Here is a 72,089-nt window from a genome sequence, read left to right on the forward strand (position 1 = left end):
CCCACCAGAGAGCATGCCACCTATGATGAATGGGAGTTAGGAAACCACCTCGTCATGTCGTGGCTCCTAAACTCCATGGAGCCAAGACTGGCCGAAGGCTTCTTGTTTCATGAGATGGCCCAGGAACTATGGGAATCCCTAGCCGAGGTCTATGGACAACAGAACAACATGGTCCGAGTGTACCAGCTGCAATAGCATATTTCAAAACTCTAAATGGACGATAGGCCCTTCCACAAATACGTCGACAAACTGCGCAGAATGATCGACGAGCTAAATCAATATCGGCCCATCACCACCGACATAACCTGCTCAAATGTTGTGTAGAGGAAGACAAGGTCTTCAAGCTCCTCGCATGTCTGCATGAAAGCTACAACAACCTACAGAGCCAAGTCTTAATGTCAAACACATCGGTGTCCTTCAACAACATATGCGTCATCATACAACACGAGGAGACCAGGAGACAGGTAATGGGGACCAAAAGCAAAACCAACTGTGACAGCGCCCACGAGAAGTTTGCATTCACCATTCAAATCACCACAGAACCCAACTACAATCCGGGCAAAAGCCCCAACGACAAAAGCCATAGCAGAGAATGTGCTCGGCTTAAATTCACACACAGCAACAAGCCTGGGCACTCCAAAGACCGGTGTTGGGAAATCATCGATAAACCAGATCGCCCAAACAACCAGAGAAACAAAAGGCCACCAACCTCTGAGATCAACATGGACGACCTTGCCAAGATCATCAAACAACTCAACAAGGCCAACCTAGCTGTAAGAACCAAGACGGACGGTAAAATTGAATCCTCAGGTAAGACTCCCATTGCCCTCATTGTTAGTTCTCTCCAAGACAGATGGCTCATGGATTTCGGCGCCATGGACCACATGACCGGGCACCGCGACTAGTTTGAATCAGTCAATGAAGCACTGCTCAGCTCGGTGTGCATAGCCAATGGTACCCTTGTACCTATTCTAGGCAAGGGAATCCGAAACTTCTTAAAAAACGTGATAACCTTCGATGTCTTTTACATACCTAAGTTCCCAGCGAACCTCATATCCGTCAGTAAAATCACCAAATCCCATGGATGCAACGTGATATTTTTGGCTAAGGAGGTGATTTTTCAGGATACCAAGATGACAAAAATGATTGGTAGAGGAATGGAAGTCAATGGCATCTACGTCTTGAACAAAGAAACCAAGGCCATGTTGGCGAATAAAAGGACCGATTAAAGAAAATTATGGCACTGCAGACTCCATCACCCCTCTGATCGGGTCCTAAAGGACCTCCTCACTAATTCAGCAGCAGACACTCATGCGCCTTGCGATGCATGACAATACGCAAAGCAAGCAAGACTCCCATTTGAATCTTCTGAAGATTGGTGCAAGAGTGTTTTTTAGCAGGTCCACTCCAATGTTTGGGGACCAGCCCCATCTATTTCATATTCTGGTTTTAAGTACTTTGTTACCTTTATTGATGATTGTTCAAGAGCTACATGGATTTATTTCTTACAAAAAAAGGATGAGGTTCTTAACGCATTTAAAGACTTTTGAAACATGGTAAATAGACAGTTCGATGCCCATGTCAAGACCCTCTGATCCGACAATGAAGAATACACCAACAAAGAACTCAAAGAATACCTCAGTCAACAAGGCACTCTACCCCAGAACACATGCGCCGGCACACCACAATAGAACGACATCGCCGAGCATAAAAATTGGCACCTATTGAACATCGTGAGATCCCTCATGTTCCAAACCAATGTTCCCAAATGATTCTGGTCGGACGCCTTGGCAGTCGCCAACTACACCATAAACAGACTACCGAGCAAAAATATTGTAGGCACGAGTCCTATGCACATATTGCATGGAAAGCACCTCTCCATTGCTTATCTGAGAGTCTTCGGATGCACCTGCTACATACACTTACAAAACAAAGATAGGGACAAGTTGGACAGGCGAGCCATCAAATGCATATTCTTGGGCTACTCCATCAAAAAGAGGTACAAATGCTTCAATCCGCAACAGAACAAGCTCTATATTTCTCAGGATGTGCAATTCTTCAAACACGAACCTTTCTTTCATAGCATAAACTCGGACAAGTTGGAGCACGCACCTGAAGGGGAGTCCACCAATACCCAGCTGTCCTTAAAAAACTCATCCTACCCAACATACACAACACTGAACCTCACCCATGCACCCACACTCATCAACATCAATCGTCAGATGTCACCTCTACACCTCCACCCAGTCCTAGTACTCAAGCATCACAGCCCACGGTCGAAACCGAACCCATCAGAATATCAACCCAAACCACCCACACCCCAGTACACCTATGAGACTACTACACGTACCTCACATCCAACGCCACCCTCAAATCCACCAATCACCTCATCGAAAAATACAAATCCTTCCAAAATATGTCCAACCAGTACTTAATGTTCCTGGCCGCTACCTACTCCCAGACAGAACCAAAATCCTTCTAATAAGCCGACTCTGAGCCACATTGAAAGAAGGCCATGCAAGGTGAAATCTCGGCCCTAAAAAAAAACATGCTTGGGATATCGTTCCTCTCCCGGCAGATAAGAAACTGGTTGGATACAGATGGACATACAAAACAAAATACAACAGCAATGAAAGCATAGAACGCTTTATAGCCCAACTAGTGGCAAAGGGCTACACTCAGATAGATGGCATCGACTTCAACGAGACCTTTGCACTGGTCTCCAAGATGAACTCCATCAGAATTCTTCTTTCCGTCGCCTCAAACAAAAGATGGAATGTGTACCAACTTGATGTTAAGAACATCTTCTTCCACGGAGACCTGGAAGAAGAGGTGTACATAGAACTACCCTCGGGCCTCAAAGAAGCCCATAACCGGGACAGTGTATACAGACTGAAGAAAGCATTGTATGGCCTGAAGCAATCGTCAAGGGCCTGGTTTGCAAATTTGAGTGAAGCACTACTCGATCAAGGATTCAAAAGGAGTAGCGCCGATCACTCCATGTTCGCCTCCAAGCACACCTCTGACACTGTCATCGTCCTCGTTTACGTAGATGATATCATCGTGATAGGAGACAACAAGGAAGGCATGGAAGAGGTAAAAAAAAAACATCACAAAAAATTCAAAATCAAGGATCTCGAAAAGCTGAGATATTTTTTAGGCATAGAGGTCACCCACTCCAACCAAGGAATATTCATATGCCAACGCAAGTACACATTAGACCTCCTGAAAGAGACTGAAACCCTCGGGACAAAGCCAATAGAGTCACCCATGGAAATGAACCACAAGATCCTCAAAGACGGTGGAGAACTCATTGCAGACGTTGGGAGCTTCCAACGCTTGATCAGGAGACTGATATACCTGACTGTGACCAGACCCGACATTTCCTATGCTGTAATCCTAATAAGCCAGTTCATGCACTCCCACAGAGTCCCTCACCTCGAAGCAGCTCACAGAGTATTGAGATACCTCAAGGCCACCACGGCCAAAGGCATACTAATAAAGAGACACGGCCACACCGACATAGTAGGATACTCAGATGTCGACTGAGTAGGCGACCCAAATGATCGGAGGTCGACCACAGGTACTGCATATTTGTGGGAGGAAATCTCACTTCATGGAGAAGTAAGAAACAAAATGTGGTGGCCCGCTCCAGCATCGAAGCCGAATACAAGGCCATGGCTTCGTCCACATGTGAGCTCATATGGGTAAAGTCCCTCTTTGAAGACATAGGAATAGCTACACCTGCACCAATACAATTGAGATGTGACAACAAGGCGACCATCCACATTGTCGCGAACCCAGTCTTTCACGAAAGGACCAAACACATAAAATCTGATTGCCACTTCATACACGAGAAAGTCCAAGGGAAGCTTATCAGCACTCCATTCGTCAAGAGTGAGCAACAACTTGCAGACATTCTCACCAAAGCCCTAAGTCAGAATCGTTTTGAAGATCTATGAGGCAAGCTGAGGCTGATCGACATCAGCCTGCCAGCTTGAGGGGGCGTATTAGATTTACCGTGCCCGGGGGGCTCTACCCTTTACCCCCCGCATTTGGGGATCGAGCAGTTGACGCAGAATTCGGGTGACATCCCCGCTACGCGATTTCCCTCTGTATCGCTATCCTCTCCTCGCAAAGGCGCTGGGCCTTATCCTCTATGACCGGGCAACGTGTATATAAACCCGTGTCGGGCTGTAACCTTTTTTTGATTATGGATAATAAAAGTCTGTACGCTTGGCACCATGGACGTAGGCTAACCCAGCTGAATCACATAATCCCTTCTCTTCTGTGCTCTCTGCCTCACTCCTTAACAGAGACTGTCTGATTGAAGAGCATGGCGTTTGATCAATACAGTTTTAGTTGGTCGAGTGCTCATGTTCCCAAAGCTGCTCTTGCCTTGTGTTACACAATTAGCAATAGATTGCTAACCATGGAGCGTCTTCAGAGAATGGGTATGTTGCTACCAAGTCATTGTCTAATGTTTGAACATGCAGAAGAAACAATTGAGCGTCTGATGATTCATTGCAAGGCAGATTTGGTGCAGGGTGCGGGTTAAACATTTTGGAAAAAGGAAGATTCCTAACTCAGCCATATTGTTGATTATGGGATACCCAATATTTCAAAGATAAAATGGTTAGGAGAGCATGGTTGAAAGGTTTCCAAATTGTAATCCGGAAGGTGTGAGAGTTGAGGAAGTACAATTCTCTTTGAAGGTACAAAAATGACTACAGAATGCATCATGCACAGTGTCTTGAACGAGGTTAGTATGCATGCTGTCCTTCGAATATGTGTGGATATGACAAGTGTAGCTGCTAGAAAATGGTTACATGCAGACCGATGGATTGCTCCTGTTGAAGGATAGTTGAAGATAAATGTTTATAGTGTTTATACCGTCCTCCAAATCATGGCAGGTGGGATTCTCAGTCAAGAACCATGTTCGTCAGAACTTGTACAGCGGTTGGATGAATCATAGAGTAGAAATATGGAGATGTGAATGGATTGTCTGGAAAGAAATTCTGGGCATGATCTCTCAATGCAGTGATATTATAGAATCATCTATAAAATATATTTTTGCAGCCACTAATAGATTGTTGGAGGGAAGAGGCCATCCCTGCATCATGGACCTGGAAATGGCAGATATAGGTCTACAGTTCAAATCATACTACTTTCAGTTTTCAAATAATGTGACTTTTTTGTAAACGAGCCATCTCACTCTCCGGTCATTTAACTTGAGCTCAAGCTCGCCTCAACATGCTGCGAAAATGGTGCGAGCTTGAACACTTCAAGGCCCGTTAATTTGTTCTGCTCGTTCCAGTTACATGCAGACTCCATTTTTAAAGTCCAGGATGCTCATTGCTACATGTCAATATCAAGAAGCAAATTAAATTTTGCACTCTTATGCCCATTAATCTTTTGAGCAACATAGTCACAGGTCTCATGCTCGAGAAAATCCTTGTAATATGTTCAAAAACATGGTTTTTCTCAAAAAAAAAAAACAGGAAAAACATAAGCATATAAAACGTATAAAATATGTACAAGTTAAAATACAATGAGGCTACAAACATATAAATAATCTAAAAGTTTTGCAAAAAGGACTTATAAACTTAGTGACAACTTTTTTTTTCGGCAAAATCTCATTTTTTAAAAACTTGGGAGAAATTGAAAAAATTTCATAAATCTTGTGTTCTTTTCGGCTAAATCTTGTTTTTCAAAAACTCATGAGAAATTGAAAAATTTTCATAAATCTTGTGTTTTTTTGGCAAAATCTCGGCAATAAAAAATATTAATAAAATTATTTAAAAATAAAAGTACATGGTTTTTTCATGATAAATAGCCGTTTAAAACATAATATCGCATTTAAATCATGGTATTTTTTGTTTTTTCATAAATCTCACGATATTTTGAAAATCTTGCAAGAAATTACCGTTTTAAACTTACAGGCAATTTCTTGGGATATTATCGCGAGATTTTCATAAATCTGGCGATATTTGTCACTATGGTTATAAATATATTTTTTGAAAACCCCACGCTTTTAATGTCAAGATGGTGGCTATTTAGAATATTGTGCTAAACTTGCGATATTTTGAAATATCAGTCATGACTGATCTACAAATGAAGGGTTTATAACGCGTCTGCTCTAACCAGCAAAACCCCACAAACAAAATATCATAGAATACATGGTTGAACGTCGATTTGAGCAAGACAGGAACTGCATGTGGAAACAACACAACCCAAACAATCTTGAAGAAACTCATTCTCTACAAAGGGACACACCAAGCAATCAAGACTCCTACACATCATAATGCATGAAATAAAACGCAAGGAAGAAAATGCACAGATACATAATTAATTGATGCTGGCCCATTGAGATCTTCTAGTAGGAGAGATAGACCAGGAACTGTAGGATGGTCTGCACACCGTCGGTCTCGTGGGTGTCTATCGGGTGGAGGGTACTCCGGATTACCGCGTACCCCTTCGCGTTCTCGTAATTCCCTGTGCCACCAATGACGGCGACGTGCGACTCGGAGCCGGCGGTCCGGTGGACGCCGAAGAAGCTGATGGTGTCGACGAATCCGCCGGACTCCAGCAAGGCGGTGAAGACCAGGGACTGGCTGCTGCCATCCTGGGAGGTGGCTACGTAGAAGCCCTGGGCCTTGCCCACCACGGGCGAGCCCAGCTCCTGCCCCTCGGTCAGCTGGTCGTCTATGACCGTTATGGTGCCGAACTCCAGCTTCTCCAGCGTGGCCCCGACGGGCAGCTGCCCGGCGGTCACGAAGGGCAGGTTCCCGCCCACTGTGGTGCTTTCTGCCTGCAGCGCGGTGGTCCCACCCAGCCCGGTTAAGAAGGGCTGGATGTTGCCCCCGTTGGCGTGGACGGTGCTGATGCCATTGGAGTCGGGGAGTGGGACCCCACCGTTGGGAGGGAAGACGTCGTTGGGCTTGGCAAAGGCCAGCTGCCCGTCGGCCGCGACGTTGTTGACTACGCCGGTGACCACCCGGGCGGTGGGGTGGGTCCCACCGAGGATGTCATGCATGAAGAAGGTGAGGGTGTGGTCCCCACCTGTTGTCGTTGTTGGTGGTGGGACCAGCGTGGGAGCTGGTATGGTTGGTGGGTCCAGTGGGCTAGCCACGGGAGCCTGTGGGCTCGGGATGGTCGGGCTCGGGGAGAGAGGCGCGGTCGGCGTCCCGGTCTGCTCGTCCAGGGTTCGAGCAGCGAGCGCACAGCCGATGATGGCTAAGCAGAGGAGGAAGGAAGCACCTGCTCTTTCGTTGCTAGCGAGGGAGCCCATGATCGCCAATGTTATCTATTGCTGCTTGATTGATTGATGGAATGGCCTGTGGCTAAATTGGATCGTGTAGAATGCTATGGAACTTGGGGGATGAGTGTGGGTGTATAAATAAGGGGCGTTAGAGAGAGAGAGAGAGAGAGGGCTATGCATTGTTGGGGTGGGTTAAATGGAGTTGTTTCATATATTCCCTCAACTTGATGCTTTATGGTTTAGTTGATAACTTTTGTTGTTAGGCTAAGCCACACTAAATAGCAATCTTCTACTTGATATAATAATCTTTGCCAGAGAGAGAGAGAGAGAGCGAGAGAGAGAGAGAGTTTTAGTAGTTAGTCAGTTTTGGAGCTGCATCCAAAATGTAAACGAGGTCCAGTTCCAACTGAGACTCATCTTACCAAACTGACCTTATAAGCTTATTGTGATCAGACCCTGAAGAGACTACTTTGGCTTGGTTTGGGAATTTGGGTGAAGCTGGATCAGGTGCAATCACATTTCACAAAAAAAGGTGCTGCTGTCCCAAACCAGGCAACACCTGTCAGACAAGTCTCTGGTCCCACACTTTCTGATGGTTCATGGACTTTTCTGTGGGTGCCTTCCAACAAACACACTTTGTCTAGTCAGGTGCAGCAGCACATTCTTTTTGTGCAACGTGATTGCACCTGAATCGGACAGGAGAGTATATATATATATATCCGAGGCACCTTGGACCCAATCAGCTGCTAGCACTACAGTTTGCGGTAGATTTTGGCACATCTTTTGTCCAACAAATTCTAATAAAATGCATGCATTCAAACGGTTTGTTCAAGTCTTAAGCCACAACTAAAGGCTTCGTTTGAAGCAGAAAAAAATTGTGAAAGATCATTTTACATTTACATATAATCGGATCAGATCATTTTAGACTTTCAGTCGGATTCGGATGTAAAATTGGTAAAACCAAATCCGAGTCCCATTGTCACTCATGTCTGGTTTTGCGTACCGAATCAAACTAAACAGACTCAGTTTCTGTCAGGTATCCAACCCAAACCCGAAATCATCTACATCCCTACCATCAACAGGAAATTACCACCCCTCCTCCAATAATACATCCATATCACAAAGTTCAGTGGTGCATGGGGTTGCAATACACAGAAAATTACTGAACCAAGAAAGTTACAATATGTGATCACAATGCCACAAGCATAGAGCTGCACCAACTATACCATCAACAGCAAGGGTTCAAAGAGGGAGTAGTGGGGTGCACAGGAGAGGGTGCCTTCCCATTGTGGCTGCGAGAAGGGCCTGATGGAGGCACAGGGAAATGAGGGAGCATATGATAGTAAGGGATGCCTCCTTCTCCTTTCATTTCCTTTCTTCCAAACACTGCTTTACCCTTTCCAAGCTCCATGATTGAATGAGAAACCTTTTCAGATGCAGAGATGCCGAAGGTGGTGATCAGCAGAAAGAGGGTGAAACAAAGAACAGGCTTCCAATCACTAGCCATTTTTGCATCTCTTGTTTGCCCACTCCTCTGGTAGCATTTATAGACCTTTCTCAACTCTTATTAGCTGTCCTCAGCCGTTAAAGTGAGCACATTAGGATTCAAAACGTGATGCCTCATGTATGTAGCAATTATGTGTAACGGCTATATATCTTCATTCATTCATTAGGCTTGGTAATGAAATATTTGGTGTCTTGTACATGTAGCACTAATGTGGAGTTAATGTAGGGCACAAGCATAACCTTCGGTTCTGAGGATACCTCATCCTCACGCATTGTACAATAGTATTTTTCTTTAATATTTTTTTTCTTATTATTCCTCAAAAAAATGTGGAGTTAATGTAGGAATTAAATTTAATTAGAGAAAAAAGAATATTACAAGAGAAAAAGTTATACTATATAAAAGCTGTGGGTAGGGGTGTCAACGTGTCGGATCTGGTTCGGACCCAGGTGAGGTTGAACCTGGATCTGACCGAGTTGTGGGTACCGGATCCGATCGTGTCCACCATAAGAAAAATCATACCCGGATCCTATAAAGATTACATGAACCAAACCCGGTCCATACCCAGTAAAATAATATTTTTTATCTTTTTATATTGAAAATTCACGGGTCTGGTATGGGTCAGGTCCGAGTCAAACCTGACCCTTTGACACTCCTAGCTGTGGGGCATATTAAAATGTCATGCAACTAAGGGGCTCTGTTTGGGAGAAGGTAGAAGAACCGATGGAAATGAGTTAGATGGAAATGCAGGAAATGGGTTTTAAAGGAACTGAATGATATTCATCTCGTTTGGCAACACCTTGGCATTTCTCCAAGGATTCTGGCTACCGATTCTTTCCATATTTCTTTTTTCTTAAAGGCAATTCTTTACTTAAATAACAAAATTAAATTGGATCATACAAAAACTTTTTACTAACTTTGACAAACTAGTGATACCCACACAAAAATTTTGATATCTATGTGCGGACTTTACAAATTATAACCTCATCCCTGCAAAAATGTAACACATGAAATAAAAATGAAAGCACTTCACATGTAGCATAAATCTGGTTCTGCTTTTTTTGGTAAAAGTTTTGGTTTGAAGTAGGAACCTTAGGTCCAAAATAATTTGGAACTTATTCTATTTTGATTATGAACCCATATGTGATACCTAATATAGTGTCCAACCAGAAACAAGTAAGAATAAACATATACATAGCAAGCAAGGTAGCTAGGGAGAGTTGTTAAATAGCAGGATTACCATCTTTATTACTGGCCAGAAGTTCCCCATTTCTTCTGGAATCCTTCATGAACAAGGATTTGGCAACTTGAATGAAAGATTGAGTTCGGATCACGTCCATGAGGGTTCACTCAGTGGTTCCTCATTTTATACTAGCCGTTGTTATTCACCTCTCTTAATGCAAGGCACCACAATGCTTTTTCTCAATGAGTAATGCTGGGGTTAGGCAGACCCCTACCTGTATATTAACACAGAGATATTTACAGAATTACAGCAAGATTAACTTGACTGGTGGGATGGCTGCCAATCAGGTGGCTTATCCTTCTAGATCCAGTCCAAATATGCGTGAGCTAAATGAGCTAAGGTACAAGGCAATTCGTTACAAAATTTTGAACAAAATTGAATCTAGCAGCAGTCAAAAGAGAAGAGGCTGGATAGGATGTCTGGGGGCACTTGGTTATGGTACCCACGCCCTTCCAAGTAGTTGTGGCAATCGGGTCGGGTTGGCAGATTGGCGTGTCAGCATACCTCAACCCGAACCTGACCCGTTTATTAAATGGGTCAGCTGTGGCAAACACTAACCCGACCCATTTAATAAACGGGTAACCCGACATGACCCTCCAACCCGTTTAATAAATGGGTTGGGTCAGCGGGCGGGTTGGCGGGTCGGGTTGGTGGGCGGGTTGGCGGGTCGGGTTGGCGGGTTGGCATACCCCCAACCCGAACCCGACACGTTTAATAAACGGGTTAGGTGAGTCAACCCGTTTATTAAACGGGTTGGCTTAAGCCCAACCCGAACCCACCTAAGAGGCGAGTTGGCGGGTCCGGTTGGCGGGTCGTGTCAGGTTTTGCCAACCCTACTTCCAAGTGAGGATTGAGCAGGCTAACCTGCTGGTGTCTACGTGAAGATTCAATTACTAGAAGAGAAGTTGATTGCAGCAAGTTGAGGATTTTGGTCCAACAACACCACTCTTATTTGAAGTTACTGAGTTACGGTTGGAAGTTTTGGTTATACATTTCCATTTGTTTTCTATTACATTTGTTTTGTAACTATAAAATGTAAATCGAGAAAGCTAATTGGATAAGCTACTTCCCTGATAGGTCATACGTGTGATCATGAACCGATTTAGCTCGAATCAAGGAACTAGGGAGAGAGAATGATAAAGGCGTTATCAGGTTGAATGTCATTGTATGTCTTATATTTTAGAGTTTCCATTCTTCTGAGGTGAAGTGAATTTATGTCTTTTTCATCTCACTTACCTTCTCACATGGTATCAGAGCCCCAAAGCTGAAAACTCTCGTCCATGGCCTCCAACAACAGCAACAAGCAACAGCTGCACCATAGTTGATCCAATGGCTAACCCAGAGTCAACAGGATACCTGTTCTTTCTCCATCATTTGGACAATTCGAGGAATTTACTCTTTTATCAGCCACTCACCAAAGACAATTACTCCATGTAGTGTCGAACGATGTCCAAGACTTTAAACCCCCAAAATAAATTAGGCTTCGTCGATGGGACATTCGTCAAGCATAGTTCGCATGCATCAAATGTTGTTATATGGGAGATATGCAATAAAACGGTCTTGTCATGGATTCTCAATTCCTTAATAAGGACCTTGCATAAGTGTCATTTATGCCAATCAACTGCCGATGAGTTTTGGCAAAACTTCATGAACGGTTTTCGCAATTGAATGCTCCAAAGATCTATCAGATCCAACAAGGAATCGTCAATCTAAAGTAAGCGCAGTCCTATGTAATAGCGTCGGATTAGAGACGGATTTAGGTCATCGCTAATCTACAGGTTTCTTGTAGTGTGAGTGTATATCTCATGATCATTATTCTATTTGCCATATGGCTAAATAAACAAGTTTATTGTTTCCTAATAGCTCTATCTTTCAAGCAATTTGAATTGATTCACTGTGACGTATGGGTGAATCACATCGATGTCAGGTGCACGATACTTCTTGACCATAATCGATGATTATAGTTGATGCATGTGGGTGTACCTCTTGCAACATAAGTATGGGTCTTATGATATCATTAACAATTTCATTGTGATGATTCGAACTCAATTTAGTACCAACATTTTAAATATTCGCTCTGATAATAGTTTTGAATTTTTCTCTAACAATATGACAACATATCTTTGAGAAAAATGAATTAATCATCAACATAGTTGTGTTGTGACCCCTCATCAAAACGGGGTCATCGAACGTATACTTATTAAATGTCACTCATGCTCTTCGTTTTCAATCTAACTTATCCATGGTTGTCGAGTATATGATCTTGACACTCATAAAAAATTTGTTAGTAGAGATGTCAAATTCTATGAGTTTGATTTTTCATTTTAAGATCATAGTGCCCCTGACATTGACGCTGGTAATATATTACCCATGCTAATACTTGAGCCTCAAAAAATAGATATGCCAAATTCAAATTGCCAACCCTTGTTGGTCGATCACAATGTCACTCATATCCAAAATCCTATTTTGCAGTCTAGTCCTTCCACTCCTGATGTTGTCAATTCAGCACTTGTATCTATTGCAACTCATATCCAAAATGCCCAACACACTAGAAAATCAAGTACTATGCCTATGTCAAAGCTGTGTTTGAAAGACTTAATGTTCACAGGCCTCTTTGTTGCTCGAAGCAAAAGGATCATCAAGAACAAACCATGGTTGCTCGTTTTCTTACAGGTCTTTCTTCAGATTTTTCTGTTGCAAAAATTCAAATGTTGACTGGATCAGATGTTCCCACTCTTGTTGATGCTTACAATCATCTGAGTAGACTTGTGATCTCTCTGCCACAATCTCAGCCTGTGACTCAGTCATCTGCTCTTGTTGTCCCATCTAGTTATGGGCGTGAAAATATTCAGAATATCAGAGGACGAGGACGTGGACGAGGACGAGGACGAGGACGTGGACGTGGACGTGATATGGGAGGCAGAGGAAAGCTTCAATGTACATTCTGTAGAAAATCTGGACATTTAGAAGATCGTTGTTGGGATAAGCATGGTCGGCCAACCTCTTCTTCAATTGGACCATTCACATGATGTGGTTCTCAGCACTCATCACTTTCTTAGTAAGTACCTAGCATATGATAAATTTTCTCATAACCATCGAGTTTTTCTAGCTGCCATCACTCAAAAAACAAAACCAAGGATATTTACCAAAGCCATAAACACCCTCATTGGTGTGATGCCATGATCGTAGAAATTTGAGCACTTGAAGAGAATAATGCTTGGTCAGTCATGGATTTACCTTAAGGGAAACTTGTTAGATGTAAGTGGATCTATAAAATCAAATATAGATATGATGGCTCAATGGAACGGTACAAATAATAGTTGGTTGCCATGGGGTGAACTCATATTGAAGGTCTTGATTACAACGAGACTTATGCCCTCGTAGCTAGCTTATGATAGTTTGTTGTTTGCTTATTATTGCTATCATGCATAATTGGCATATCTTTCAAATTGATGTTAACAATGCCTTCTTTCATAGAGAGTTAGATGATGAGGTCTACATGAAAATGTCTCTTGGATTTTGTAGTGAAGGCGTGAAATGTGTTTGTCAAATATACAAGTCTTTCTATGAACTTAAGCAATCTTTAAGAAATTGGTTTGCAAAACTATCTTGTTTGAAGCAAGTTGATTTTGTATAATCGACGGCAAACTATTTTCTATTTTCTCAAATTAAAAAACAAAATCAGATGTCATATTGGTATATGTCAATGACATCATCATCGTTGGAGATAATAAGTCTTGTATCAAAGAATTCCTGTGAATCGAGGTGGCTAGTGCCAAACGAGGCATATTTGTATCTCAAAGAAAGTATGCTCTCAATATTATGAAAGACATGGGTTACCTAGGAGCCAAACCGTGTAACTTTTCTATGAAACAATACTTGAAACTTACCAATGAGAATGATGTTCCTTTCGAAGATCCTAACAAATATGGGTGTTTGATTGGGCAGCTTGTTTACCTAACCATCACAAGGCACGATGACTATTTGGCGTCCACATCTTGAGCCAATTCTTGAGTCAACCACGTAAACCACATATGGAGGCAGCACCACAGAAACTAACTCCGATATCTAAAAAGAACCCCTGGACAAGGAGTATTAATGTCGTCGACCAGTACATTAGACTTTATGGGATATTGTGATTCAAATTGGGTAGCTTGCTCCATGACCCAAAGATCCACTTCAGGATATTACGTCATGATCCACAACAGTCCCATGTCTTGGAAATCGAAGAAGCAATCTACCATATCTTGCTTGTCCGCAGAGGTTGAGTATTGTTTGGTTATACATTTCCATTTGTTTTCTGTTAAATTTGTTTTGTAACTATAAAATCTGATTTAGCTAGAATCAAAGGACTAGCTAAATCGTAAATCGAAGAGAAAGAGAAAGAAATGGGGCTGTTGACACCCCTATATATATATCATCTGCATCGCATAACATAAAATAGGTTTGCCAAGCTCGAACGTGAACAAGCAGGGTTCGATCGGCTTAGCTCGTCTTGGTTGGGCTCGTTAATTAATAATAAAATATATTTTACAAATGTTATAGAGTGAAGATGTTTGAAGTGTCTGGTTTGCAAGCAATTAGTTTAGAGTTCAAGTACTATTGCTTACAAGTTTAAAACAATTATTTATTTTATAAATGAGCCAGTTTAAACTTGACTAATTAGTATGTATAAGGTCCACCTATTATTTTCTACTCCGAAAAAATAGGAAGCAGATCAGGTCATTCTGAGCATGAGCTTTTTTGCTCATGCCAACATCGTGGCCGTCCATTTTGTATTTTGAAAAGTTAAAAAGTCAACAGAACAATTATATGCTACGTGGCATTCATCCAAAATGCAAACCGACGGCCACGATGTTGGCATGAGCAAAAAGCTCATGTTCAGCATGATCTGATCTGCTTCCGAAAAAAATATACTGTTTTTTTTTTTTTGTAAATGAGCTAGCTCTGGCTCGACTCGTTTAGTTTGTGCCTTTCATGAGCTCAAGCTCAAGCTCAGCTCCATTTGACACAAGAAATGAGCGTGCCTGAACACCCTCTGTTCGGTTTGTTTGGCTCGTGTACCAGCTGAATTGAACCAAATATAGGCTGTTTGGGGTCGACTCATTTACAGTCAAACACTGCTGTGTCCCAGCTCGTCTGGATCATGCGAGCTCAGGCCGACTCTTTTCGATAAAAAATAAAAAATAAAGTTAAAGAAAAAAACCTTTTTTATTTAAAAAGTCCACAGTCAGAATGGAATCCCAAACGCTTTTGCTTACATGCAGACAAATCCAACCAATTGAGTCGAGTCGTATCAGAATGTAAATACCATATAAACTGTTCTAAACAAGCCATTTTTCATGCTCTTGTAGCTCGGCTTGCTGAGCTCATTTAACGAGTCCGAACAAACTTTATGTGAACCAAACCATCGTGCTGGAGCAGCTAGGTTCATTTATCATCCCAGACCAAGTGAAGCTAACATGCATGAATATTTAAGTAATCAGCTTAGCTAGTATCTAGGGCTGGACAATGTGTGGGCCAGACAGGTCCGGCCTGTTTAGTTGACGGGCTTGACCTGGCTGTTGATGGGCCAGGCCTGGTCAAGCCTGACCCATTGACCAACTGAGTCCGGCCTAGGCCCTGGTCAGGCCAGGCCCGGATCTAATACAAAACCCACGGCCTGCCTGTTAGGCCCATGGGCCTAATTCAGACCAGGTCATGGTGGGTTGCAAGTCATAATTTATTAACAACATTTCTCATTAGTTTTCTTTAATTAATAGGTTCTTTTAACAAAAATTTAAAAAATACAAAAGAATATATAGGATCTAAGATGGAACCATTTTTTGAATAACATACCTGGCTATATATATATATATATATATATATATATATATATATATATAGAGAGAGAGAGAGAGAGAGAGAGAGAGAGAGAGAGAGAGGCCATGGGAAAGGGGAAGACGCAGGGATTTGAGGGTTTAAATCTAGGGTATCTTGGCCGTTGGATCTAAATGAGATCCAACAGCCAAGAAAAGTGTGTTTTGAGAAAGCAACTAGCTCTCTCTCTCTCTCTCTCTCTCTCTCTCTCTCTCTCTCTCTCTCTATATATATATATATATATATATATATATATATATATATATATATATAATTTATTTATCCCACCGGCCCCAACCCAAGATTTGTTTGGTTGAGTTTTTGCCTAGTTCAGGTCAGATTTTCTTGGGAAAACTATGCCCAAGCCGAACTCAATTGGGCCGGGCCATGGGCCGCCCAGCCCGTCGTCCAGCCATAGTCATATCTTTGAAACTGGATAGTGCCCGTTAACTGAGCTAGCCCAGCACCACCTGTTCCTGCCAGAAGCACACTCATGAACTAGTTTGCTTACATGGTGAGCTAATTTTCTCAGTGGTCTTAAGTCCCTAGCGGTATCTCTGTGGGTGCACGGTAAAAATGGATCAGATGTCATATTGACTGGATTTCATATCCAGATCCAAATCAGAGTCAGGTCAAAAATACATTTCGCTATCTGCATCTTCTCTGGACACGTTATCTGGAATTACAAACTTGACATGTTTGGATCTGTGTTGAGTCCCATGAACGCAAGTTGAACTTGAGCTTACAAGGATCCCACAGTCCAAAACGAAACAACATGAATAAAAATGATCCTAGTTTGGATCTGTGTCTAATAACACGAATGTGATATGGGTCTGCCCACTGTGTGCATTTTATGAGCTGATCATGGATCCACAGGTCATATAATGATTTTGTTATCCTGATGGTCATTATGGGATAAAAATAATGACCCAAATGTTAGTTGGCTTTTTGTAAATTACCCAAATGGGTATTGAAACGTAAGTTCTCACATTGATGAGAACATTAAGAGAGAGAGAGAGAGAGCGATAGACAGACGAAACCGGATTTCAACATAGCCACAGAAAGGGTCAGCTCCGCCACATCGCGCGAGATGGCTGACACCCGGTCATCGGTCATGAAGTCCTCTTCAGCAAGAACCATACTGCTTGAAGGAGTCATGGCAATCTTCTTTGGCGCCATTGTCACTCCCAATGTCGACCTGGCTCTGATACCAACTTGTCACGGGCTGGGAAGCGAAGGCCCCCGTGACGTAGCTTCGGGCAATCACACACCGAAGGCAGGCCTTTTAAGCGCACAAGCAACGCACAACACACGCGCACGAGCGAAAGCAAGAGTACGCGTATGCACAAGCACAAGAGAGAGAGAGAGATGCAAAAAGCTTCTTTATAGATACTTGAAAGCAAAGTACATCAAGAGGGGAAGAGAGGGTCCGAATACACAGGGTGCTTAGGTCGTAAGGCCTTGTGGGGCACTCTAGAGTGCCAAAGAGGTATATACATCAGAGCAAAAGGTGAAAAACATGGCGGTCCGGAACACGGAACCCAAAGATAACAAAAGCACAACAACAAAAACAATCATAAACAAGCATGAGCAAAACAAACAAAAACCATGTGGTTCGCGCAGGAGCCGCAAAACCAATAATGTTCGGAGGAAACGGAGCACCAGCAAGAGGAAACGTAAGATCGGAAAAATAAATACACAGAATCGCATAAACATCCACTAGGATTTTTTGCGCAAAAAGACTAATGTGAACCGGAGATTCCCGAAAAACAGCATCATTGTGTGCCATCCAAACGAACCACCAAGTGGTAAACAACCACGACCTCCATATTAACCGCCACCGCTTATTGCACCGAAGGCAGACCGGACCCAAGATAAGGTCGAGCGCAAAGGACTCCTCCATAACCAGGACCTCCGAGTGCCTCCAAGTCCTATGAAAGAAATCCACAAGGTAGGGCAAGACCAGAAGAGATGGAACGAAGATTCTTCAGCAGCATGACAATGCACATAGCAGCTCGAAAGATGAAAATCCCACTTCTTTAACATAGAGTGAGTTTGAATCTTATTGTGCAAGATTAACCAAGCCAGGACCTGAGAACAAGGAAAAGGGCCCTTCGCCCATAGCGTAGATTCGGGCAACCCAGCCGCTCCCGGGAGAAGCAACGATCTATAAACTTTGTTGGTCAGGAACTTTCCGGTATGAGCAATAGCCCAATGCACCCAGTTACCATTATCGGCAGGATCATCAAAATAATCGTTGAAGATAGCTAAAGTCGATAACCATGACTTACGTAGATGGAAAAATGCTCCAGGCCACGAACGGAGGAAAACCAAAAGGAGAGAAAGAGGCTCATACTTAGAGAGAAGAAAACTAGCGCAAGAATTATCTGGTTGATGAGCAAGCCAACATTGCTTAGAGACCAGGGCAATACTTCTGAGTCTAGGTGCAGGAACACCTAAACCGGCCATAGAACGCGGCAAAACCACCGAACGTCAGCCAACCAGGTGGTGCTTACCTTTGAGATGACACTTAGACCAAAGGAAGCCTGCGAGCAGACACGTCAGCTACTTCTCCACACCACAGGCATCAGAAACATGGACATGAAGAATTCTGGAATGATTGAGAGAACGTGCTTCACTAAAGTTAGGTGGCCAACGTACGAGAGATAAGAAGCTTGCCACGAGAATAATATGCGCTTAACTTTAAGAAGCATCGGAGCCCAAGCCACAAAGGAAAGGCGCTTAACTTGTAACGGCAAACCCAAGTACAATATAGGCAGCTCAGATGTAACACAATTAAAAATCTTTATCCCAGCAGCTAACATAGAGGGTTGAACATGGAACATAGAAAGAAAACACTTTTGCTCATTGAGAGAAAGGTCGAAAATAGAAAAAAAGAGAAGAATAAGCTTGAACTGAAGCATCTGTTGAATACTAGCGCAGTCGAAAATGATCATATCATCAGCATAAATAAGAGCATGAAAATAGAAGTCTTACACCGGTAAGAGATCAATGAAATTGTAGGCAGCGGCCCACTTAAGCATCACAATAAGACCATCGACGATCGCATTGAACAATAAAGGTGAAAGAGGGCAACCTTGACGCAGACCCCACACCAGCTTGAACCGTTCCTCAAAAGTGTCGTTGATATTCAACATAGCCTAGGCATTCAAGACTAGGTCCCTAACCCAGCCAGAGAACCGATGACCAAACCCGAAGTTTGATAACATTTGAAATAAGCAGGGCCATTGCATCGAATCAAAGGCCTTATGAAAATCTAATTTAAGAACAAAAGAAGGCTGACCACAAAGATGCAAAGAGTGCATCGATTGCCATGATAAAAGAATAATGAACCCTCTTATTATGGATGAAGGTGAACTGAGAGTCCGAAAATACCTGTTGAGCCACCAATTTTAGTCTATTTGCCAAAACCTTGGCAATCATACGATAAAGAGCACTCATCACCGAGATCGGGCAAAACTGAGAGATATCTGAATCGTCGACATCTTTAGGAATAAGCAAAATAATGGCTAAATGAAAAGGGTAGGGTAGCCTAGAATTGCAATAAAACTCATCAAAGAGGCTAACCACATCTGGTTTGACAGAATCTCAAAAAATTTTGAAAAAATCAATATGAAACCCATCAAAGCCAGGCGCTTTCCAACCAGACAGATCCTTGATAGCACGAAGGATCTCAACATCCAAGAATCTTCTTTGTAAAGCACAGGCTTGGTCATGAGAGACTACTTGTAGCATGACAAACCTAATTTTTTCCTCCGCGACCACCGAAGAGGAATAAATAAACTTGAAATAGCGCATGACGACCGAGTTGACAAGCTAATCAGAGAAAGAGACACCCCCAATGGACATGGAAGGGATGGCCTTCTTTCGATGATGATGGGACGCATAGGAGTGAAAAAATATAGTGTTGCCATCACCTGCTTTGAGCCAATTCACTCTAGATCGCTACTTCCACGAATTTCATCCCTAACTCTCCAGTTATTCAAAAGCATAGATAGCTCAATGGACCTGGCCTGAAAACTCAAAAGTTGAGGTTCAGAAAAAGCGTTAGAAAAAGACATAGACTGGTACAATTCAGAAAGCTCACACTCCCAGACATCTAAATGTTAAAATTTTACAACGTTGCAATTATGGATCCAGACCCTGATATGCTTAGCAAGACGCGAAAGCTTATTGGTAAGCCAAAGAGCAGCCCAATGCTCGATAGAAGGTTTAGACAAAGAGGCAGAAATAACCGAATTAAAATTCGGCTCTTGAAGCCACCATTGCTCAAAAACAAAGTGCATGTTGAAGGAAAAGTCATCCCCTTAAAGAGTGATGAGCTGACCATGGTCAGAGATAGAGGGCGCAAGCAAGATACATTTAACATCAGGGATGAGGTCCAACAAAGAAGGGGTGACAAATACCATGTCAAGAACCTGATAGCACAGACGTGATCCCCTATTTGACCAAGAGAAGTTCTCGTCAGTAAAAGGAAGAGGATAAAGTAGATGCCGGTGAATAAAGTCTTGGAAGCCTCGAATGGAGGGATTAGGAATGATGATATAATTGGAATCATGAGGAGAAAGCAAACAATTGAAATCGCACATAATAAAGTGGCATTGATCATTAGAAGTAACCACCCTATCAAGGTCGCTCTAAAACGCTGGTCTCCTCGCAACGAGGTTGGGTCCATAAACCACGGACACCACTGCTCTTCAACCAACTGACTACAAGCTGAAGGCAACAGATAAAGAGTAGAGACCCATGTCCAGCTGCGATAAATTTAAAGACTTCTTACCCAATAGGAGAATACCACCGGCAAGGTTGACCGCGGGCTTAAAGAAAAAATCCGCACCCCGCCAAATGGAAGAAGTGACCGCAAGCGGAATGCCCTCAAATTTAGTTTCACAAATGGCAAACAAGTTTGGATTAGCTTGTCTGATCTAACTCGCCAAAAACAAGTTCTTGGGGGCAAAATCGAGGCCACTAATATTCCAACAAATGAGCTTCATGGCATAAAATATGAAAAGACCTGTGATTGTCGCGACTTGGGCGATCTACGAGGAGACCAACCAAGAGAAACTGAGGCAGGAAAGATAGCACTCCTCCATCTGTGGTTACTAGTGGGGGAACGCTAAACATTCCCGATGGGAGAGTCATCCTGTAAAGCACCGAACAAAGCAGGAGGGGGGGCAAAGGATATCCTCAAAAATAGAGTGGAGATCAGAAATAGTCAAATCCATGATAGCCGATAGCACTAGTAATTGAGATGCAGAGAGAGAGATATCCAACAGCCAAGTAGCATCGCCGATCTCAATACCCAGGAGGAACTGAGAGGAAGGCAAGTGGGTCAACACACACCTCGGCAAACCGTCATCAGTGGCAATGATAGGTGGAGAAACCGAACATGGAGAAGATGAGATAACCTCAGGGGCACGAGGGGAAAAGGGTCGAGGATGCGAAACCGAGAAGCCAATCACCATGCAGTTGAAGGCCTGGTTGGAGATAGCATGAATCGCCATAATATGGATAACAGGGTAAGCAGAACTTCGAGATGAAAAGAGAATGAAGGAAGATATTGAATTAAGGCCACCATGAGCAAGATTGTTCACCCACGCCACCGAGCAATAGCTGGAAAGGAAGAAGGTCAAAGAAAATGTTGGGTCCCAAGAAAGCGAAGAAATGACCGACTGAACTGGAGGATGGAAATGAGAGCAGGCCTTGGTGTGGGACTGCAAGGCCAAACCTGGCAGCACGAGCTGCGAAAAAGAAGGCAGAAGCACGTCAAGCCCACCTCGAGCAAGCAAACCTGAAGGTGACACGAACGAGACTTGGGAAGGTGCGCAAGAATAGGTAGGCTGAGGTCCCCGTCCAGGAGGAGAAAAAAGCGCCAGGTCCCAAGAAGAGAAATCATTGAAAGGGATAGACAGCATGGGGCCTTCTCCATACGGAATGGCCGAAGTCCTGGAGATGGATGAAAAAGGTGCTAGGTCCCAAAAAGGAGACAAAATAACTGTATGAGCTGCATTAGAGAAGTCAATGCAGGCTTGGGCATAGGCATGCGAGCCCATACTAGGTAGCAAGAGCGACGGCGGTGAAGGATGAAGGTCTGATTCTCTACTTCATTCAAGCATACCTAGAGGAGTCGCCAAAGAGACTTGGAAAAGAGCGCCAGAAAAACCACACCCATGCGAAACAGCGGATGGCTTGGATACACGTTCCTCAAGGAGCCAGGCCGAAACAAGGATATCCTTCACTGGAGAAGAGGCAGGGGAAACTGGATATGAGCACTGAGAAACCTTAGCAATGAGTGGCAATCAGACGGGGACCCAGATAGAACCAATCTTGACCGCAAGGAAGGAATTTGTCGGCTGCTGAAGATCACTGATTTGCACCCACGGGGAGAAGAATAGATGTATGTGCCGAGGATTACTCCGGCGAGCATGATAACGCCCCAACCCAGCAGGGACTTGGGATGGAAGAGACGGGCCCATCAAGAACAGTGGAGAGAAGGCAGAACGCCTGCGCATCCAGACTGGGTGACATCGAGAGGAAAAGAAGGAATCACGTTGTGGCAATGATGGCACTTATGAAAATTCAGGGAGAAACAAGTTGCACACCATCAATTCCCTGGCCTAGCAAGGCTTAACTGAGATCTAGAGTGAAGGGCATGGAAGGAACGCTGCCAGAAAGAGAAAACCTACTGCCATGGCTTATTTGCCGCCTGATTTGACAGCACACAGAAGAAGAATGGCAGAACCAGTGTTGCCTGAGCAGAGCACGCGGTGAGAGGCTCCAGCCTTACCCCACACAGGAAATGTTGAATGTCTGATATGAGAAGCGAGCCCACGGCAAGCCAGGAGCACAGCGACGCCGAAAGCAAAGAGAAAAACCTATATTTGAGCCTGAAAGGGAAGACAACATCGATACTGCACCGACAGAGAGCAAAGGAAGCCCTCCAATCATTGATCGCAACCTTGATGAAATTAAGGGCTCGCTAGTTCGAGTCCAACGAGCGATATGGAGCGAGGCCCCAGAAACGCGCCACCGGGGGGCACATACCGACAGAGGAAACAAGGTAGAGGGAAACAGGAGATGCCAACCAATGGCAAGCTGGGGCTGACAGATGGCAAGTAGTTTGTTGTGGACCTTCCTTCTTCAATCTATCATAATTGTTGGTTTCTTCGACCACATGTCGGTCAGCCACCACCGGAGGATGGTCGCTCGACTCTAAACACCGGTCGCCCTCCTTCCTTGGCTAAGGTAGAGAGTCGGGCTCTGATGAAGGAGTGAAAAAGAGAGAGAGAGAGAGAGAGAGAGAGAGAGAGATTTGACCTCCTTTGTACAGAGTTGTTCCAATTTTGAAGCGCAGATTCCTTGTGGAAGAAGACGGAGAGCAGAGGAGGGAGAAAACCTACGCCCGACGAAACCAAAAAACTACTGGAGGCAAACGGCGGTTGCAGTTGGGCTCAGTATGGCAGCAGCGGCATTCCCTTCGGCACCGGAGAAAGGAGACGAAACCATAAACCAGGCTGCAAGGGGGGTCGCATGGGAGATGTCGGTGCAGGTGGTCTCGCGAACCGAGGAAGAAGGGGGCGAGGGAGATCACAGGGTTACAGAGCTTTTCTAAGGTTGATTGTGCAGCAATGACGCCACTCTGCACAAAGAGTATTAGATAGGGCTGGTAAATATGTAGAACAAACTGAACTTTGTTTACCATTGGACCCAGTTCAGCCTCAAGCCCAGGCTTGTGTGAAGGCAAGTCAAGCTGGCTCGTGCAGAGTCAGAGCAATGGGATTTTTTTTTTATGACGAGGAATCCTCACTGAGAACCGAGTCACTTAATAGGTCCGCCTTCCTGTAAGGTAAATCCTAGGTGGGATCAAAGACACCCAAATCCTTATGGAGCCCACCAGTTATAGGCACACCCACTTCCGCACACCTAGTTGGAGTCGAACCTTGGACGAAGGTGTCAGCATCTTATCCCCGGGCCCGCTGCCACTCAGGCAAAGAGCAATGGCATTTGAACAATCAACTGTGGAATGTTGTTTTTATAACATATATCACAATCGTATCATATACATTATATCCACACGAGCTCATACAAGCCAATCTAGCTGAGCCAAACATCTTCTGTTTGTGTTGATCAAACTCATTTATGTTGAACGAGCTACTTGAAGCTCAGCTCACTGATCTCATTTGATGAACATCAACAAGCTTCGTGTGAGCCAAATAAGACAGTCGTTGCCTATTTTTTAGGGTGATTGACCCAGAGTAATGTTTTCTTTCCAGGACATAAAGAAATCACAAAAGAACTGCACCACGGCGATCCGCGAATAACTCTAAGGGGCATCCTTTAGTCACCTTGATGTCCACTGTCGCAAACTTGGCTCGGAGGTGACAACCGGTAATTCAATTCCTCTTTATTCCCATGCAGTACCCTTCGTCCAAAAATCTAGTTACATGTTGAATCAGCGTCCACATCATCCCCCTCCCTTCCCCGACACTCTTAAGAGAAATATCATTTGATTCATCAATCCTCAAAAAACATATAAGCAAAGTTTCATCGTTGAGCAAAAAATGAAAAATTCATAGAAAATTATAATCCCCACCGTGTAATAGTGCACATATACATCTTCATCGATGTTGTTTTTTAACCGAAAGACCTAGAGCTAACTATCGAGACTTTGGGCTATCCGGCCAATATTTCCAAGCAATACGGTTTGTTCTTGCATATTTCTACCGGTTCTCCAAATTAACCCTGCAGGGGGGCACCACAGCTTCTATCTTCTCAAGAACCCATACATTCCTTATCAGTGTATGGACAGCTATCTCTCGAGCACAGGTTTAGGTTCGGGCTAGATGAAGAAAATGGAGCACCTATGAATGAAATGGGAAAATCAAAGATTATTCTTGTTCTTGTATAATTCTCATATATATGAATGTGAATGTGTATTAGTTTTCCTTCCTAAACAATTCATCCATTTACGGTCAATATCTTTTCTAGCCTTTCACGAGAGAACACATTTTTAGGAGCAGCGAGTTGCTCGGTCTCCACCCCCGCCCCGCCTCAAGATTTTATCCTCCACCCCCGCCTTCATCCCCGTTTCATGTCCTCCATCCCCGGTTCAAACAGAGATGAGGTGGGGCGGGCGGGGATATTGCGGGGAAAAGTGGTCGGGGCGGGGATGAGGCAGGGATCGTGGTAGGGACGGGGTGGGGCGGGGAAAAGTGCACGTCCATCCCCGCCTCCACCCCCGGACGGGGATGGATTTTAACCTTCGTCCCCGCCTCCATCCCCGTTTCATACCCTTCATCCCCGGTCCAAACAGGGCGAGGCGGGGCGGGGCCCCACTTTCCCCCGGTCCACTGCCATCCTACACTCTGTGCATGCATCTTTTTAAGTTTCTTTATAGTTTTTTATAAAAGAACTCCATACATCCGATATCTAGGGGTGGGCATCAGGCCAGGTACGGTATAGGATTCTGGGTACCAGCAATTCAAGTCAATCCCAGACCAGTCCGTCAGCAATAGCTTGGGTTTTGGTTTAGACCAAAGTGAGACCAAACTCAGATCTGATTTGAGATGCTGGTATCAGGTCTACACCTGGATCGGGTTGAACCCACCATAAGAGAAACCATACCTAGATCCTACAAGGATTACATGAACTGGATTCGGTCCATACCCGATAAAATAATATTTTTTATCTTTTGCATTGAAAATAATTTGTGGGTCTTAGTCGGAACTTGGGTCGGGGACCTGGGTCTGGTATGAAATTTCACAAATTATACCAAGCCCCATATATTAATCAGGCCTTTTGAGTCTGACCAGGATTCTATTCAGACCTCCTTGTTTATCACCAAACCCTGACCCTATAGGTTTGGTACAGGTCAAACCCGACCCATTGACACCCCTAAGCTAAACAGGCCCAAATCGGGTTGTTCCAATATAAAAGTGCATGCGCCTAACAAGGTCTAACCTGATTAGATGAACAGGCGCAAAGGGTCCTGCCCAAGCCCGACCAAACTTGATTATAACTGGGCTGGGCTGGGCTCATGTTAGGCCCCAGGTTTGGGTCAGGAATGTTGAGCCCTCTTCGGCCCAATGTTTACCCCTACCTTTAGTTTTTCCTTCCTGGACTCTCTCTCTCTCTCTCTCTCTCTCTCTCTCTCTCTCTCTCTCTCTTCGGCCCAATGTTTACAACTACCTTTATTTTTTCCTTCCTGGACTCTCTCTCTCTCTCTCTCTCTCTCTCTCTTTTCGGCCCAATGTTTACAACTACCTTTATTTTTTCCTTCTTGGACTCTCTCTCTCTCTCTGATCCAGCATTACCACATAAAACCCCCATGGATTCAATTGTACTATGGGATCAACTTCAAGTCCAGATCCAATGCTGCAGCTTAACTTCATGCATGGATTCAGATATTGGTTACACACACACACACACAGAGAGAGAGAGAGAGAGATCATCATCAAAAGCAAGAACACACAAAGAAGATTTAAAAGGCGCAATAAACGGTGTCTCTTATTTAATGATGAAGCCATCCAGTACAAAGTCCAAACGGCATTTCAAAAGCTTGATTACCATTGTTCACTAATGAGACACCATCCTCAATAATTCAGCAGAAAGCAGCAGGGAGAGAACTAATAAAAAGGAGGAGGATCAGGAGTAAACCTGCGAGAAGGGCCCGAGGGGGGAACAAGCGCACCCTTGGGGAGTTCAAAGTAATGGAATGCTTCTACCTCTCCAACTTTGGTGCTAAACTTTTCAATCTCCATGGCTGCATGCGGTACCTCTCGCGAGCTACAAACACAGGAGAGGGAAAGCATATTGGTCACCACCAAAATAAGTAACATGCAGGATCTCATACGCCTATCCATTCTTCTTCTCCTTCTTCTAGGTAATGAGCTCTGTGATGGTGGTGAAGAAACCAATATGGCCTTTATAGACGACCTCCTTTTCTTTTAAGGAAACTGTCAAGACTTCCAGCGTATGTTCAGGAAGCCAGCTGCATTTGGCATTAAATGCATATCACATTACTCTTATCCGGAGCTAATTAGCTTCGGAATTTTGAGAAACCTATATACTATATATGCACATACACATGGAAGGACAAAAATCTGCCATGAATGGAAAGACACCAACTTGTCATTTTGGAGTGATGAACAGAAAAACGCAATGAGCAAATTACACTTTACTTTTATGCCTCTGTAACGTAAGTTAGGCAAGCTACGAGGGAGAGAGCACAAGTTAGCGGACCAATAAGTCCCATGATTTTTTTTCGGTGAAAATATGTAAAAAATATCTGCATATATAAAAGGGTTTTCTGCAAATTAGTTCCTGTTTAATAAGGTGTACTGTAAAACAGTGTGGCTTAAGTAATTTTGCAGAACGGCTTATGCCTTTTCTTCCGTTAGAAGAACGTTAGACTAACCATGGTTGGATGACTATGCAAAAGGACTATTACACCTCCGTCCAAGTTCTTAGCCCCAAGTCCCTAACCTTAAACATTTGAACAGTCATTTTGCTGCATTTTCAGGTGTTCTTGCAAAAATAGTCTTTGCCTTTATTCATTCTTGCAAAATGGTCCTCTCGTGAACAGTTACGTCAGAAATGCCGTTAACTTCAAGGAATCTTTTGCAAGGGTTAACAAAAGGCAGAAACGATTTGCAAAAATGCAGAAGATAGGGACCATTTTGCAATATAGCCCACAAGGTATGAACTATTTTGCAAACACGAAATTTTAGCAAAAGAACATCATTCATTTACAAAAAAGCATAGGCAACCAGATAAAAAAAGTGTAAATAGTGTTAATACCCTGATATTTTGAAAATATCAGGCTTTATTCAGAATAATATCAGCTTTTGAAAATATCTTTATAAAATCGCAACATTTTCAAGATATGGCCAACATTTGAAACGAATCCTCGAGACAGAAGATGGTTCAAGGTACCAAGGATGCAGTTAGATTTAGGGTGAAGCAAGAGCCAAGCTAAGCCCCAACCTTGAGGTTATAACCCAATACCCATAGCGCAACCTTTTAAAAGAAGCTGGGCTTTCATCTTACATAGGAATCATGCTTGCAAAGTTGCAAAACTAGTTAGCATTACCCTGTTTGGATGATCAAAGGACTCACAAGTTGACCAAATGGCTTTAGTCTACCATATCTCAAACTACACAAAGTACACACCACTAGCTATCTCTTCTAGAATACAATTAATCAAGTTTTCTGCAATAATGTACAAGAACTCATGACCAGTTGGCATAAAATTTACTCCATATCACCTTGAATCAAGATATTGTATGAAAAGAATGAAATCAAATACTGTGAACTTCCCCCCATTCAATACAACAGCTTTTCTCTTCAACAATCAACAAGCTCTTGTAATACATCACCAATAATCCCATCCCCAAGGCAAACTAACTTCACTAAAACATCCCAAGTATCTAAATCCACCCCAATCTTCCTTCTCTCTAACTCCTCCATCACCCATCTCACACCTTCCTCTTCCCCACACCCACACAGCCCCCTTATCAGCAAGCAGTAGGTACTAATCCGAGCACTATGTCTGCATGTAGACATTGCATGCAAAACCCCCAACGCCCTTTCAAACTCCCCCACCATGCAGAACCCATCAACCATCATCCTGTATGTAGCAGCATTAGGCACACAACCCTCAATCTGCATCTCCATCAAGACCTCATATGCCCTATCTACCTTCCCTTCCTTGCAGAGGTAGTTGATGAGAATGTTGTATATAACTACATCTGGTTTGTAGTGCCTTCTCTTCATCTCCACCAATAAATCTCTAGCCTCCTCAATCTTCCCTCTCTTCCCCAAACTAGTCATCAACACACCAAAATTCACCAACCCTGGTTTGCAACCCTTGTAGTCCATATCAAACATGAGCTTCCGAGCTTCATCGTACCTCCCTCCTTCACATAAACCCTCCATTAACAGCGCATACGTCGTCTGATTCGGCCGCATCCCTCTCTTCGCCATGTCGTCAACTGCCCCCCGAGCCTTAATCAAATTCCCCTGCTTGCATAAGCAGCCGATAAGTATATTGTAAGTGACCACCGTCGGCAAAATTCGTCTCTCAGACATTTCGTCGGACAGTTTGCACGCATCATCCCAACGACCAGAATTGCACCATCCCTTGATCAGAATATTGTACGTAACGGCATTAGGACGAAACCCCAAGTACCTGGACTCATCAAAGAGGCGTTTCGCCGACGAGAGGTGGCCGCCGGAGACGAGAACGTCGAGAAGGGTGTTGAAGGACTTGAGCGTCCTGGAACAATTGAACCGCGGGATTCGGTTGAAGAGGCGGACGGCGTCCGGGAAGAGGGATGCTCTGCCGTAGCGCTGGATGACGGCGACGAAGAGCTTCTCATTGCAGCGGATTCCGGTGCGCTCCAGGCGGTCGAGGACGGACTCGACGGCGGCGAAGTCGGCGGCGTGGGCGAGCCTGTAGATAAGGGCGGAGTAGGAAGGATAGTCGTGCCTGTAGCCGCGTCGATGGTAGTCGTCGAAAATGTGGAGAGCCCTCTGCGGGGTGCGGGAGTCCTTGATCTTGGCGAGGACGGGAATGGGCTTTCGGGGCTCCGCGTTTGGTTCGTGGTGGCGCTCGTAGAGGTTCTTCCTGGATCGATTGGAGAGGTTTCGGTGGGGGCGTAAGGAGAGGAAGAGCAGTGGTCGCCAGAGTCGTCGGAAGACGCTTCTCTGCATGCTCGTTCCGGCAATTCCCTTTCCTTTTTCTCGATTTCGTTCTCTGTTTTTTGTATTGGTATGTGAGCAGGAAGGCGGCGCCACTCGCTCGCTCGCTCGCTTCCTGGGCACCGCGGCTCGGTCCCTGACAAGCTTCTTTGTCATGTCACACAGACACGGAAGGTGGACTCGAGGTACGTCACATGAGAGTAAGTTGCGCCATCCCTGGTAGGCAATGTTTTCGGAATCGGACCTGTATCGTTTGGCCAATCGATTCAGATGAATCGTCCCGCTACCGATTCCCAAGTGAATCGTTCTGAATCCGCTAAAAAATAATTAAAAATTTATTACACTATTAAAATTTTAATTTTAAGTTATTTTTACATTTATTAAAAATAGCCGATTCAGGTCAGTATCGTATCGATTTTCTACCTACAACTCTGGTCCTTAGGGTTACTAGTCCCCACCCTCTGGCTGCAGCCGTAAGATGCCCCAAAAAGTTACCATTCTGCCCTCATTCAAAGAGGTTACTGGTTAGTCATCGAGAAAAGGGTGGGAGTCAGCTTACAGGGAAAGAAAGGGATATTTTGGGCATTTGCTTGACCAGTTAGCTGTGGTTAGCGTTTAACCATGGTTAAATTAACAACAAGGGCCACTTTGTAATTACTGCAAAAAGGGGAACGGCGAATTTGCAAATGAATCACAAGGCAGACACTAATTTGGAAATGAATCCTTCTCTCCACACCGGTAGCTAGGCCCTAATAGACAAAGGTGAGACAAACAAAACCAATTGACTGGAACCAGGGGCGTAGCTAGGGGGGAGCCCAGTCCTGACTCCCGAAACAGTTAAAAAAAAAAATATTTTAAAAGCCCAGTCCTTGCCCAGCCCCGATTCCATATGAAATAGATTTTTATCCATTTTTGTAGCCCAGCCCATTCCTGACTGCAGCAAATAGTTTGATTTGTGCATATGAAATAGATTTTTATTAATAATTGTAGCCATTTTTTATTTTATCTCAAAAAAAAATTTTCGGGGGCGCTGCCCCCGAACCCCCGACTATGGCACAAATAAATTTTTTTTGGCTACACCCCTGTTTGCCCCCGCCCTCACATGAATCCTAGCTACGCCCCTGACTGGAACAAAATGCAACTAGAAATGCCTCTTTTTTTCTTCCTGATAGGGCTGGGCTGTCAATGGGTCCCATTTGTATCATATACCCAAACTGACCCTAACCCGAATTCTCGAGTATGGGCATGGAAAGTGTCGACTCGAATAATATTTGGGTCGACTCGAATCTGACCCAAAGCAGCATACAAGTAGGGGTGGCAAAACCTGACACGACCCCCCAACCCGCCTCTTAGGCGGGTTCGGGTTTGGAAAAAATGAACCCGTTTAATAAACGGGTCGACCCACCTAATCCATTTATTAAACGGGTCGGATTCGTGTTAAGGGTATGCCAACCCGCCTGACCCGTTTAATAAACGGGTTAGGCGGGTGGGTCAACCCGCCAACTCATCTCCCAACCCAACCTGAGAACCCGTTTACCCGACCCAACCCATTTATTAAATGGGTTGGCGGGTCGTGTCGGGTTACCCGTTTATTAAACAGGCCGGGTTCGTGTTTGCCACAGCCGACCCGTTTAATAAACGGGTCGGGTTCGAATTGAGGAATGCTGACCGGCCAACCCGTCGAGTCGACGACACGATTGCCACCCCTATTGATAACACAATAGGGTACGCTCTTGCCAACCGAAGAACCCCATTCTCGACCAATATGGGTAAATATTAAAAAATAACAAAAAATATTTTTTTTACTAGTTAAAAAATTCCGTGTTCTTGTATCTTCCTTTTCAAAAAAATTTGAACTTGCAAGCCAAACCCATCATGTGCATCTTATTTTTCAAAAAATGTTTGAACTTTGCAAATCAAACCCATCATGCATCCACGCATATTTTTGACATAGGGTCAGACTCATAACCAAGCAGTCTCCGATTCGAATTCCACTAGGGTTATCCCCCAGCATGCCTACAAAGAAATAAAAAAGAAAAAATAACCGTAATACTAAGCATTTATTTATTCATAGGACTTTCATCAGATTGGGGATCCATCATTTCTTACATTTGATGCGGTTGTGATCTCACTGTGTATCGCGAACTATTTCTACCATTAGATCGTCAATTAGATAGCGTTCTATTTCTGTACCGATCAGATGAACACACTCACCCAACTCTAGCCATTGCCCATCCCTTGTCAAATCCCTCCTCACCATCATCTCCATCAGCTCTCCTCCGTTCTCTGTCTCACCACTCTGGATTAGCTCCCACAGCTCCTCCACCAACTGCTGCCCTCCCCGCTGCCTTGCCATCTCGCTCATAACCCGCACCTTCACCCACTGATGCGTCTCCATAGATGGCCTCAGCATTGCCACAAGGCCTGCATTTATACGATCGAACAAAATCCGTCTTTCCGATCGCAGTACCCTCATCTCCTTCGAATCAACAGAACACTTGTTCCCAAACTCGCTGTATTTCTTATCAAGTTGTTCGAACAAGCATGGGTTTAACACGCAATCAGATGAATACCACACACCTTGATCGCCATAAAAGCCCGAGCTCGTGAGTACGTCACACAAGAATGAGAATTCCATGCTCTCTTCTTGGGTACATTCTGCTTGATCCAAGTTGTGGTAGCTTCGATCTGTACAGTCCTCATCGACTGATGATTCGAAGTCTGATTCGTCTGCATGTCTCTGCGAAGATTCCATCCTGAGCAAGCGCAGTTGATTGCGTAGCCCTGGCAGAGGGAAAGGAGAGTAGAACTTAGACAAGAATGGGTGGCAATAATTTTCAAGCAAAGGAGCCACAGCAACAAATTGCTCCAGACTCACCATCAAGGCCGGCATTAATTTTTTCAAAGCATTCTGAGCTGGAGAACTCTTCTTCAAAAGGGGGTTCCAGAATAGAAACAGGACTGGGTTGTTCTGCGACCTCTTTGTGCAGTGAGTCATGCTTAGCATCATCAACCCCAGTTTGGGGCAGGAAGGAAAGCGGTGATGTTGATAGAGAGCGTGCTGACGATGAAACCTACAACCACAAAATTTTAAACTGAAATTAGAACCCACAGATCAGAAGGCCCTTGTCACTTCATCTTCAGTAAAAGATATCATAACAAACATCAAATGGAGAACAAAAAGCAAAATAACACATCAGAACAGCTTGAAACCTAAACCAACTCCATGTAAAACGTCAGATCTAGATCATATCAAGATTGATACAGACCTAGCCTCGACTGTGACGATGGATCAACTGGATCAGTCACAATCAGGCTAATTATGTACAACTAGATTTGGATCAACATGCAACTCGCATATCCAGCTCATACATGCTTAAACCAGGTATAGCTTGGACTTGGATACATTATCTGCGGATCAGGTCAATCTTTATTTCTCATCAAATGAAAAACTGACGCCTAATATGGTTCTGGGTCAGGTTGGGCATGACACCAAGGCAATTGTAGTGCCATTGACACCAAACAGCTCAGCCTATTGCACACAACTGATGGAAATAAGAGAAATCAAGTATGAATAAGCACAGTCAGTTCAGATGACACGAACCTAACGAGAGTCAACAGTCATATCCTAATATGAAAAACATGGAACCAAACAAGCATCTACTAACATAAGATACAACTAGTTATGCACAGTGTTTAACATCACAAACCTTAGGTATGCTACTATCAGGATCAGGAGAAACAGGGCAAGCATAAGAATCCTCCAAATTCGTTACTCGGATTGACGCCTCCAAATCTTGAGAGGGAAAGTTATTATGGCGGTCAGAAACTAACTTTGAATAGCATTCAGTAACTGACACGGTATCCTGGAGCTGTTTTGCATCAGCTGGAAAATCAGTAAACAACAGTGAGCATTTGTCAGACCAAACACTTTCGTCATCAGAACTCCTCATGCCACCCAAACTTGAGTGGTGACGCATGGTGGAGCAATCAATGCCTGAGCTCAAATGGTCATTATCTGGCTTCACCAGCCGGCATGAATGGGATTTGTAACCATCAGATCTCCGATTCCTGGTGAAAGATTTCTCTTTCAGAGTAGAGTGCCTTTCTGAGAATGACCGCTGAGGCCCTGGGGCAATCACTTCTCGTGCTATCAGATCATTGACAATGTCATCCACAGATCCAAATCTGCGAACTACCTTTGGATGTCCACACCCTTCAGTTGAAACCGAATGTGACCTTGGCCTTAGCAGGTCTGTGGCATAGCCTGCCTGTCTATAATCCCTGCTACTTCGGCCTGCACGTAAATCCCAACTTGTGGATAAATCTTTTCCAGCCAAACTATCATTAGAACCACCCTGGCCAATCATGTTTCCAAAAGTAAGTAAAGATTTTTCCTTTTCAGGGTTCATCTCATGCATGCCAAGCATTTCGCTCAATGTACTAGAACTCCTTCCAAGATACCCTACTTCACTGCTGTGTGATATTTTCCACCTTTCAGAGAGCCACTCTTTTGCTTCCTTGCTCACAGATGACTCTGTTGGATAAGATGGCAAGGAGTACAACTTGTTATTCTCTTCATGTAACAGTCGACAAGGAGCAAAAACTACTGAATCCTCAACAAAGCCCTCCCTCAACAGGTTGTAAGATTCCTCATCTCTAATGAAGGCACGGGATTGCATAGACGGCATGTTGAGGGAGCTTCTGCCAACACTTTGCCTTAATTTCCTCGTGACTTCCCTAGCTATTTCCCTTGAGCCTTTCGGTCTTTGTCTGACAGATCCGTCACTCATTCTTGAATTGTTTTTGGATAATTTTTGCCAGTCAATAACTTCTTCAAGAAAATCTTGGCTGGTAGATCTTCGAACCCTGTGCATTCTGTGGTTGGTTGAAGTATGTTGTGATGGCAAAACTCTAGTCTCAGGTAGCGCCCTAGGCTTCAAAACAACTATTCTTGTGGGCATGAGATCATTATCACTTTTCTGGCTCTGTGACTGGCATGGCTTATGTGAAGGATGAACAGAAATTCTTCCAGAGGAAAAAGGAGCAACATTATGATTCAGCAGACAGCTATCAGAACCTTTCTGCAAACTTATTCGTCCTTCAGACTTTCTCTTTGACTTCAAATAAATGTCACCACTACCATAATTGTCAGAAAATTCAACTTTCATTCTAGTCTTTGATGATCTTAAAAGCGCAATATGGCTAGAAGTGGAAGGGGATGGGACGGGCTGCAAATCATAGAGATGCTTTGTTAATAACGAGTCAGGATCTTGAAGGACCCTCAGGAAGAGATCTTTATTAGAATGCAGATCGTCCAGTGCATCATGGAATTCTTTCGAGTGCCGAAGCTTCTCATCAGCTGAGAGACGTTTTGCATCCATAAATTTTTTCCTTACAAATGCCATATCAGATTCTGAAAGTTTTGAGCTTACCACGCTACTCTGATGTCCCGAGTAACTTAGTTTATGGATCCTTGACATCTCCTCGATTTCAAACACATCTTTAAACTCTTGGTGTTCCATGACATGCCTATGGGATGGATGGATCTCAGGCAACATGTTATTTCTAGGATACTGCTTGTAACCATGGAGCAATGATTCAGATTGATTTTGTTGCTTCTCAAAGGTGGTTTTCTGATATACATTTTCTGTAACTTTCCTCTTTTGTTTTGAGGTTGCTTGTGGCACAGGTAGTGCATCAAGACCCATCAATCTTGCAATGATACTCGGGGAGCGATGCCTAGATTCTGTTTCTTTGGACATCTCTTCAGCAATAAACATCTTCATAGGCTTCATAGAAGCTTTCTTCAGACCATTTCCAAGCTGAACATCAGGCAATTGAAAAAATCATCAGATACCCGATTTGTAAGTAGCCCATGAAGAATAACTGGATAGTAAATGAGTGATACGATAAGCAACCTCTTAAAAGCACGTCAATGATCCTGGTTAAAAGAGACTCCCTTAAGAAATAACAATAAACCCAAGCAGTTCAACAGTCTCATTGTAAATTTCAACATGCACTAAATGACACCACAATCGAAAAGTCAGCATCTTTTTCACTAACTTGCAATATAAGAATAGCAAAACCTTTATAAGTTTCACTTCTGAAAGCAAAGACTGGAAACCACAGTTCACTTCTGAAATCAGGATATAAAGTGCAGTACTCCAACTCATAAAGTTTTTTTTAATGGTGTTCCTAAATTAGGTCAGATAGACACTATCCTGCAGTTAGAGGAAGTTCTTGTTTCAAAAGCTCAATGAGTAGACCAATCTAGTCCAAGTCTCCATGAAAACCAATTTTGTGTATCCAGGATTTGTTGTTCATATGGATGAAATTAGGTCAGATAGGGGTTTTCCAGGTCCAGCATTTGCATACATGGATCACACCACAACAAGGTCAAGTTATGTCCAAGGGGCTAATTAAGAATTGCATGAGTTCCTTAGTTTTGGCATGCATATACAAACACAACTTAAGCCAACACACCTTTAGTTCTTGTTTAGTTTACAATTTGCCAAAAGAAGAATACTAAGGCTCTGTTTAGGAGCTGGGAGACAAGAAGAGTTAAAGGAATTGGAAAAACAAACTTCCTTAATTTCTGGAATTGGAAAATACCACCTCTTAGATGTGGACAGTACCAATCCAACTTTTTGGGAAAAAAATATGAAGATGCAAGCACTCAACTACCTTCTCAATTCCTCAAGTACATACTGAATTCATTTTGCTGAAACAATCACTGCCAAAGAAACTTCACGAACTCCAAAACCAAATCCTCAATTCCTACCAAAACTACCAAACACCAAAACAGAGCCTAAAATCAATAATTAAGCAGAAACAGACATAGAATGAAAGTCGTGGGTGACATGATTTTATATCCCTAATAATTCTTGACCCCCAAATTCTCTGAAAAGTTTAATTGTTATTCTGTGCTTACCAGCTTCCTCGGACGATCACTATCACGAAAGGTAGGATTTGTCACCTTCAATGTCAAATCCGTCTGTTTTTGAGCAAATTCCTTACCTAGAAACAAATTATACAGTCAATGCCATGCTAGAAAGATTCCAGATTACAAAAAAATAAAAAGTAAAAATATTGGATAAGTTATTGGAAAACATTTCTTTGGGGTGATGGTTATTGGGTTTATCAAACTGATGCAAAAATAACAATACCAGTTATGGCACATATCCATGAAAATGCAATGTTTTGTAATCCAAAGCAATTAGAGCATGGAAAAGTGAATTCACTTAAAGTAGCACCACGCAAGTTCCTATGAAAAAACTAGCATATTAAGGTTAAGCGGTTAAATGTTTGTCGGCAATGATGCAGCTTGATGCATCCAATAAGCACTGAACAACTTTCATAGGATATGAATATCATTTCACACAAGATGAAAAGACAAAGCATGACCATGGAGAAACAATGCTTCACTCTATACATGCAAAGTAGCTTGGCCTTTCCCTTGCAAGTAAACAGCAGGAAAAATAACTCCTAAAAAGGCCTTTCTTATCTATTCAAACAAATCCCTGTGGAGGAAGCAGAAAAAAGTGTCAACAACGATCATTAAGGCATTCAAATTGTACAAGAGGATAAAAGAAAAGTTGATACAGACAAAGAATGACTCATGGTTACTATATATTCATTAATACAGAATGAACTAAGCATAATTCTGTTCTCTGAAAAGGCATTGCATTCAAATCATTGCTATGTATTCAGCCCTAGTACCAAAAGACATTGATTACACAACTTGTGTGCAGTAATAGTAGCAGTAGTAGTAGCAGCAGCAGCAGTAATGTTTCTTAACACAATGAGGGGGATTAGTAATCATTTAGGGCATGTTTATCTTGATCACAGGTTACTGTAGCTGTAAAAATTGTCCCTGTGAAAATGATTTATGTGATTCACATTGTCAAGCTTTAACTTTCTCATGTTTGCTTTTAGGTTGTGAATTTGACTTGTGTGAAAATCTATCACATAAGAATGTGTCATGTCATGTCATATCATTATTTTAACACATTCACAGCTAAGCATTAATGCTTATGAAACTTTTATACACCGTCAGTAAAACTTTCAGAAGTTTTGAGGCTTCAACATTCACAGATGGGAATTGCATTCACGGTTTGCATGTTTGCATGTTTGCAATGCTCCTATGAAAGTTCTAAAATGTGATTCAGAATCACAAGAAACCTGTGAAAGTTACAAAAGCACAGGTATTGCAAACATGCCCTTAATCAACGTTTGGTAAAGCCTACAAGACAAAGATCTATGCTGGCTATCATATTCATATGCTTGTGGCCCTTGCAAAAGAGCTAAAATGCATGTCTGAGCATACGTGTTTGCCAAATAATTGTGAATTAATTTAGAAGCACAGTTCTCTAATACCGAGAAAACTCACCACTTTAGGGCATGTTTGCTTGGTCCACAGGTGGGATGAACAATCACAGCTGAGAATCAAAAAGCTGTGATTGTTGGTCACAAGTTCAGACTTCTGACCAACTTTGACAGGATTCAAGGGAGAAGCAGTGTCAAGAACTACAATCATAATGTGCACTTTCTCATGTTTCCCTAAACTTAACAAAGAGCTATGACTGTGATTTGGAGTCACAAGAAGCTGAGAAAATCCAAAAAACAGTGTAGCAGCCATTTTTTCTTGTGATTGCCATCATCAGAACTCTTGACTCCTGATATTCCGTCTAGGTAGTTTTCGGTTCACCATGACAAATTAAGCTATATGAGGACACGTTCAAATTGACAAAAAAGAGAAGGGCAGAGAATGAAAAGTAAACAGGCAGTAAGATAGCTGAATCAGCTAGATCCCTTGGGTTAGACTACGTACCATCATGGACATTGGAATAACAGAGGACCACAAAGTAAAACAAATGGATGCTTACAAAATCTACACTGCGCAGATTATGGATGAAATTTTCAAACGAAAGGAAAAAGAGAAGTTATTTAAAACAAAAGGAAAAAGGGCAGTGATTATGAAGTTGAAGGCTAGATAGAATCATCACAAACTTCTAAAGAGAAATTTGCATGATTATGAATGGAATTTAACAAGAGATGAACGTGCATGTAAAGAAGTCGACGACTAGCACAATCCAAAGATCAAAAAAATCAAGAACATAATTTGGTTAGGCCAACAAACAAGATATCCAATAAAATTTACTGTCAAGCTTCACAAAAAATTTACACGTTTTCTTCTTAGTTGGCCAGAAAAAGAATAAGTAGTAAAAATAACAAACATTTTACACAACTAATTACATGAACGCATCAATCACTTACAAGCTTCTATAGAGTAAAATTGGACAAACAATTTTTAGCTAAACTTAATCTCCTAGGTTACCGACGATCATATTGAGTAAAACTAAATAAATAAATGTCTTACTAAAATCAGTCTTTTTGTTTATCAAAGATCATACCGAGTATCACAAATTCGACCAAGAAAACACAGAAAATAAATTCACAACAGCTCCCAGTAAAAACTTCAAATAATTGCTCTTTGGACATTTTCCACACAGAAAAATGAAAATTTAGAAAAAAGAAAGAAAAAAGGCAAACCTCAGGTGAGACGTCAAAAAAAAAAAAACGGAAAATCACAACATAGAACAAGATTTACAAGCGAAAGGCCCAAAAAAAAAACACAGAAAGGAAAAACGTGCAGAGACCAGAATCGTTGAAATGACCCTGACAGCTCGAATGCGTGCTTCTGGAACCCTCCAGAACCTCCTCTTTCCCTCGCCTGCTCATCCTCTTCTTCTGATAAATCTCCGTCATTATCAAGCCTGAAAGATGAAACAAATAAATGAAGAAAGACGATGAGAATCAACCTAGAGAGAGAGAGAGAGTTCGAACATCACTGACCGCGGCCTGCTGAGGAACTCTGCAACTCACCGGAAGCCGACACTGAAGCCAACGCCGAAAGGGAACAGAAAAAGCACTAGCGGCGGCGGCAGTAGTATCAGAACAAGCAGAAGAACCAAAAAAAAAGTAGAAAACCGACTCAAAATCGTCAACAAGACAAGGAGATTCCATACCGTCGTTCACTCGCGGCAGCTCCCAAAAGAACTTCCTGCCGACTTCGCCAACACCGAAGCCAAAGCCGAAGAGAAGTCAAGAAGACGAAGAAGCAACACCAGCGACTCAAAATCATCAAGAAGAGAAGGAGATTCCCTCCCGTCGCTCACTCGCGGCAGCTCCCAAAAGAACTTCCTGCCGACTTCGCCAAAGCCGAAGGGAAGACAAGAAGAAGAAGCAACAGCAGCAGTGGCAGGATAATCAGAAGAAGCAAAAGAACAGAAAACGAAGAAAGCCGAGTCGGAATGATCAAGGACTCCGTCTCTCGCGATAAGAATCTCCCGGCCACCGTTCCGAACCGGAGCCTGGACTAAACAGAAGAAGACGGAAGAAGCATAAAAAAAAAGTAGCGAACCACCTCCGACGACTCAGAATCGCCTAGAAGCCAACCAGGAGAGCATCGTCCATCGCTCCCGCACTTCCGCCCGTCTACAGAGAGCGAGAAAGAGATGTAAAGAAGGATCGGACAAGCGAGGGAGGAGACTTGCCGGAGAAAAAAAAAAGCGGGGAGATTTATAAAAGCGAGAATTTGATAAAATAAAATAAAAAAAGGAAGACGAAAAGAAGAGGGGAGAGGGAGAGCAAGAAGAAACGGCGAAAGTGGAAAGGAGTAAAGAAGAAGAAAAGAAGACGATGCCTTTTCCGTTTCCGGCTTCTCTGCTTTCCGGTTGGGATTTTTTGGGCGGCAATTAATGTGAGACAGAGACCAGAGATGGTTGGGTTGAGTGTAAGTGTAAATGTATTATTTTGAACTTTCAAAAAAAGTGCTCCGCCACTGGAGGGAGCTCCGACTGTGTGCTCCGTGAACTCCCAACCTGGCATCCATGTCGGACGATGAGTCGACAGATCGTACTCCTACGTGGCACGAGAAGGTAATGACAAAACGTCTGAAACCGGAAAATAACGCCCTTCCTATTTTATCGTCAGAATATCAAAACTTTTATTTCTCTCGTTCTTCCATCGGAGAAAATTAATTAAAAAATAAAAGCAAACGGAAAAATCAAATTTTTAGAAAAATTGATTTCTGCTGATACCTAAAGATATTTTCAATTTTATCAGCTTACCGGAAAAACAAAAAAACTCACGTTTTTTTTTAAACTTTATACTACCGGCGTCAAACTCCGTCCTCTGTGGTCTCTCCACTGTAAGGCTCAGAGGCTGCAAATGGATCAGATCTGGCCCAAATCTGACTTCTTGTTTCTTTGTTACAGATTCTTAAAATAAGATAAAAATGTATGTTCCAATGGGATTTGGATATGATTAATTAAACTTTTTTAGGTTCGAATCGGATACAGATCAGCGTTGTATGTCAGTTCTAGGGGTGTAACATGTTGGGTTCAAGCAGGGTCTTAACTGACCCGATTCTGAATCAGGTCTAAAACTAAGATCCAAACCCGACCGAATCTAATTTGGGTACAGCTAGAAACAGTGGAGCCATATGGATTAACGGGTTCGGGCATACATCAGGTCAGGTATAACGGTCTTTAGTAGACTTATTTTGATTTGGTTCAGGTTCGGGTCTGGGTATGACTGAAAAAAGTAGACTCATATAGGTTAATGGGTTCCGGTATTAACCCTTCAGGTCTTAAAGGATTTGGGTTTCAGCTCAGGTATCCATATATTTGGTATTCTAGACTTAATTACCAACCAATAAAAAATATATAAATTAATAGAATCATCTATTTATTTGTTAAGAAAATTATATGCTGACAAAATAGAAACTTAATAATTATTCTAAACAATGCCAAAATCTAAATATAAAAAGAATATATCAGTGTCATCTAAACATTTTAAGTTACAAAAGAGAAAACAATGACATATTATATTCAAAATGTATCAAATTTAATGAGTTCTCGTGTATTATTATGGGATTCATTAATTTCTACCGACAAAAGGCAATAGAAAGTATATGTTTATATTACTAAAATGCAATGCATATTAATTTTAGGTTTATTAAACATCTTTAAATGTTTAATCAAATATATAATATTTACCAATTAAAAACTTTCAGATGGATTAGGTATGAAACGAGCTGTATATGATCGGGTCAGGTACGGGTTGAAAACCAATGGCAAAATGGGGCTTCTACATCATATTGTTTTTGTGCAAAGCAAACTACAAGAAGATGAAGAGAAGAAGAAAACAATAGAAGACACAACATTTACGTGGTTGGGCACTCTGGCTTACTTCTGTGGGTGAAGTAGGGGTGGCAATAGGGTCGGGTTGGCGGGTCAACCCGGGGAGTTGGCGGGTCAGCATACCTCAACCCGAACCCGACCGGTTTAATAAACGGGTCGGTTGTGGCAAACATGAACCCGACCCATTTATTAAACGGGTAACCCGACATGACCCACCAACCCGTTTAATAAACGGGTTGGCACGTTAGCGGGCAGGTTGGCAGGTCGGGTTGGAGGGCGGGTCGGGGTCGGGTAAACGGGTTGGCCGGGGGTTGGTGGGTCGGGGTCGGGTAAACAGGTTGACCCGCCCGCCTAACCCGTTTATTAAACAGGTCAGCCGGGTTGGCGAGTTGGCATACCCCTAACACAAACCCAACCCGTTTAATAAACGGGTTAGCGGGTCATGTCTGGTTTTGCCACCCCTTGGGTGAAGGAGGAGCTCAATTGGTAATGTAAGAGGAAATACAATGGCAAGATATATAACTCTTAAAACCCTAGTCCCCAATACACCCAAGAACTCACATGCCTAATTCCAAAAGGAGGTGGCAACTATATAGATGAAAGGCACAAAACCCTAACTAGTACCAAGCCCCTAACGACCACCACAAACCTTATTGAAAATTTTGATTGTATGATTATCAAAAATATTTTTGGATCGGGTCATGGATCAAAACTATTCAAAATTCAGGACACCCACACAACAAATTAGGTCTTTTTATCATGAAATTTTGGGGCATCACAAACTGATGTTTATTTAAGCTCTTGAAAAACCTATTTATACATCACAATCCAAAATCCAGAATGTGTTCCTAAATGTGAAAAATAAAAGGCAACTTGAATAAAAATAAAATTAAAAATTAAAAAAAATAAAACACTGAATATAAATCGTTCTGCCAAAGGTCCAAGTACACAAGAAAAAGCTCTCATACTCACTTTCTTATTTTATTCAATTCCTAATTTCATATATTTATACCGGTTTAAGATCAAAATTAAGTTACTTTTTTTACAACTTATATGGGAACTAATCATAATAAGATAATGATGGATTGAATCATATATAATCTATCAAACCTTGAAAACCCATAATTGAAAATCTTCTACAATTTTAGATAAAACGTTCAATATCATCATATATTTCAATAGGCTTCTTTAAGTTGAGGGTAAACAAAAAAAAAAAAAACTCAACTTAAAATTTGAAAAAGATACCAAAACGCATGCAAAATGATTGAAGACACCAATGCTCTAATAATGATCAAGCAACAATAAAGCATCAGACGAACAACAATTTAAACCAACATCATTACAACATTTACGTGAAGATTATACTGCAAACTTCCAATCAAATAAATTGCAACCTTCCAGTTGATAAATTTAGATCGTATCTCGTTTTAATACCATGTGAAAAATAAAAGACGGATTGAATAAAAATAAATTTAAAAATTATGAAAAAAGAGAGAGAAAAACATTTAAAGATCTACATCTACGAGAAAAAGTTCTCACACCCTCTTTCTTTCTCATTTTATTCAATTCTTAAAATCACATATTTATACTGGTTTAAGATCCAAATCAAGAAATTTTATCTACAAAAACTAATCGAAATACGATAATGATGGATTGAATCTCATCTAATCCACCAAATCTTGGAAAAGCCAAAACTAAAAATCTTCACCAAATTTTAGAAAAAACCTTCTATATCATCAAAGATTCTAACACTTACTAAATAAATTGTATATCTCATACCCATCGAGCGTGTTGCAGATAATATTAAAAAATATTGAAATTATAGCCAATGGCTACCTGCAATGGTAGCCAACACTATTCCTTCATAGAGCAGGCATTGTTTCTACCATACTTTAGAGACAAGCATATACTTTAACATGTATCACACAATAACCGATTAAATTTTCGTTTACAAATATTTACCAAGTAATAAATAAATGAAGTTAACCTAATATTATGTTGTAGAATGGCTAGCAATACTTCTACAAATGGATATCTAATGGTATTAGGGGTGTCAACGGGTCGAGTTTACCTGGACCAAACCCTATAGGGTCTGGGTATGGTGATAAATGAGAAGACCCAAATTCGGACCCGAATGTCTGATTAATACATGGATCTGGTATAGTTTATAAAATTTTATACCAAACCCAAGTTTGATCCAAGTTCCAATTAAGACCCACAAATTTTCAATCTAAAAATAATAAACTAATATTATTTTAACAAGTATGGTCCGAGTCTGGTTCATGTAGTTTTTATCGAGTCTGGGTATAGTTTCTCTTATAGTAGACCCGATTAAACTTGAGTCCAGACCCAATACCATACCCAAAAATCAGGTCCAGGTATGTTTTGACCTGGGTACGAACTAAACCCGACCCATTGACACCCCTACATGGTATCAAGCTCCAAGTCACTCTTATGTCACTCAAACTTGATTAGTAAAATTAAATATGGGGGTGTAATTGGGTCGGGTATACCTGACCAGACCCAATGTCCTGAATGGATTATATCTGACCCAAACCGATATTGGTGGACCCATGGGTTTGGGCCAGTTCCAAAATATAGACCCTTAGTGAAAACGGCTTGGGTCTTGGGTGTTGTAAATGAAGACTGAAACCCAAGCAGACCAGACCTCATTATCTACCCGGACCTACACGGTTCTCCATATTTTAAAACAGAACTGAACCAAGTTGAACCTAACCCGATTATGTACTCGAACCGCTTATACACCCTAACTCGAAGCAACCCATACCCAACCTGACTATATACCTGAACCCGGTTCATATCCGATCCATCTGAAAGTTTTCAATTGGTAAATTTTATATATTCAATTAAACATTTAAAGATGTCGATAAACTTAGAATTAATATGAATTGTGTTTTAGTAATCTAAACTTTAATTCATTTTTGCATATACTTCCTATTGCCCTTTTGTGATGAGAATTGTCCTCTTGAAGTGAATCCTACAATAATACTTTGAATTTGATACATTTTGAATATGAAATATCTTTGTTTTTTTTAACTTAAAATGTTTGGTTGGAGTGAATATATATTTTTTATATTTAGATTTTGACATTATTTAAAATAGATATTAAGCTTCTATTTTGTTACTATAAAATCTTCTTAATGAAGAGTTAATTTTATTAATTTACATATTTTTTATTGGTGGGTAATTAGGTATAGCATACTGATCCTATCAAGTCCTAAGTTGAAACCCAACCCGTTAACCTATATGGGTCTACCTTTTTATCCATACCGAGACCTGAGCACACCCGAATCAAAATGGGTCTACTAAAGATCAGATCTGGTTATACCCAACCCAATGTATACCCAAACTTGTTAACCCATATGGGTCCACATTTTCTAGCTGTACTCGAACTAGAACCTGAATTAGATTGGGTCAGGTTTGAGTCCTACTTTTAGAGTCGATTCATAATCGGATCAGATAAGAACTGAGCTAAACCAGATCCGTTTACATCCCTAGTTAAATATGTTTCTATTGATCAAATTAACTGACTGAGGACACTGTCTAGCACTACAAGAAAAATGCTAATTAGCGACGGAAATTTGCGACGGATTTTTTCCGTCGCAAATTTGCGAAGGATCAGCGAGCAAAAACTATTTGTCGCTAACATTTGAAATATTTGCAAAATTAGCGACGAAAATATCTCCGTCGCTAATTAGCGATAGCTTAGCGACAACATTTTTTCGTCGCCAAAACACTACAAAAAAATGCTAATTAGCGACGGAGATATTTCCGTCGTTAATTAGCGACGGATTAGGGACAGAAAAATTCCCTCGCTAATTCCGTCGCTAATTTTTTATTTAAACCGTCCACCTGAGGCACAAAATTTTCCCTCCCCCCCGTTCCGCACTGAATCTTGACCGTCAATTTGGGGTGATGATGTCATCCTGTGCACAACCCTTATAAAAGGAGGTAAGGAAGGGACGGGGGTGTTCTTTCCCTCTTTCAAGCAGGAAAGCGAGAGGGCGAGGAAGTATGTGCTTGCGCGAAGAGAGTCGTCGATTTCTTTAGCTGGAAGATTCCTAGCCGTAGATCACCTGTATCTCTCTCTGTGAAAGATTTTGGTGCCCGCAGGATTTTTTCGGTGAGTCGGCAGGTGATGGTTTTCGACCGGTCGACGGTTTTCCGGTGTAGGTATTCTAAAACAGTAAGTCTCTCTCTCTCTCTCTCTCTCTCTCTCTCTCTCTCTCTCTCTCTCTCTCTCTCTCTCTCTCTCTCTCTCTCTCTGCTCCGTCTTGGATTCGATTTTGAGAGATTTCTGATTTTCTCTCGTTTCGGTTAAGCTCCTTTTTTATTTTTTAACTTTAATTTTTACTTTTCTTAAGGGATCTCAGTTTATCAATTTTTGGTTTGTTCTGTAGAAATGATCAACCTTCATGTAGTCACAGATCTCTCTTCTCTTTCTCGCCTAAATATTTCGTCTCCCTTTTCTGTGCGAGTTTTTGCGGTGTCACAAAATTTGTTTATTAAGCACATGATTGCACTCCATCCCGCCATACGACCCCTTCTTTCGTCATGACTGGCTCGCTGCGGAAGAGCGTCCCGACGCCGGAATTTGCCGGTTCTGTAAAAAAAAATTGCTCCCTGTCGGAGAACGCACCGGCAGCGAGCAATTTTTTTTATTTTTTTTTTAAATTTAACGACGGATTTCGCGACGGATATTATCCATCGCTAATTTAAAATAGCGAAGGACTCGCGATGGATCATATATTTTGCTAATATGTCACAAAGTAGCGACAGATTTAGCGGCGGATAAGTTTTGGCACTACTTAGCATCGAAAAAATCGTGATGAAAGTTTTCTGTCGCTAAACTGTTTAGCGTCGGATTAGCGACGGATTTAGGTCGTCGCTAATCCACAGGTTTCTTGTAGTGTAGCTTTCTAAAACTCATTTTTATAAATATGAGTTTTATGTCACAAATAGTCAACTATCCTGGATATTTTGATTTATCGTGATCATCATACCATATTTTTGAAAAGCTAATATAATGACAAAAATGTGACATTTTTCAACTTTTATATATTCTAAAAATATCATGCTTTTATTGTGATATTAGTGTGAAAAGCAGATTTTATTACATTTTAATTTTTATACGTGCTAATTATTTTTGAAAAATAAAATAGATTTGTCAAAAATATCGCAACATTTTCCTTGGAACAATTTTCTGCTTATGTGTTTTACGATGAGGTTTGGGACATTGCGTAGACTAATGAGTAGATCAATCACGCCTGCAAAACCTTCGCTCATCTAACAGGTGTGACTTGTGAATGTCACCCTTGACAATAGGTCAGAAGTTTGAAACTCACGGGAAAGCTGGTTGTGTTGGATTTTTTTGGATCGGTTCGGATAAAACTTAGATGTGATACATATTGACCAGAGCACATCAAGGGACCAAGTGGGTGTGGCTTTTCAGTTTTAGTTTTTGGGGTCATGTTGGTTACATGAGAGTTATGAAAATATTACATGGTCTCAAAATTGTACATGCATGATAATCACTAGTTATAAGTCTCCCACCAATTTTCCACTATAAGTACGCCACTATGGGAGTTTGATGAGAGTGACATGAGTGAGCTACAAGAGTGATACTTATTTCTTTCATTCTCTAGGGTTTAAGGGTCTTGCTCACCTCTCGACATAATAGTCTGCGCTCATCGAGGGTGTTGATTGGTTGAGGAGAACGCCGACAACTCACCTCCATCAAAGCTTTGTTCAGATCGACAATGACCATTTATAGCAAGTGGTGTTCTACCTGCTTGAGGCTAGCCTTCGCCATTGGCACTTGAGATCGTCCACCGGTGGCAACCACTAGGCGGTAGGTGGAGAGTCATTCCTCCCACCGACCATTCGGTTGGGTGATGCCATCGACAGACGATCGACGTCGATAGCGGCTGGCTGTCAGAGGTCAACTGCTAGTGGCAGCCACTAGCAATGGTGGATAAAGGGAAAGGGGGAGGGGCAGAACACTTAAAAAAACACGCTTTAGGGAGGTGTGGGGTCGGGTTTCCACTATAGCACTATAGCTACAATAAACGCCTGACCCGATTGAGGACCTAAAATGGTTTCGAGTGGATCAGGTCTCACCAAGTCTTAGTGGACCCCATCTAGGACCCGAACCCAATTTAGAGTTTTCTGGTGGACCAGGTCTAAGATTGACCCAGTTGGAATCAGTCTTAGACCCAAACCCAATACATGGATTCAAGAATTGATTTGGTCCTTCTGTGACCAATTCAAAGCATTTTAGAGCTAGTTTTGAGCCTTTTGGGATTGGTTTAGCAGTTTATGGGACCAGTTTAGGGGTTTTTTAGACTAGTTTAGGGCTTTCTGGGATCGATTGAGGGTTTTCAGTGATCGATTCAAAGTCTTTAAGGGCTTATTTTGAGGGCCAATCTCGGGTAATACTTATAAAAGCATGTTTTTGTCACTTCTCTCATACATTTATATGATATTTTTATTATAAATATGTGACTTTGACATGATATTATGTATTTATCATGTTGTTTTGAGTTGTCTATGATATTTAAGTATGAGATTATGACTAAATTCAAAGTATATGAATTGTGGCATGCTTTGCAATATAAATATACTTATGGTAAAAGATTTTGATCAACTCACTTTTGTAATCACCAAAGTGATCTGAGTTGTGTTGATTGAAGGTTTCTTGGACCGTGTTGAGATTGAAATTCGGTATTGTGATTGTGTGCGAGTTTATAAAGCAATGATTTTACCCAAAGAAAAGTCATTGTATTGCAAATTCACATAGAATGTAATGGTAGGTATGTACACGAGCCTATGAAGCATTTTCGTATCAAAAGGTACAATCTCGAATAGACTTTGGTTACATGATTTGTTAGTTTCATCAATTGAGTGTTCAATTTTTTTGAGAATTGATGAGGCAAAGTGCTTTGAGTATTATTATTTTCACCAAAAGTGTAACGATAATGACCTTAATATGCTTTTCTTAAAAAATGGGAATACTAAAGTGTTTCATGTTTGACTTTTCAATATAAATCTTGTATAAAATAATTAATTCACTCTTATAAAGAATATTATCATCAATCAGGAGGTTGACTATGAGAATTTGGAGCGTTCAAATAGGTTTAGCCTGTTGCTTTTGCAATCATGAGTGTCTAAGATATTTGAGTCGTCATCCCTCACTAAAGTGAAGAAATTTCTGAAAGCCATTGAGGCAGGAATTATTGCTCTATACGAGATGTCATCTAAAGCCGTATGGGTAAGAAATTTTATTTTGGGTATTGGTATTATAAACTCTATTGAGAGGCTGATGAAGATCTTTTGTGATAATGAAGTGGTGTCTTTTTTTAATAACAACAAAAGCTTCACTTTGTTTTGACACATGAAGTTAAAATATTTTGTTGTTAAATAAATAACAAAGAATAATTTAGAATGTATTGATACAATCGGCACAAAAAAATGATTGCAGATCCTCTTATTAAAGGGCTAACACCGAGATTGTATTCTCAACATGTAATGAGAATGGGTCTATTTGATTCATTCTGGTGTATGATAATACATTATGGTTTTATGTGATCATATTTTTTTAACTAAATTGATTATCTATGTTTTGTGTATTGTTGATTCTAAGTAAAGTTTCTCTTATTTGTAAAGAAATAATAACATAATAACAATATTAAAAAGATTAAATAGAATGGGCTAGAGACAAACTTGTTCGTAAAGGTACATTTGATATGCTAAATACTTAAAATGAATAATATTATAGTATATGAAAATATGACATCTCATATAAAGATGTTCATCTCTATGACTCGTATAATTCATTCTTTTGATTCAGTATAACATGTGAACTCACATGAAAATTGTATAAAGATAATATTAAAAAATATCAATAATGTATTTTTTCATGTCAATGGATCAAGTGAAAGAATGTTGGATTTTTTGGGTGAGATCTAATCCAACCTAGATATGACCCATATCGACCCAGACACATCAAGGGACCAAGTGGGTGTGACCTTTCAATTTTGGGGGTTACGTTGGTTACATGACAGTTATGAGAATGTTAGTGATCTCATAATTGTCCATGCATGATAACCACACATTATGAGCTACCAATAAATCTCTCATTATAAGTAGGCCACCATGAGAGCAGGATGAGAGTGACATGAGTGAGCTACAGGAGCGGTACCTATTTCTCTCATTCTATGGGGTTCAAGAGTGCTGATCACATCTCGATTGGTTGAGGAGAACACCGACAACCAACCTCTAAATAAGCTTTGTTTGAATCAACAATGATTGCTTCCGGTAAATAGTGTTCTCCAGAACAAGTGGGACATCAGCAATGTTACCAACTGGAGGTAAAAAAATTTGAATTGTGGGAGTTTCTTTTTCTTATATAATATAAAAATCTTAAAAGCACTCTTCTTATGCAAGATTACAAGATTACCTTGTTTGCTACTGTGCTGCTGTACATATCTTCTGCCTGACCATCTTGTTAGGTTATTTCACATTTAGCATTGGCAAAAGTTGCAGGACCAATGTTGTCAACATCGAATCAAATCGGCCTTATTTCAGTTCGATACAGGATCCAATCCAAGCCCCCCTTAAGGAGGATGAATTACTTATTTTGTCTCCTTTTGTTGAATTTTAAAATGATTCCATTTGATTTGATTCGAGTTGTTTCAGGCTTTTTTTTTTTTTTTTTTTTAATCCATTCGATTCAGAAACCGATTTTGACAACATTGTGCAGGCGTACGAACATCCATGGGACCACTAATGCTTCCCTTGTACCTACTTTAGGCTTAAATCCATTGAAGCAAATGGCTACTTGAATGGCTACTTGTGAATGTCACCAAGTTGACGGGACGTCACAGGTTATAAACCCACGTCCTTTACTGCATGGTGGAAAATGGGTGTACTTTCCGGTGAGCAGGGGAGATCTTTAGGGTTTTACAAACCAGAGGCCAGCTAAGGTGTAGTTGGTGACTAGGGTTTTTCCCTTAGATTATCCAAAAGAATGTTAAAAACGGTCTCAATTAGTCAATTCACAAATGATTCAATTTCTGGTAAAGGCCGAGTTAAAATGCAAATTAAAGGTCACAAATATATATATATATATATATATATATATATATATATATATATATATATATATATATATAAAAGTGCTCAGTAGGGGTGGCAATCGGGTCGGGTCGGCGAGTCAGCATACCTCAACACGAACCTGACCCATTTATTAAACAGATAACCCGACACGACACAGTTAACCCGTTTAATAAACGGGTTGGGCCAGGTAAATGGGTTGGCGGGTCGGGTTCGGGTAAACGGGTTGGCAGGTTGGGTTTGGGTAAACAGGTAAACGAGTCGGCGGGCATGTCGGGGTCGGGTAAATTGGTTGGCGGGTTGGCATACCCTTAACACGAACCTGACCCATTTAATAAACGGGTTTGGCGGGTCAACCTGTTTACGACACAAACCTGTTTAAACCAAACCCCAACCCGCTCAGGTAGTGTCAGATTTTGCCACCCCTACTCCTGAGTACTTACTCTCTTATGTAGACCATAAGATTATTTCTAATCCACCACTGAGATGGTATCCCATGTGGTAAGCGGGGCCCTGTGTCAAGCTGAAGGCTTAGGATCGAATCACTAAGGGGATTTTTTTCTGTTCGGGGTCAGCCTAACTCCCAGCTTGCCTTTCTACTAAAAAGATTATTTCTAATCCATTGGTTTTTTATAAAACTTGAAAATTTGATGGGTTTCCATTATTAATCATTTCAAAAAAAAAAAAGTAAATGAGAGAGTAGGAGGGTTGGCTGTTTCCAAAGAAGAGAGAACGAATCTCTCTCTCTCTCTCTGAACCATCGATGAATGATATTCTAAGAAAACATCGTTGGATGATAGACATGAAAGTATAGCGTGCATTCATCATCAACTCATATTTGTTTTTTTTTGCAGTTAAAAAATATAATGTCCTTTTCTCGTCTCTCACCTACTTTCATACAAGGATGCATGGTAATGAATGCACTAATGGATGATCGACATGAATGAATGATGAACATGAATGTATGGTTGGATGAGAACATGGATGCATCTCTCTTAGTTATGGTCATGCATCTATGTGACCATCATCCATAATACATGAAAACTATATATAAGACAACTACAACTAAATTTTAACTTTGAAATCAGCCCCACCACCACCACTCAAGCCTCCCTGGTTTAGTTTTTGGAAGGTATTATTAATGAAAAACCACCAAAATTAGTGTGGCCAGCAACTCTTTCAGTTACTTTTTGGAAGCAATTAAAGATGGAAAGACATTCAAGATTCAACATCATCTAAACCGTTGGATTGGAAACAACCAATGACATATAAGGTAGTTTTGTATTATGATATCATGGTGACACACACTCTTGTTTGTATGGATCCAACCACCAAATGATAGATCTAATAATATGTGTTTTAGAAAGTTTCATTTATTATGTTAGAAGGTTTTATCATGTCTAATATATCATAATATCCTATTTTTGAGATAGAGAAAAACAACAGCTCACAATAAAGGTAGTCTAAAAACATCATATTTCACTCAACTTTAACACATGAAAATAGTAAATAAAACATGTTAAACATAATCAAAGGTTAGATTTTGCCTTTGGAGCTTGAATCTATGTAAATCAAATGTACCACCATAAACCATAGAACCCCCCTCCCCCCACCACAACACACACACACACACACACACATATATATATATATATATATATATATATATATATATATATATATATATATATATATATATATATATATATATATATATATAGAGAGAGAGAGAGAGAGAGAGAGAGAGAAGGTGGGTTTGGGAGAGGCACAACATTCAGGTCAAAGTGGGCCCCACCGTGACCCAAACCCCAGGGATTTCAAGGGTCACGGTGAGCACTTAGCTCACCTTGGCCACTATGTGGCCCCACCACTGATTCATAGTTTTTTTTTTTTTTAAGAAACCGATTCACCTAATGAACCCACTTTAACAACACATTGCATTGAAGTACTCAGCATTTACATGCTTAACCCTTTGAGGCAATTAGTCTTGAATTGAAGTTTGGAATTTTGACCATATCACCATAGTCAGGCCAAGATGGTCACTGTCAAACACATCCATAATGTCTTAAAAGAGTTTGGCAAACTTGGACCTAGGTGAAAAGAAACCCTAAAAAATGCTGGAAGATAGAAAAAATCAGGTTATAATTTATTTAGTTTGTCTTTCACGGAAAAGTAAACTCAGTTTTATTAAGACAGAAATTCAGAATCATTGAAAGCTCAGGACGATGAGCAATTGACTCCAGCTTTACAAGAAGAGCAGGGCAACTGGCTAAAAGGATAATTTAACTATAGTTAGACTAACAAAAAGATGGTAGACTTCATGTTTATGATAAATTTCTTAGCCCTAGGTTTGGTGTATTAGGGTTAAAAGGAAAAAAACAGGCTTTTTTCTGTGTTCTTGGGGGATACCACTCAAGGGAACCACAGGATCCTGACTCTGAGTCATTAGTCTCACATATCATATCATATACTATTGTTGTGTTATATCCCATCCCTACTGTCTCTTTTATGCTTGGCTATATTTAGAGACCTGCATGTTTTTCTATTATAAAATTGGCAGCAACAAGGCTCCCCAATCTCAATTGGTACTTGAATGCCTTTACTGATTCTGCAAAATAAATTGACTGGCATGTCCTCTCTCTCTCTCTCTCTCTCTATATATATATATATATGTATATATATAGGGTTCACCAACTTATTTATCGATTTGCAGTCTTAAAAAACAATTTTCTTTTGGGGCTTCGTATCTTGTTCTTGATGTTACTCTGTCATTGTTTCAAGGAATCCCAGGTTGGTATTCCTTCCTTTGGGTCTTTGAATCAAGGACGGTCCTAATATAAGCACATAGCCCCATGTTCTTGCTTTGGGTCTGGTGTGGAACTGACCGGGCATTACGGTCACTCTCAATTTTAAATGGATTGCACTTAAGTTGGATATGGACTATTTGAAATATCAAAAATGCCCCAACATGAGATGATAGTTGGTGCCAATCTATGAGAGATTAAACACTTAGCAGGTGGGGATGTCAATGAATCGGATTTGATTTGATATCTAACCAGATCCAATTGCATTTAGTTGTGTTAAACGATATCGGATAATAATCGGATGCAGATATGGTTTTGATTCTTTGCTACCGAATCTGACAAATATCAAACTTTGTTGGATATCCAAATCCGTTTGCATGTAAACAAGTGGATCTGGCATGAGCCTTTTCACCATCCAAATCCGAATTTGATTAACCAACATCTGATTAGTCGAATATGGTATTGGCAACATCTGATTAAGAAATCCAGTTTTTGCATCGCAATCAGATGATTCAAGAGCCCATATCTTTAAAACCAAACATGTAGTTCCCACTCTAGTTCTCATGTTCTAGTGACCCATTTTCTTCAAGAACAAGCGTCTCCTTTTGTACATTATACTAAATTGTCAAGTGTTTTTATTTTTTAATTAGTATTAAGCATGAAAATGAATGTTTGATTTTGGTTAAATATTAATGCTTTTTTTATCAATTAGCATAGATGATATAATTTTTTGTTAGGATTTAGGTTTTTGATTTGCATTATTTCAAATCATATAAATGTCCAATTAGGGTTTTGAACGTTTTCTCTGACTTTTGTTTTCAATTAGCAATAATAATCATTCTATATTTGATTTCTATTAGGATTTTAGGGTTTTCTTTGTCTGTTTTTCAATTAGCATTCATCACGATCTCTTGTTTGATTTTATTATAATTTTAGGTTTGTAGTGTTTTTTTTTTTGCATGATTTTTTTTTCTTTTTATTGTGCGTTTGTGCCCACCCTAATTTAAATTCCTGGCTCCGCCCCTCTTTCCCACTCTATTATCTACTGGTCAATGGTGATTAAGAGGTTTAAATCATAAGAACCAAGCATAACTTGGCTAAACCACGAGCCGGGCATGGTCAAAGAAAGTTGGGGATGTGTGCTAGACCCAACAAGAACAAGTCAACCGCAGTTCGCCGAAACTCGGGCGTCAACGTATTTCTTTTGACATCGATTCAATCCAAGTGAGCCAGTTGGCTTATACAAATTATCCGTGCCTCAAACCATGCACTAGCAAGCCACTCTAAGCCAACCCAACTGAGCACAGTTTGTAGTCATGGGCGAGGTGGATCTGGAAAATTGAGATAAGCCACATTTGATTTAGCTTGCACTCAGCTCGTAAAGAGCTTGTTTGAACTCATAAAATAGTCTGGGCAAGCCAAACACAAGAATATATATTCACCTTGGCTTGTACAGGTTGATTAATTAGTAATAGAAATATTCTAGATATAGTTTATATAATTACAAAATAACCTAAAATAAATAGTTAAAGTGTTTGGGTTGCAAACAATAGGTTCAAGAGTTCAAATGCTCTCTTTCAGTTTTTTTTTTCATGAAAAAAAAATAATTGTTGTGAACAAGTTAGCTTAAGCTTAACTCAATAAATTTAGAGTTCAAATGCTATTAATTTCAACTTTAAACTAGTTTTTTTTTTTTTGTAAACAAGTTGCCTATCTTAAAAATATTGTGGCATTATTATTGTGTTATTAACGTGATATTAGCAATTTTTTATATTTTATATTTTCTTATTTTTCATTTTATTGTATATATATTTTTATAATTTATTTATACTGATATTTATACGTGATCTTTTCAACAGAAATCAACCTTTTAAAATATCGTGAGATTTAACCCTCGTCGAATAAATCCCCAGACGGAGATGGGGCCTACCAAGGAGGAAAACGACAAAAACGATCATCGCCTCTGTCTTTTTGCCTTTCCCCCTTATGCCACGATGCCTTGATTACAGGGAAGTGGGGCCCACGGTGCGACTAGAGAATAGTGAATTGGAATTTTATTTTATTTTATTTTTGTTTTATTGAAGGTTAGGGATGGCAGTGGACTTGGGGAAAACGGAACCGTGCCCTGCCCATAGTGACAAACGTTTTAAACGGCAATTTCTCGTTTTTCAAAAATTCGCGAGAAATTGAATTTTTTTAAAAAATCTTGCATTTTTGGCAAAATCTCAGCAATAAAAAAATTAATTGAAAAATATAAAAACTATTTTTTTATAAGAAAATATTAATAAAAATTATTTAAAAATAAAAATACACATTTTTTCGCGATAAATAGCCATTTAAAACTCAAATATCGCATTTAAATTGCGGTATTTATGTTTTTCATAAATCTCTCGAGAAATTGCCGTTTTAAACTTTCAAGCAATTTCTTGTGATATTATCGCAAGATTTTCATAAATCTTGCGATATTTGTCACTATGGCCTTGCCACACCCAGTTTGGACTTGGGATCGAGGACATGAAACGACGATGAAAGGTTAAAATCAAAATGTCGGGGATGAAAGTGAGGATGAAGGTTAAAATTAAAATGCGTGCAGGGATGAAGGTGGGGATGGACTCACGCTTTCTCCTCCCCTGCCCCGCCCCGCTCCTCTCTGCCCGGCCCGGGTGGGATGCCATCCCTAACGAAGGCACATATAAGGCTGAAAAAATGAGATGAACTGCTGGTGGCTCGGCTTATGTTGAGCTCGTTTGAACTCATGAAATTGGCTTGAACAGATTGAGCTTGAACAACTCATGTTTATTTATTAATAATAATAAATATATTTTACATATCTTTTATATTGTAGAATAAAGATGGTTGAAGTGTTTGGCCTGCAAGCATAAGTTAAGAGTTCAAATCCCATTTAAGTTTTAATTTATGGATGAACTTGGGTTAGTAGGTTTAGGGTCTATATTTTATTGTTTTTATTTTTTTTTTTTAAATATATCTTTTTATAAATGAACTTGCCCATTTTAGTCTCGTTTAGCTTGAACTTTTCATGAGCTCAAGCTCGGCCTCGTTTAGCTTTTGGCTCACTTTGACACAGGAAATGAGGCAAGCTTGAACACCCTCTGTTCAGTGGTTTACCCCGACTTGACCTGAACCAAATCTTATAGGGTCCAGGTGTGGTGATAAATAAGAAGACCCAATTAAGACCCAAGTTCAGACCTAAAGGTCCGATTAATACAGGGGACCAGGTGTAGTTTGTGAAATTTTATACCAGACCCAGTCTCAACCCAAGTTTCAATTAAGACCAGCAATTTTTCATTGTAAAAATAACAAAAAAATATGGTTTTACGGGGTATTATGGTTCATGTAGTTCTTATCCAGTCCGGGTATGGTTTTTCTAATAGTGGACTCAATTAGACCCAATACCACACCCAAAAATCGGGGCCAGGTCTGGTTCCACCTGGGTCCGAACCAAACCCGACCCGTTGACACCCCTATATGAACCCAACCCAACCCAACCCAACCCGTTGCTAAATGGGCTATTGTGCATGAAAGAGAAGGAACATAAATTGTTTATAGTATGTCAATATTGTTAATAAATATAGCAACAAGCTAGCAGTACTGATTACATTATAAAGCAAATCCATAACTAAGTATGTTGACAAGATGTTGGCACATAAGATTTAATTTATCAAAGTTATGGATGCGAATATTACAAAACTAATTGTCATATGATCTATTTGACACGACAAGCAATCCTCCATGAGATTAAAGTAATATACCCACCATAGTGACAAATATGGCGATAATGTTGCGAGAAATTGCTTGAAAGTTTAAAATGGCAATTTCTCACGAGATTTATGAAAAACATAAATACCGTGATTTAAACACGATATTTACATTTTAAACGGTTATTTATCATGAAAAAAAAGTATGCTTTTATTTTTAAATGATTTTTAATAATATTTTCTTATAAAAATTATTTTTTATATTTTTAATACATTTTTTTATTGCCAAGATTTTGCCAAAAAAATGCGAGATTTAAAAAAAGAATTCAAATACTTGCAAGTTTTTTAAAAACGATATTTTGCCGTTTTTTAACTTTTGTCACTATATATGATGCCCACATAGATATACAAGAACAACTTACACTACAAGAAAATTGTTAATTAGCGACGGAAATTAGCGACGGATTTTTTCCGTCGCTATTTAGCGACAGATTAGCTAGAGATAGAATCTGTCGCTAATTCGCGACGGATTAGCGAAGAAACAAATTTTATCGCTAATCTGTCGCTACTTAGCGACGGATTAGCGACTAAATTTTTTGTCGCTACTTTTTATTACAAGAGCACCATTTTAGCGATGGATTTAGAGAGGGAACTCTGTCGTCGCTAATCCGTCGCTAATTAGCGACGGATTAGCGACAGTATATATTTCGTCGCGGTTTTTGTATTTTGATTTAGCGACGGCTTAGCGACGGAATGTTTCCGTCGCTAAGCCGTCGCTAAATATCGCGTAAATCACTAATCCCATCCCTCTTTCTCTTTTTCCTGTTTCGCTGTATTGCTCCCGCCCGCCGCCCTCTCCCTCCCGCCGCCCGTCGGCTCTCGCCACCGTCCGGCCGCCGCCGCCTCGCCGACGATCCTCGCTGCCGACCTCCCTGCTTGGCTAGCGGCTGCGCCAGGGACTCCGAGCACCGGCGACCCGCCGCCGACCTCTTCCTCCTCCCTGCTGTTCCTCTGTGGCTGCTGCCGGGAGGTGTTGTCTCCCCTTCGCCAGCGACTCGCAACCGACGTCCTCAGCCGCCGACGACCGACGATCCTCCCTGCAGCCACCTCTTCGCCTCCGCTCTGAGTTCCGGCGACCCAGTGGCCCCCGAGCTTCGCTCCAGGTCTCCCCCTCTCTGCTGTCGACTGTGCCGGCCACCGGCGACCTCGCCAGCCGCCGCTACCCGTGCTTTCCGGCAGGGGGGTCGACCCCCTGCGTTTCCGGCAGGGGGTGTCGACCCCCTGCCGGAAAGGCATGGGGGGTCGACCCCCTGCGTTTCCGGCAGGGGTGGTCGACCCCCTGCCGGAAAGGCATGGGTGGTCGACCCCCTGCCGAAAACGCAGGGGGTCGACCCCCCCTGCCGTAAAGGCACGGCAGGGGGTCAACCCCCCATGCCGGAACTGCCTTTCCGGCAGAGGGTTTAACCCCCTTCCCTGCCGGAAAGGCAGGTGGTTTAACTGGCTAGGTTGAGATTTAAAATTCAAAAAAAAATTTAATTATAAAAAAAAAATTCAAATCGAAATCAACTGGCTAGGTTGAGATTTAATCAACTGTGGTTAGTTAGAGTATTTCATAATTTTTTATCAATTTGTTAGTTTGTTCTAGTTAGAGTAGTTCATAAATTTTTATCAATTTGTTAGTTTGTTAATGTCTACTGGTAGTTAGTTTTACTTCAATTTGTTTTCTTGAAATCTGGTTAGTTAGAGTATTTCAATCTATTAGTCTTTTATAATTATATTTTTCTTAGATAGATTGGTATTTAATGTTCTAACAATCAGTTAGTTAGATTAGGGCTATTTGAATTCTTTATGATAGTGGTGGTTAAACGGAGTTCACATCTTTTCTAGTAAACTAATTGATTGATTTACTATTCCTTTGCTAAGTAGTTCAGATTAGAAATTGTCTATGACTTTATGTTAGTCGACTGGTTCAACATGTTATAGCTGGTTTGTTAAATTAGCATCTTCTAGTTAGATTTGGCTTAACATATATACTATTTTTCTTTTCTCTTCTTTCAATTAGTTAAAGTTGTTTTAATTTGTTTTAATTTTTTTAGTTAGTGTTTCATGATTAGTTAGTTTGTTACTTAATTTGTTTTGTTTTTGTGCAGATTTTTCAACGGAACCAACTCGTGCTCGGCCACCTGTGGTAAGTAAATGACAAAAACAATGCAAATCGGGTAAATACCCGTGGTGAGTAAGTGATGCAAACGTATCACATGTTATTTAATTTATTGAATGCAACACTTTATTGTTCACACACTCACTTAGTTGTTGATATCTAGGACTGCTTTGTTGGAGTTCGGAGATCATGCTGAGCATGATTTTAATGTAGAAATATGGAAGTGTTCTTATTTTTGGAGTACGGAGTCCATGTTAAGCATGGTAGTAGTTAGTGAGATATTGAAGTGTGTTTGCTGCAGGTACATGTTTGCCATTTATTTGATATGAATGATTATGATGTATTGCAATGTTTGATGTAATTGTATCCATGCTTGCATGTAGTTACTTTCAATTTGATTTTGACTTCCATGTGAAATTTTATAATAAAAGCATGCTTCAAATGATTGTATCATGTCATTAATAGTTTGCACATGAAAATATTAAGTTATCAATGCATGCATCAAAATTCTTGTTATTGTTTGACATAGTATATTGCATGATAAATTTGATATTTTCTTCATCGTCGCATTCTGATTGTTTTTTTCTTAATTCGTTAGGATACTATTCGTAACATCATACGACAGAATGACTGCAAACCGTGAATGGATGTACCGTAGGATAGTGGACAATGAGTTATCGCATGAATATATGGATGGTGTCGATAGTTTTATTGAATTTGCAACGGCGAGTGTCAGTACGATAGATCCCACAGGTCGGATTAGGTGTCCCTGCAAGATTTGTAAGAATAATCGATTTGTAGAACCTCATGGCGTTAGACATCACCTATACAGGAAGGGTTTTGTGAGTGATTATCAGAACTGGGCGTTTCATGGAGAAGAATTTAGAAATGATTTTGATGCACGGGTGAATGTGGTGCACGATAATCCATATACGAATTTGATATTTGATGCTGCAGGAACAAAACTGGGTTCTGCTATGAGTTCTAGTGATGTAAGAACTGTCGTAGATGAAGAATCACCAAACGATGCAGCTAGTAGATTTTATGATTTACTTAAAGATGCTGATGAGCCACTTTGGAACGGTTGTGAGAGTCACACTATCTTGTCTGCAGTTCTTCAACTAATGAATTTGAAGTCCGAGTATAATTTGAGTCAATCATGTTTTGACCGTTTGTGCATGATTGTGAAGAGTATGTTGCCTAAAGATGAGAAATTGCCACAAAATTTCTATCGTGCGAAAGTTATGGTCAACGCTCTAGGTATGGGTTACAAAAAGATTGATGCTTGTCCAAATCACTGCATGTTGTATTTCAAGGAGCAGGAAAACGACATATCATGCCCGTCATGTGGGCATCCTCGGTTCAAGCCAAAGACAAGAGGCAATGGTAGCACGAGATCAAAGGAAGTTTCATACAAGTCGCTCCGCTACTTTCCTATCACTCCTAGATTGCAGCGATTGTATATGTCTTCAAAGACAGCTAAACACATGAGATGGCATGCAAATAAAGTTCGACACGATGAAAACAAGATCACGCATCCTGTTGACGCTGAAGCTTGGAAGCACTTTGATCGTACTCATCAGAACTTCGCAATGGAAGTGCGAAATGTTAGACTCGGTCTATGTACAGATGGATTTAATCCATTTGGGGGTAGATCAACTCCATACTCATGCTGGCCAGTATTTGTAACTCCATACAACCTTCCACCAAGCTTGTGTATGAAACGTCCAAATCTTTTCTTGTCTCTGTTGATCCCTGGTCCGACCTCACCTGGCCAAAATCTTGATGTATATCTAAGGCCATTGATTGATGAATTAAAAGTACTGTGGGATGACAGTGTTACCACGTATGATGCCCACAAAAAACAAAATTTCAACATGAAGGCCGCTGTTCTATGGACAATCAGTGACTTCCCTGCATATGGTATGTTATCTGGTTGGAGCACACATGGGAGGTTGGCTTGTCCGTACTGCATGGAGGATTCCAAAGCTTTTAGATTGAGGCATGGAAGGAAGCCTTGCTGGTTTGATTGCCATCGTCGATTTCTACCCAGCGATCATCCGTTCCGACGTCAAAAGAATGCATTTACAACAGGCACAACTGAAATGGAAGGTCCATCCTCAAGATTGTCTGGCATAGAGATTTTAAGAAGATTGCGATACTTTCCAGATGTATTAACAGATGCCCGCAGTCCTACACCCTTCCGTGGATTTGGGAAGGAACACAATTGGACGAAAAAATCTATTTTTTGGGAACTACCGTATTGGCCGACCCTATTGATACGACATAATTTGGATGTGATGCATGTAGAGAAAAATGTGTTTGATAATGTGTTCAATACAGTAATGAATATTAAAGGAAAAACGAAGGATAATCCGAAGGCCCGTATGGATTTAAAATTAATATGTAAAAGACCAGAATTGAAACTCAAAGAGTATAATGGCAAAGTACTGAAACCAAAGGCGAAGTACGTGCTCGGACCTGATCAAATAAAACATGTATGTCAATGGTTGAGACAACTGAGATTTCCAGATGGATATGTCTCTAACATTGCTCGGGCTGTGAAGATTGACGATGGACAGTTATATGGGTTGAAGAGCCATGATTGTCATATCTTTATGCAACGATTGATACCCCTAGCATTCCATGATATGTTAGACAAACCTATATGGGGGGTATTGTCTGAGTTGAGCGGATTTTTCAGAACATTGTGCGCATCGGAGGTCATTGTATCAGATGTAAAGAATCTCGAGGACTCTGTCATCACCACTGTTTGTCTGTTAGAAAAGATATTTACGCCAGCATTTTTCGATGTTATGGAACATTTGATCATACATTTGCCATATGAACTAAGGGTTGGTGGCCCTGTGCAATATCGATGGATGTGCCCATTTGAAAGGTATATGTTTTTTTATATTTGTCTCTTTAATGACAGATATTTAAAATTTGAAATGTATATTCTTGTCAGATGCATGTTCGACCTAAAAAAAAAGGTTCGTAATAAAGCAAGAGTAGAAGGCTCTATTTGTGAGGCGTACACTTTAGAAGAGATTTCAAATTTCTCATCTATGTACTTCGAACCTCATATTTCAACACGTTACACATGCCCGCCCCGTAACGATGATGGAGAACAAGTAACTGTAGCTGACAAGCTGTCGATATTTCAACGACTTGGGCATGCATTTGGTAGTTGCCGATCAAGGCTATTGACAGATCGAGAGCAAGATGCAGCACACATCTATATTCTTTTTAATTGTTCAGCGATCGACCCATACATCGAGTAAGTATATGTATATGCAACTCAATTATAAATCCTTTTATGTTCTATATGTGGATACATGGCTCGGTAATATAAGTATTTGTGGTTTGCAGACGATTTGATCTAGAGTTGCAAAGCAAAGTTTCACATCTCACTAATGCAGAAGTACAAAAAGAACGTGAAACTAAGTTTGTGGAGTGGTTGAAACAGTTGGTAAAGAAGCTAACATAAATTTTGTACTTATAAACAACACTAAGTTACTTAATTGATCGTGATCACAATAATTGTTTATGTCTGTGCGTAGGTTCGCCATGGTGATGTTAAAGATCAAGGAATATGTGATTTAGAAAATGGTCCGACCAAAGTTGTGCAATGCTACGACGGGTATATCGTAAATGGTTATCGATTCCATACAAAAGACTACGGTATAAATAAATCAACGATAAATAGTGGCGTGTGTGTCAAGGGTAGCAGCTACGGTGAAAATGAACATGATTACTACGGTGTTATAGAGGAAATAATGGAGTTGACTTACTTAGGCATGAATAACAGGGTTACGGTATTCAAGTGTCATTGGTTTGATCCAACTGCAACAAGACTCGACAAAGCTTCAGGCATTGTGGAGGTGAATCATAAATCCAGGTTTGGAACATATGAACCATTCATATTAGCCTCGCAAGCTCAACAAGTTTATTATACTTCATATCCGAGTATAAAAAAGTCAGATAGAAATGAATGGTGGGCAGTTTGCAAGGTGAAATCCAAACTATACCCCGAGTATGATCAGTTACAAGAAGATGAGTTAGCTGAAGACAGTGATTACTATCAATCAGATGATGTCTGTGACTTCGCTTATGGTCACGATGTTGCGCATGATATGCATGTCATATCTCCATTGGCTGATGAAACATTCATAGAGAAATGTGATCCAAATGATGTACCAAGTGGATGGGCAAACAATGAAGAAGAAGAAGAAGAAGAAGAAAGTCAAACTAGTGACGAGGAAGAATTCTCAAGCTAGTGAGCAAAATCTTATACTACAAACCTCTATTTAAATGCATTGTAATACTTGATGTGAGTTGTATTGCAATACTTGGTGTGAATGATTAAAAATTTTATTTCAATGTATTGTAATACTTGATACGAATGATTCGAATGCATTGTAATACTTGATGTGAATGATTTCAATTATCTGAATGTATTATAATTTATGCAATTAACGAATGATTTGAATTAGTGCAATACTTGATGTCAATGATTTGAATTATTTGAATGCATTGCAATGCTTGATGTGAATGACTTGAATGCATTGTAATACTTGATGTGAATTATTTGAATGTATTGTATGACATATGTTATTTGTTAGAATATGGTTCGTGGAGGTTATAGTGGTCGCTCATCCAGTAGTAGCCAGGCTCAACCTTCATCTTCACGGGCTCCTGTGATAGGTATATCATATAACTAATTAGATGCTTGATTAGTTCAAATGCACATTCTGAGAACTTGGTGTGTATTTTTTTACAGATGATGTTGCGCCTGTACACGACCCACCTACACCAGTTGATCGCACAAGTCAACAGCCAACACAGGAAACAGGGTCTTCTCAGGCTGGCACAAGAAGACTCATTCGAATAGTGTATATCGATAATCGACCGTAAGTATTTTGTTTTCAATTATTGCATATCTTTTAAATATTTTATATTGATATTTACTGTGTAACAATTCATGTGCAGCACGAGGTTTGAGCCACAAGAAGTAGTACGGGAGATTAGGAATTCACTTCTTCAACATCTACCAGGACCAGTTGCTCAATGGAAAGAGTACCCAAAGGAGGTATTAGACAGATTGTGGTCCTCATTCATGGTATACAGTTGTTCCTCATAGTTAATGTGTTTCATATTTAATTTATTTAAGCAATGTCTACTAACTTTCTGAAAATATTTGTAGGCTTCGAATCGCTTTGCAACTACGGTGGAAGAAAATGATGCAAGGAAGGTGTGGCAGAAGGTGGCTGTCAATCGATTTGCAGACATGCTGCACACTATGAAGACTGCAGCAAAAAAAGCATCTGGCGTAGTAGATGATCCATTACTGTGGAAGGGCCATGGTCCTATTACTATCAGGAGAGATTACTGGGATGAAATGTGCGATATGTGGGCAGGAGATGCATTTAAAAATCGCTCTGCGAAGGCTTCACAAAATCGATCGAAGATGCCCGAAGCCCATCTACACACAGGTGGATCTAAGACATTTGGGAGCCACCTAAAGAAAATGGTAACTCATCAATATATAATATTAATTTTATAAGTATTGTTGCAAATTTGTGTACTAAATCTTTTGTCATTTAACTTCGCAGGAAGCAGAAAAAGGAGGCAGTGTACCATATAAGGATGTGTTTGTAGAAACACATAAACGGAAGACCACGGGAGTCTTCGTATCAGAGAAGGCGAGAACGACAACGGTATGTATTAATTCTATTAATAATCATTGCAATATATATGCAAGTCATCATAATGTTATCATTAATTATTAATGAATACTTTAAACATTATTTTGTAGGAGGCATATGAGCAACAAATGGTAGAGCGATATGGCGAAGACGCTACTCAGCATCCATCATTTGATCCTACAGCATGGGTGACTGCAGCAGGTGAACCCAAAAAAGGTCGCGTGTTCGGGTTTGGGAGTAATATGAACACTTCACCAGTTATTGGTTCTTCCAGTTACGGCTCAACAACTTCTTGCGCCGACATAAGCTCCAAGCAGCCGACTATTCTTTCCGGTGATGATGTAGGCGAGATCATTAATGAATCACTGAATATCTACTTCCAATACACCGTCGCCCCCTTTCTCCGAAATGAGATCAAGGCCGCTGTTCAGGATAGGGGATCTTCGATTCCAGGTCCCTCTCAGGTATAATCACATATATAGTTTTTTTGACTGTCTTAAAGCACATCTGAGCATGGTAGAATCACATATAGAGTTTTTCTAGATGCCTTAGAACACATATGAACATGCTATAATCACATATTCAATTTTTTTACTGCCTTAGCACACATATGAGCATGATAGAATCACATATATATATATATATATATATATATATATATATATATATATATATATATATATATATATATATATATATATATATATATATATATATTTAACTTTTTGTCTGTCTTAGAGCACATATGAGCATGATAGAATCACATATAAAGTTTTTTTGATTGCATTAGAACACATAAGCATGCTATAATCACATATTCAGTTTTTTTACTGCCTAAGAACACATATGAGCATATTATAATCACATATTCTGTTTTTTGACTGCCTTAGCACACATATGAACATGCTATAATAACATATAGAGTTTTTTAACTGCCTTAGAACACATATGAACATGTTATATATCATTTATGATAGAATCACATATAAATTTTTTGGCTTTGCCTGCCTTAGAGCACATATGAGCATGCTATATTCACATATTCAATTTTTTTACTGCCTTAGCACACATACGAGCATGATCGAATCACATATATAGTTTTTTGCCTGCCTTAAAGCACATCTGAGCATGGTAGAATCATATATAGAGTTTTTTTATATGCCTTAGAACACATATGAACATGCTATAATCACATATTCAATTTTTTGACTGCCTTAGCACACATATGAGCATGATAGAATCACATATAGAGTTTTTTTATTGCCTTAGATCACACATGAGCACATGATAGAATCACATATAGTGTGTAATTTATTTCATTATATTTTGTTTATCAATACTGACTGTTCTTTTCTTGTGTAGGCTGCTAGCGATAATCAGGGTAGTGGAGCTGAAGGGACAGATAAAGACAATGAACAAGAAGACGCACAAAATCTTGGCGATGATTAGAGGACTGTGTTGAAGAAGTTCTATTATTTTTATTTTTCCTAATTGTAATTGTTGAATTGTAAATAATTAAACTTCTTAGTTTTAAGGTGGAACGATTAATTATTATAGATACTTGTTATATGAATTTTTTTGTGTGGTTTGTTTTTTATTTACAGGAAATATAAATTGTACAGAAAATATAAATTGTACAGTTCTCGGTAATTAATTTTTAAATAAATTTTTTTTGATTTTTTTTCGTTTTTGCGACGGATTAGCGACGGATGATTCCGTCGCTATTCATATTAATCTAGCGACGGCTTAGCGACGGAATTAAATCCGTCGCCACGCCGTGGTCGCCGTTTAGTACCGGCGGATTGGCGACGGAATATAGCGCTCGTTATTCCGTCGCAATTAGCGACGGACTTGGCGACGGAATTATTCCGTCGCCAGTTAGCGTCGAAATATTCGCGACGTAAGCATACTGTCGCCGCGTTGTCGCTAATCCGTCGCTAACATGGTTAGCGACGGATTAGCGACGGAATGTGGTCGTCGCTAATCTACTGCTTTGTTGTAGTGTTATATTCATGCATGCATCATACAAAATGCTAGGCATTTATCTTGGTTTATCTTTTTTTTTTTATGTAAGGTATCCAATGAGATCCATATAGGTACTTGGGGAGCTAGATTCCATAACTTAGATTTTATGGAAATTCCCGTTGGATTTTAAATTAGATCTCATGTTCGGGTCATTTTCACTTAACACATTTTTTGATAATTTATTGAACGTGGTAATACTTGTAGTTTAAGTGTCTTCCCTTTATTATCTCTATAAAATATGCTCTTTTGTGAAAGTACTTCCACTAGAACTAAGAAGTTGTGATGAGAGTTCGAATCCTAGGAGGGGCAGGCAATATGATCTCTCTCTCTCTCTCTCTCTCTCTCTCTCTCTCTCTCTCTCTCTCTCTTTTCACTATTTTCTTTTTCAAAGGCAAGCCCCCAAGACCCCCAACAGTTATTCAATGTACCATTGGGTTTTGAACCTGCAACGTCCCACCACAAGGAGACGTGCACTGGCAGCTCCTACCTAATGGGTCTGTGCTAATCCTATTTAGTGTTAAACCGCTGTTAATTAGGCTTTTTGGGCTTTTTTCATTTTATTTTTAAATTCTGACTATACAGATGTGATCTACTTAATTGATTTTATAGGGATCAGCTCTTGAAGCATTTGATTCCAACACATGGGTGGGTTTTTATAAAGTTTGAAAAATCAACTGTCCAATAAAATTGTTGTAAATTTTCGAGGCTCCAAACATCATTTTTTTCATCGAAAACACATGATCCAGATGTGGATCGACCATGCCTAACACATTTATAGGACAGGAACCACATAAAAAGCACCGCAGAAGCTGAAAAACTTATTTAGCATGCATTTTAGCACTAAATGAGTTTAGCACAGACCCATTACTCTCTCTCTCTCTCTCTCTATATATATATATATATATATATATATATATATATATATATGTTTATTGGTTGGTACAAGCCTCCATCAGTATGAACTTTGCACAAACCACTCATGTTTAGTAGTTTTTTTTGCAAATCAGAGCTTGCAAATGTGTTCATCAGTCTATTTGTTAGGATTTAACACTTGGTTTGTATTTTTCTTTTTAATGAATAAATTTGATTTTTAAAAGTTTAAATATTTACAAAAACTCTAAGCCACTGATTTTAAGGTTAAAAAAAAACTGCTCACATATAATAATTAGACAATCCAAGAGTCGATATTTTTACAAATAAAACATGTAATACACATTTGAGGGGAGACCAAGGGTTTAACCAATTGAATGCTAGGCCTGCCAATGTAATTAAGTCAGTAATGGGGGATTCTCTATTTGGCTAGCAGGAAAAGAAAAATAAGCTAGACACTAGCAAAATATTCTGAGCCAACTCAAGGGAGTCTAGTGTAACCTTGAGAAAAGTAGGTCTGCCCAGCCACAACACATATGCTGGTTATTTTCCCATCTAGTCATTTGAACCAAGAGAACATCTAGGCTGGTATAAAAGCTGAACAAACCGAACGAGGGTTGGACTCATTTTTCTGGTTAGTTGAGCCAAGCTCAAGCTCATGATGAACAATAGATAAACGACCCAAGTTTGAGTTTAGCTTGTTTATATACATTGTCTCAAAACTAAAAGTAATACGATTTGAAGTCTAGACCTATGAGGGCAAGCTTGCTCAATACAACAAACAACAACAACTACGCCTTCATCCCAAAATAATTGGTGTCGGCGATATGAACCAAAAAAGAAAATCATTATGGGTCTTCCACATGAATCATTCTCCTCCAATCATTTCTATCCAATGCCATGTCCTTGGTGAGGTTCAAAGCATTCAAAGCAAGATTGCTCAATATTTACAAAAAAAGTACGTCATTGTAAAGCTGGAAGAAATAAGAATTGAGCTCTAAACCTATTGCTTGTAAACCAAACACTTGCAATTGGACTAGTTATTTTACACTACACTGATGTCACTATTTGATAGTTTCAATAGAAAGTTTGGGTCCTAAATTATCTTTGAATTCATCAGCAATGAATGGCACAAATTGTTCAGGAGCTGCAATCCTCATTGAACATGATTAATCGACACCGATTTTTATCAAAAATTGGTGCTCGCTAAAGTTGTGATGAAAAGAAACGAGAAATCACTAGGGGTGTAACCGGGTCGGGTCTTATCAGACCTGATTGTAAACCGGGCCCAAAGGTAAGACCCAAACGCAAACCAATCTAATTCGGGTTCAGGTACATTTAAACTATGGACCCATATGGGTTAGCGGGTTCAGGTATGCATCGGGTCCAGTCTTTAGTAGACCCAGGGTTAGGGTCTGAGTATGGAAGCAAAAGTAGACCCATATAGGTTAACGAGTTCGGGTTTCAGGTCGGATCTTGATATGATTGTCATTCTAGACCGAATTACCTACCAATAGAAAATATATAAATTAATGAAATCAACAGTTTATTATTAAGAAGATTATATGGTAACGAATTAGAAGCCTATTAATTATTCTAAATAATGCCAACATTTGAATATAAAAAGAATATATCCATACCAACCAAACATTTCAAGTTAAAACAAAAAAACAATGATATATCATATTCAAAATGTATCAAATTCAATGAGTTTCGAGTATTATTTTGGGATTCACTTCAATATGACAATTTCCATGACAAAAGGGCAATTGGAAGTATCTGCAATAATGAATTAAAGTTTTGATTACTAATATGTGATCCATATAAATTTTAAGTTTATTAACATGTTCAATTTTATTAATTCTCTAAAAAAAATCTTTATTTTCTGGGTCTCTTGGGAAACAAAGTGAAAGAATAAATTATGGAGAATCTTAACAGCCAAATCTCAACCAATCTAGCAGTTTCCTTCTCCAAACAATTTATAAAACCCATTTTTTTTAGAAACTTTCATATAGATCGTATATGAAGCGGGTTTGGGTCACTTCTGATTTATAGTTGGCTTGGGTACAAGTAGGTTCAGGTACAAAGCAGGTTCGGGTCGGTTCAGTTTTATAATATGGAGAACCATGTGGGTTCGACTACATAATCAGGCCAAGTCCGTTAGGATTTGCATCTTCAATTACAATACCCAAGACCAGACCTGTTTTCACTATGGGTCGATATTTTGGACCCAACCCAAACCCATAGATCCACCAATATTGGTTTAGGTTGGGTATAATCGGTTAAGGACATCGGGTCGGGTCAGGTATATCCAACCCAGTTACAACCCTAGAAATATTCATCAGTTTTGATGTTGGAGAGCGAGGGAGCATTGAATAAGGAACATCAATAAAAAATAAAAATTTACATTTAATGATGAAAATGTAAAAAGATATGGAGCATTCAAATTAATATATATACATAAATAGATTTAAAATAATAAATAATAAAATTTGAACAATAATTTTAAAATAAAAAATTATATTATATATTTCCTTTTCATCAATTTTATTTTTTTCTTCACATATTTTAATGTATTTAGACATTAACTTTGTTTTTAGCAAAAAAAAACATTATATATAAGTTTTTATATAAAATATCACGAGTATTTAATTGTTTAATCATGATTTACTGCATAATGGATTAATCATGATTAGTCAAAAAATTGACCTATTGAAGTTGACAGTCCTATATGTGAAACCGGCCTGCCAACAACAAGCCAAAAGCATTACAAGCAACCAAACGACAGATTACCAAAATTGTAGGTGAAAAAATAGGACAGTGACACTTCACCTCCCCCACACTGTTGAAAACGTAGGGATGACAGTGGACCGGGGCGAGGACCCGGGACAAGGTCTCCACCCTCACTCCATCTCAAAATCCTGCCTTTCATCCCCACCTCCATCCCCGCATGAGTTTTGATTTTAACCTTCATCCCCACCTCCATGCCCATTTCATGTCCAAAAAGGGCGGGGCCTATTTCCCCTCAGTCCATTGCCATCCCTAAAGAAGAATTGGGGACAGGGCAGGACGCGGACAAGGTAGGGCAGGGAAAAGCATAAGTTCATCCCTGCACAGGTTTTGATTTTAACCTCCACCCCCTTCTCCATAGTGTCTTCCATCTGCAGTCCAAACTGAGCAAGGTGGGGTGGATCCCCCATTTCTCCCCGGTCCACTGCCATACTTATGAAAACGTCAGCCATTGGATCTCATCAAGAAGTGAGACCCACATTAGCTGCAGGGACCTTCACAGTGGTCAGATCCATTAGCTGTGTGGACAAGCAACTCATTCACTCCATTGTTTTGAGGTACTTGGGGATAGGGTGTCAAAGGCAAGCTTAGCTGAGGTACCGAGGTGGTATCCCATGTGGTAAGAAGGGTCTTGTGCCAAGCTGAAGGCCTAGGTTCGAATCCCTATGGAGCTTGAAGACAACCCATACAAGGCATGATGATGTAGGTGATGAAAATGAAAATAATTATGATGATGATGATTGGTTGGCTGTTGGATAACCATTTAAGACAAACCAGTATTTGCTAATTGAACTTGACTATCCAATTTATATCCAATGAGTGGCAACATTGACTACTTGTTATCATGGTTTCCCACATAGATTCCTTCGAGGTGGGATTTGGCATGGGTCCATGCCACATTCAGCCCTCAGGCAGGCGCTAGATCTCATATCCTGGAATCTAAGGAGCAGTTTGGATCAATGTTGTCAGTATCGGTATCGGCCCTGAATCGTTGGGCCAGCGATTCAGCTGTTGGGCTAATAACTGAATGGTTCTGGTTTTGTATCGGCCCAAAAATAATAAAAAATTATTATGTGTCAATC

General features: G+C 40.4%; 2 protein-coding genes and 1 pseudogene across 3 annotated transcripts; all 3 read right to left on the bottom strand.

Moving 5' to 3' along the window:
* Window positions 1-6,376: 6,376 nt before the first annotated feature.
* LOC149823419 (dirigent protein 25 pseudogene) lies at window positions 6,377-7,042 on the bottom strand (annotated as a pseudogene).
* A 21,030-nt stretch (window positions 7,043-28,072) lies between these two features.
* LOC149823420 (Tetratricopeptide repeat (TPR)-like superfamily protein) lies at window positions 28,073-29,607 on the bottom strand. The gene has a single exon (XM_090020043.1). It carries the CDS (start codon window positions 29,599-29,601, stop codon window positions 28,234-28,236), a length of 1,368 nt encoding a protein of 455 aa, XP_089876169.1. The 5' UTR covers window positions 29,602-29,607; the 3' UTR covers window positions 28,073-28,233.
* A 2,023-nt stretch (window positions 29,608-31,630) lies between these two features.
* On the bottom strand, window positions 31,631-40,163 carry LOC149823421 (uncharacterized). 2 transcript variants are annotated; one of them, XM_090020044.1, is made up of 7 exons: window positions 39,621-40,163; window positions 39,448-39,523; window positions 39,252-39,368; window positions 36,524-36,609; window positions 33,300-35,414; window positions 32,468-32,663; window positions 31,631-32,373 (listed from the first exon to the last, which is right to left on the bottom strand). In XM_090020044.1, exons 3-7 carry the CDS (start codon window positions 39,358-39,360, stop codon window positions 31,718-31,720), a joined length of 3,162 nt encoding a protein of 1,053 aa, XP_089876170.1. In that variant the 5' UTR covers window positions 39,361-39,368; window positions 39,448-39,523; window positions 39,621-40,163; the 3' UTR covers window positions 31,631-31,717. The 2 variants fall into 2 exon arrangements, with proteins under 2 accessions (XP_089876170.1, XP_089876171.1); XM_090020045.1 differs by lacking the exons at window positions 39,448-39,523; window positions 39,621-40,163 and adding an exon at window positions 36,277-36,378 and having other exon boundaries at window positions 39,252-39,278.
* Between the last annotated feature and the right edge of the window lie 31,926 nt (window positions 40,164-72,089).

This window comes from Nuphar pumila, chromosome 10, assembly GCF_984573655.1.
Source record: "Nuphar pumila chromosome 10, dmNupPumi1.hap1.1, whole genome shotgun sequence".
NCBI classification, from domain to species: Eukaryota; Viridiplantae; Streptophyta; class Magnoliopsida; order Nymphaeales; family Nymphaeaceae; genus Nuphar; species Nuphar pumila.

What these genes read in the sequence shown, in the direction of transcription:
- LOC149823421 (XM_090020044.1), bottom strand. Translation starts at nt 39,360, where the DNA reads ATGACGGAGATTTATCAGAAGAAGAGGATGAGCAGGCGAGGGAAAGAG. An exon ending in GGGTCATTTCAACGATTCTG is followed by an intron (nt 36,610 to 39,251) that starts GTCTCTGCACGT and finishes ATTTGTTTCTAG; the next exon opens with GTAAGGAATTTGCTCAAAAA. An exon ending in AATTAATGCCGGCCTTGATG is followed by an intron (nt 32,374 to 32,467) that starts GTGAGTCTGGAG and finishes TCCCTCTGCCAG; the next exon opens with GGCTACGCAATCAACTGCGC.
- LOC149823420 (XM_090020043.1), bottom strand. Translation starts at nt 29,601, where the DNA reads ATGCAGAGAAGCGTCTTCCGACGACTCTGGCGACCACTGCTCTTCCTC.